This window comes from Anolis sagrei, chromosome 5, assembly GCF_037176765.1.
Source record: "Anolis sagrei isolate rAnoSag1 chromosome 5, rAnoSag1.mat, whole genome shotgun sequence".
NCBI classification, from domain to species: Eukaryota; Metazoa; Chordata; class Lepidosauria; order Squamata; family Dactyloidae; genus Anolis; species Anolis sagrei.
Window position 1 is genome coordinate 31,181,679 of NC_090025.1, and position 56,836 is coordinate 31,238,514.

Below are 56,836 nucleotides of genomic sequence, written 5' to 3' on the forward strand. Positions count from 1 at the left end.
GGTGACCCTAAGGAGAACCGATTACAGGGTTCTCTTGGCATGATTTGTTCAGAAGAGGTTTGCCATTGCTTTCCTCTGAGACTGAGAGAGTGTGCCTTGCCCAAGATCACCCAGTGGGTTTCATGGCTGAGTAGTGATTTGTAACCCAGTGCTCAAACCACTAGATCATGATGGCTCCACAGATAAGTAATGCTGGGCTTTAAACTCAATGGTTGTATGCCCCATCACCTTAAGTAGTACTGTGTATTACATCTAAGGTGGAATGTATGGGCCACCAAAAAGTGGTCCAAAGACTAATGACTGAGTTGCATTAGTAGTTGTGTGTTTTCAGGTAATTTATGGCAAGCCTAAAGCTTATCATATGGCTTTCCTGACAAGATTTGTTCAAATGGGGATACATGAAATTATGAATAAATCTTTCCTCTTGGGCTGAGAGAATGTGACTTACTCAAGGTCACCAGTGGTTTCCATGGCTACGGGGGAATATGAACCATGGTCTTCCAAAGTTTTCATCTAACATTCAAGCCACTACACCTCATTGGTTCAAAAGATATAAACAATGTGGATTGATGCTAAAAGAGAGAACCAGCATGATTTGAATCCCTAATCAGAAATGAAAACCCATTGAGTGATCTTGGGCAAATCTCTTTCTCTCAGCCTTAGAGGAAGGCAAAAGCCTAGGTTTGCCATAAGTTTGAAATAATTTGGAGGCACACAACATGATTATTAGACCTCTATATGCCTGAACATATTCTACTAGACCTAGAGGACATTCAAGAAAGTTCACAGTGCAAGGAAAAGAGGAAATATATTAGGGCAGACTTTGCTTCTGTTCACAATACAAGAGTGTGGTTCTGCCTGGCTGTCTTGCATGCTAATGCTTTACCTTCTATAATTGAGGCATTTGGGGGATTCCTTGGTAAATGAGGTTGCTTGTGTACACGGGAACTGAGCATTTCTGCTAGCATTTCAATGAGATGATTCACCGTTTTTGCTCATTCTCAAGATTGTCTCTGCTGGGATGGCATAAAGAAGTCTTTCAGCCTCATTCTTCCTTTCAGCCCTGCCTGTCAGAGCACTGTAGGCAGCCTTTGTGTTCCCTAAGAGGATTTATTTAACATAGGGAAAGTTCTCACTACAGAGAAGTTGTTGCCAGGATATCCAGAGCAGCTGCAGCAAGATGGCAGCTGCTTTACACTTGGCATAAAAGTTAGCAGACGAAGATCTGCAAGACTTGGGCTATCCAGCAAATGCAAAAACAGGTAGGATAAGTAGAGTGTGGACTACAGCACTTAGCAAAAAGTTAACCTCTAAGATGACACCAATGGCAAGTGCAACAGATGCATTGCAACACAGCTTATTTAGCTTTATTGAAAATGCCTACATTTCAGTCATTCTGTTGAGCAGATGGGTTTACTCCAAAACTAGAATGCATAACATTGTAGTTGGTTATTTACATTCCAGATTTAACTGATAGAATACAAAAATTTCAGTATGTGTTGCTTGTCACACAATTAGGTAACAAACACCATCTTCTACAACTATTAAGGGTACAGGAGCCCTTTCCAGTTTCTACTCTGACAACCCTAGCCAAGATTATGCTGAAGGGGTAGTTGATGGATTCCTGGAAATTGTTCTATTTAAACTGAATACCAGTTTTTGTGACTTACATTCCATACAGGGTGCTGTGGATGACCAAATGTTACACAATGATTAATGCTATTTTAATTATAGGCATTAAGATGAGGAAGCAGTAGTTAAGACATCAATGTCAAATCTGTGTGAAGACATTTCTGGGCTTTGATCTCCTGTTGTGCTCCGATCTATAAGCCAATGTTTTTCAGATATTGATGAATGCTTAGAAAGTGGAGTTGGCATCTGTGGTCAAAATTGTATCAATACTCCAGGATCCTATATGTGCTCTTGTATGCCAGGCTATACATTGGCTAATGACAAGAAGTCTTGTCATATAAGTGGTAAGATTCCTTTGTTCTGTTTAAAAGATTTTTTTATCATAAAAGACGTTGAGATGCAAGCCAGAGACCACCTCCTCCCATGTGAGGCTGGATCTACACTTCCCTATATCCCAAGATCTGATCCCATCCAGACAGACTCATGTGAGCCATCCAGACAAACTCAAAAAGCAGGACCTGTCTGGGTTTTTACCAGAGCTGTCCAAACAATATTCACTGTAAAAACAAACTAATTCGGAATAACCCCAGTTATTCTGAATTAATTCAATACCCCATTAGATCTGGGCCTTCCTGAAAGACTTGGATCTAATGGGGTATTAGACCTGTGGAGGCTTACCTCTAAGTAGTTCCAGGACTATCCAGAACTACCTGGGGGTGAGTCCCCATTTCCCTTTGGGAGCCTTTTGGGCTCCTGGAGCCCAAAGGTCTGGAATGGGGCCCAACCTCTCCCCCACCTTCCACAACAGCCCTTAAAATAAAAACCCGTACCTGGCACACCAGGAGACTGGGGGTGGGGTGATTCCCCCCCCCCCCATGTCTCCTGGTATGCCATTTCTTCATGCCAGGGGGATGCAGGAAGCACCAGCTACTTTTTTAATTTTAAAAGTTGTTTTAGTGGGCTTCAGGGTGGCTGCATACCATCCTGGTATTTACCAAGATGACATGTGGCCATCCTCCCAGGGAAATCCTGGGTTTTTCGGGGAGGGGGAGTGGGTATGGTAATCCGTGCAAAAGCAGGTTTCTTCAACTCACTTTGGCACGCATTTTGTTGCTGTCTGAAAGTGCCCTGAGACTGCCTGAAATTTGTGTTTAGCATCAGTCATTTTGATACTTGTCTCACTTACTACTGAGATTCAATTTGTGGCAGAGGGGACATGAGATAGGACCTTTGTGTAACTACTCCTGTTGTTGACCTCCAACCACAAGGAGAATGAGTTAGCTTCCTTTTTATTGGTCTGTAGAAGGCTAGAGAAAACATCACTGTTCTATTTAACCTTTAATAGCTAATGACATTTAACTTAACAGTTAATACCACTTACTTCTGATTCCCTTGTTTTGTATATTTTTTAGATGGCCTTCCTTAGACCTCTATAGTTTTTGCATGATATTATTTTTATATCAATTTGAGTTTTCATTTTGTGTAAGGGCCATTCAAAAACATATTTATTAAAATGGGTATGATGTGTGGGACCGATGGGAGATGCAATCCAAGAGAACCTGGAGTACCACAAAATTCCCTTAAAGTAATACTTTATTACTAAAACATATACTCAATAACCATGCATGTGGGGGTGGGGGTGGAGCAAGATCATACTGACTGATACCATCCCCTTCTGCAGGACTGTTGTCATCCATGCTGAGGCCCCTATAGTTATACAACATTACTCCCAGAATGTATTATTCTACTTTATTCTGTTGCTGTTTTTTTTCCCCCAGAGGTCTCTCATTTCTAAAATCTTAAATTGAGTGCAGTAATTGGCACACTCAGCTTTCCTTCATTAAAAAAAAAATTGGGATGCCTTGGGCCTTAAAAATGGCATGGCATATATACCCTATGCACTGCACTTTCCCCACTCCTTTTTAAGGCTACAGATTTGGTTAGCTTGTATAGTAACCTTTTACAAGGGAACATTCATACACATTGGTAGCCATGCATGTGGTGAAAAGAGACATATTTGCATATAGACATACATGTCTTGACATTGCTCATGGAAACAGAATCCAATCTTTTACATCATTCATTTCACTTGTTATTTATGCATATTGTAAAGGTTTTTAACAAGCAATAACAATAAAATGGATTTCATCAAAGGAGCCATTGTGATTTTTAAAAAAATCGAATACCCATTAATTCCTTCAAAAACAAACTATCGTTCATGTTGCAGCTATTCATTCCTCTGAAGTTCTGTTAGTGCAGGTTAAGATAGTGAGAAATTCCATGTCTGGACAACTTGGTTACAAAATTTATGTAAATGTTTGATCAAGGCAGGGACCAGGAAGAAATGCAAGCAATGCCAAGGTCAGATTTCTAAGACAAAATCTACTTTGTTGCCATCTATTTCATTTATTTTTGCAAAAGAAGTTTGCAAAAGTTTAATAGTTGTATATTTTCAGTGAAAGCAGTAGAAAATAGAAATATCAGAGAGGTATAAGTAAATTCTGCAACTGAATACTCCATGATCAGATTTCCCCTGATCCACTTCTTGTGGACTGAGAGCAATAAAACTTGGCACAGTTAATAGTCCTTCTCTACATAGGTGGCACCTAGGGACACACACGTCTCCCATCTTTTTAAGCAACTGTAAACATCATGGTTATAGAAGTCAACAGGTTTCTCGAAAAGCCACGTTGTGACTTCGGAAATATCAGAGTGTCATCAACAGAAAAATGCTTGCCTTTCAAAAATAACTTCATTGTTGGAAAGAGGTGGAAGTCCGACGGTGCAAGGTCAGGTGAATAAGGGGAATACAGTAGAATTTCAAAGCCATAGGAGCATGCTTCCATTTGGGCAACATGTGAATTGTGAACTGGTGCATTGTCTTGCAGAAGGTGGACACCTTTGGTGAGAATGCCACATCTCTTGGTTTTGATGGCCTCTCGCAATTTCCGTAGCAGTGAAGCATAGTATGCCCCAATGATCATGGTACCTTTTGCTAGGAAATCCATCAGTACTACTCCATGCTTGTCCCAAAATACTGTGAGCATTACCTTTCCTGCCGAGAGTTGGGCATGTGCCTTCTTTGGAGGCAGTGAGTCATGATTTTTCAATTCCATCGACTGGACTTTAGTCTCAGGATCATAGTGATGGACCCAGCTTTCATCCCGTGTGATCAGTCTGTTGAAAAAGTCCTCCTGGTTTCCATGGCACATCATCAATAGAGCCTGGGAGCGTTCAACTTGTTCCTATTTCTGGAAAGGTGTGAGCAGCCGGGGGACCCAGCAAGCAAATACCTTATGCATGTGGAGATGGTCTTGGATGATTTTTTCTTGGACCCCACACTAATTTTGGGCTAGGTGGTGAATGGTTATGTGGCGATTTTCCAAAATGGTGGCCTCCACTTGCTGGATGGCATGTTCATCAATAGCAGAGTGGGGTTGCCCTGGAGATGTTCACACCGGGAGTTCGAGAACATTTGAACTGATGACGCCAGTTCTTGACTATATCATATGATGGGGAATCATCACCATAAAATTCTGTCATCTCATTGAACTTCTCCTTTGGTGTGTGGCCTTTCAAGTAAAGCAACTTTATGGATGCTCTGTATTCCACTGGGTCCATTAGCAAAACTCATACCACTTCAGCACTTGAAAAATCAAGACCATTATCAGTTCTGAGTTGTAAATTGGCACGTAACCTATAGAGACTTATATCATTACACATGTGCAGTTTCAGCATCCTGTGAAGTGTGTCAGGGGAAATTTTTAATAAATGCCCCTTGCAAATGGTGGCAGATAAGTTACTACTGCAAATAGTTACAGTCACATCTCTACATTTGCTCAGGTAAGGAGCACAGAATTCTCTTGACAGTGAAAATCCACAAATAAAATTGTTATTTTTTTTACTTGAGAGAATACCTCTATGGGAACCAGCAAGTCCTTTAGCAAGTCTTCTAATTGCTATTTTTAGCTGGGGGAATATCTCCATCACTGGAGGAGGATTATTATTATTACTATTATTCTGTTTGTTTGTTTATACACGGTTTTTCTCCATACAAGGAGACTCAAAACAGCATACATTAAAAACATTTCAATACAATTTAAAATTTACTATCCGACCCATGGAAAAAAAGCAAGATAGAAATGAATTATTATTATTATTATTATTATTATTATTATTATTATTATTATTTAAAATCTAGAAAGGATATAGACATTCCCAGAGATACTTTTAAAAATAAAATCTATCAGTTACCAACTCCACAAAAAAACAAATGTGAAAATGTGGACACCTGACTGGCTAAAGTAACAAATACAAAATAGGTTAAGGGGAATTGAGTTTGGTTAGACTGGTCTTACTATTACTTGTGGTGAAGCTACTGCCTTAGATGGCAGATGCTGAGGGGGCAGTGGGAGTCACCCAGTCACTAATCTCTGTAGGGCAGCACTTTGCTGACCATCCATGATCTATCCTGTAGTCCTAAAATGATCAACTGCTGCTTCTATAGTATAGAAAGGGTGAGGATGATGGTAAATGTAGTCCAACATAGTTAAAGTGTGTCAGGTTGGGGTCAGCTGGAGTATAGGCTCTGTGTCTAACAGTATAATCACTTAATTGTCTCTGAAAATGTTAACTGAGTTCAGTTGGGATGTGCAAGTATAAAGTTGAAAGCATGATTAAACTTGTTACATATGGAGTTTTGAGCTGCAAATGTTGTAAAATCTGAAATTACTTCATTTTTTATTAATGTATACAACATTTTCATTAATTGAGAAAAACTACAGTTTCAAAGGAACTTAAAGTCCAAACCTCAGCAAAATGTCTCATGTTGGGAGAAAGTCTAGAAATAAAATAAAACTAAACAAGAATAACTAACATTGAAAAGATCTTAATCTGATAATATATTTATCTATGAAGACACACATTTTAAATCCTATTTCTTTTCTGTTTAGTTCCCACTCCATTCCTAGTTTTCAGTCAAGGCAATGCTATCTTTGGAATTGAGGCAGATGGGACTAATTACAAAAAACTGGTGAATGATACTGGCTTATCAGTATTAATAGATTACCATTACGGCGAAGAACATCTCTACTGGGTAGACACAGAAAAAGGTCTTCTCCAACGAATATCCCTGAATGGCTCAAATCCAGAGGTAATTGAACATTTCTTTATTCCAAGCCATTTTGTGTGTGATAAATGCAAATATTTAATGGCCATTAACTTCTTTGCCTATAATCTCTGGAAGGATATGCTAGAAGCTGTAGAATACGATGAATTTGCAGAAGGAGATAAAAGTCGGGTTGTTGTAGGTTTTTTCGGGCTATATGGCCATGTTCTAGAGGCATTCTCTCCTGACGTTTCGCCTGCATCTATGGCAAGCATCCTCAGAGGTAATGAGGTCAATGGCAGATAATAAGGCCAACTTTCAACATTTTTGTTGAAAATGTGGAAACTTTCAGCTCACATTGGTTCTCCAGGGGTAGTAATGGTAGAAATGGTAGCAGGCAAGCTGGAATAAACTAGAAAATGATCTGGATCCATCATATCCAAAGTCTTCCCATTCCAGGCATGGGAAGATTGTCACCAATCCTGGAATTGGGATCAATGGGAGAGAAAGCCTGAAAAAATACATTGTGATGGTGGTGTTGGTAGAGGAGGAAGAAGAAGGAGTAGATGCTGGTAGTGGTAGAGGTTGTGGGGAAAATGTGGTAGAGATAGAAGTAGAAGAGATGGGAAATGAAATAGAACAGAATAAAGTAATTCCCTGCCCCTGTCGGAATTTTTAATATTTATGTTATTAGACTATAGCAGTCTAGTACTCTGGATTTTTGTAACCAGATAAGAAGGAAATAAAATACAACTCTAATGTTTGCATGTTGTCATGCAGAAAACCATTATGGAACACCTTTGTGTGCCTGCCTATCTTTCTCAAACAAAAAGGGAGAAGAACAACTGCTAACTGGTTTTCTTGAAAAAAGAGGAAGCTGGGCAACTGGTATCATTAATGGTTACTTAGAAAGAATAAGGAGAAAAACAAATGTCCAAGCCCACCTAGCTATCTGTCAACATATCTACTATCCTCCATTGTTACATATGCTAATCTCTTTGCCTCTAACACCCCCTATCCTTTGATATGAATTCTGCAGGACTTGAGATTACATAGTTCCTTTGCTTCTTATTCTTCTTCATCCTCCCAGCCCATGGAAAAATGTGGTGAAAACATACCAGACGTTCATCTTAGCACTTGAAAATGTCATATGTGCTGCTGGAATCTCCATGGATTGTCCCATACCCCACATTGGAGCCCATCGTCTGACTTACTCCATGCTCCATCCCATAGCGGGAAGTGTTTGCTGCCTAGCTTCCCCTGATAATCCTAGAGCAACATGGGACATATGCCAGTTCCTCTTCAGTTTTGCAATGGAGCCCTGCCAGAAGTAGATGTACGTCATCTGATGGGAGTTGTTGGGCTCTGTCTCAAAACTGAAGAGGAACCAGCATATGCTGCTGATTTTTACCATGTCTGATGAGGTTGACAGTGGTTTTATAATTAACAGGCACAATTTTTGTATTACTGAGCTCTCTGTTAATAAATAAGGAAGGATCCCATTCAGTCCCCTTCCACACTGTCCCTATATTCCAAGAACTGATCCCAGATTATCTTCTTATATCAGATTATCTGGCAATGGAGACTCATATAATCCAGTTTAAATAAGATAATCTGAGATCAGATCCTGGGATATAGGGCAGTGTAGAAGGGGCCAAAGATAGCTCAGAAGAATTTTATCTTTTAACTCTAAATTTTAGCTGGCGTGAAAGAGTCGAAACACTACCAGTGATGGTTTTTTAAAAATAATAATAACTATTTCTCCTCCTTCTTTCCCCCTTTTCCTATTGCTTGTTTTGGATACAGACAATTCGGTATACTGAAAAAGACATATCTGGATTTGCAGTAGACTGGATAAACCAAAATATTTATTTGGCTCATTATCAAGAGGCCACAATTGAGGCAATCAGCCTGGATGGAAACTACTCTCAAATCCTTGCAAAAGATCATGATCATCCCACAAGTATTGCTGTTGATGCAAGCAGAAGGTAAGTCAGGGTTGACTTTAAGGATTGCAGTAACAAAGCTGTAGTGAAAAGATCAGTATACTATGATCCCATACCTGTGGGATCAACACCTACTGGGCATTTTTTAGTACCTGCAGTTTTACCTACTGGACATTTGTTAGGTCCTGCAGCATGACTCTGTGGTAACCTCCAGTGAAATTAATACACTCATTGTTTGTTATTATCCACAGTGTCCTAGTTCTGTGGTCAGTTTAGGAATATATCCGCTAAGATTATGGGAATCATAATATATCTTAAATATAATTTGGTTTAGAATAGTGCTACTCAAAGTGGTGATCCATGGACCTGTGAGCTATTGGCTGCTGGTCTATAGAGAGTTTCCAAAAAAGAAAGAAACAGTTGCAGCCAATGGGAATAAGTATGACACTAGTGCTTGGGAGTGTGTATGTGTATGGGGTGGGGGGAGGTTTGCTGGTTCCTAACATCAGATAGTCTTTGAAGCACTGATTTAGAGAATCTTTGATGATTTGAAAGTTTATGAAGGTTCACTACCTTAGTTGATGATCAAGACACCTTTCTTGCCCTCAAGATAGGAATTACGTTGCCATTCAGATGTTGCTGGCTGCCACTTGTAGAAGCCCAACAGTGTGCCAGTAATGTCAGAATTCAATCACATATGAAGGGTTACATAATTTGCACCTTAATGTCGACTTTCCTTTAAACTAGAAAACTATGGTTGAAACCATTATTAAAAGTGAATGTTTCTCAAAGTTGTACTACAAGTACAGAGATTTAAACAAATAAAGAAAAGCACTGAATATGAGAAATCTATACTGCTTTATTGCTCTTGAGAGAATTTTCAGTATCAGTGAAGATGTACCCAATTTTACCACCAGGATTCTATTTTGGTCTTCTGAAGGAGCCTTTGGCAGCATCTATGGAGCTGTTCTGAATAGAAAAGAAGTTTGGAGAGTTCTGAGGAGCATTGGAAAAATCCGAAGTGTCTCACTGGATTTTCTTAATCAGAAGCTTTTTTGGATACAGAACAATGATGGTGATGATGAAATTACATATATCAGATCCTGTAGCTATGATGGTAGTTCTGTTCATTTGCACAAACAGATCATACGGTATGTAAATGTGTATAAATTATCAAATTGGCAAGAAAATTGTCCCAATCCAACTAGGAACTATAAGTGTTTGAATTTAGGCATTTATATCATCATCCCTAACATATAGTACTACTATTAAATTAAACTGCATTAGGTTAGCAGTTGATGGCTTCCATATAGGAATGCAATTCTTGACTAACTTTCTTCTCAAATGTAGCAACAAATAGTTTCTACAAGTATTCTATCACTTTCACCTTTGAAAGCAACATGGTTTTTGAAAACTAGTCATAATTTGGAAAATGTGTATACAATAGATTTGGATAGAAAACAACACTTTCTGCATAGAAAATAACATGCAGAGATATTATTTCCTGCATAAGGAATGCTATTTTCTGGAGTGAAAATTCTGTTTTCTGTGTAAAGCTATGGTTTTCAATTCTATACAGAATTACAGTGTTTCATTACAGATTTTTCTTCTTCGAAGAAAACACATTTAATGTGCAGTAAATAATATTTGAATGCAGCATAAAATTCTGTTTTCCACGGAGAAAATGCTCTTTTCTCTGTAAAATACCCAAGTGTAATTTTTGTACAGAATAAATCTCTCTTTTTTTAAAATTTTTAATTAAATTTTATTTTGAAAAGATAATACACCAACCATATATGTTGCAAAAATGTACACATATACAAACAAACACACATACACAAACAACCCTCCATACAGTTACCCCTCCACCCACCCCCAGTTGAACTGGGTTATCTGAGTCCCCACTATCAGAACCAATGATTGCTGCACATCGCACATTGCACTTGCCCTAGAAGCCCTATATACAACTCCTGTCACATCAGGACTTTTAATCTTTGTACCCATTCTCTGGCCCGGCCCAGTTTTATTGTGTTTTAGTGTATTGTGCCTGTTGTTTATTTTGCTTTATTCTGTTTTTAATTGTTTGATTTGCTTAGATTGCATTGTTGTGTTGTGTGTTGAGGCCTCGGCCTGTGTAAGCCGCATCAAATCCTTCGGGAGATGCTAGCAGGGTACAAATAAAGTATAATAATAATAATAATAATAATAATAATAATAATAATGTGGGATTTTCTGCCTTGATATCTTGGGATATAGGGCTGTGTGGAAGGGCCCTTGGTTGCCTGGACTTCTACTTGCAGGACTGCATGATTCCCACACTGATGTAATTTCAGTTCCATTGATTTCAACTGCTGTGGATTAAAGTTGATCTTATTAGGCTGATTAACTTTTTTTTCTCCTAGCACAAAGCTGAATGAATGGATGCTATCATTTCTTTTATTTCCTACAGAAACCAAGTCTATGACATCTTTATCTTTGCTGACCATATATATTATTCTGACTCAACTGGTGCTATCCGACATGCCAATAAACACACAGGGAAAGATGTAGTTGCAATGAACCTGCAGCCAGCAAGTTCCCAACCTGCTGAGATACTGGTTGTACATCCATTAAAGCAGATCAGCACGAGGATGGATTCTAAAACACTTGGTAACTCTTAATGCAATGGCACTGATAATAAATATTTCTCCTGTTCCAATCTATGCTGCTCCTTCTAATTTCTGATGGCATTTTTCAATGAATCTTTTTCAAATACCTTTAGGATGCTATAGCTGAATTTTCTGATTTATTTTATTTCTTTACATTTTTATGTCATCTCCATTACAAAATATATTGCCTCAGTATGCTCAAGCATACTTCAGCATCCACTTTCTCCTGGGACAATATTAAATACAGAACTTTTGATGGAATGGAAAATTCCAGGCAATTTGGGTAAAGGTAGATTTCTCACTCTCAACTGCAGCCCTCCCATCAATGCACTTGGCTTCTTACTGGTTTTGGAAGGCCACTACAGTGCCGATATGAGATAATTCTGTGGCAATTATGAATAGTTTTTGTTCTGATATTTAAAACTAGAAGAAAACTCATTTTGCCCTACATGATAATTCTTTTAGTTTATTATTTTGTATTCTACATTGTAGGTGCACCCTTATTCTCAGATATACATTTCTGTGTATGTCAGGAGCGACTTGAGAAACTGCAAGTCGCTCCTGGTGTGAGAGAATTGTCTGTCTGCAAGGACATTCCCAGGGGACACCTGGATATTTTGATGTTTTACTATCCTTGTGGGAGGCTTCTCTCATGTCCCTGCATGGGAAGCTGGAACTAATAGAGGGAGTTCATCCGTGCTCTCCCCAAATTCGAATCTGTGACCTGTCAAGTCTTCAGTCCTGTTGGTACAAGGGGTTAACAAGGGTTTAACCCATTGTGACACCGGCGGCTCCTTCAGATATGTGTGTGTGTGTGTGTATGTGTGTATGTGTATGGAATATATTCAAAGAACAACAAAATCAACAATCCTAGTCAGATATACATGAATAACTAGGATTGCTGATTTTGTTGTTCTTTGAATATGTCCCAGAATCATTGAAAAGTGATATCTACTGTATAAACAATGTAGTCAATTTTGATCATGCTGTGATATATGATTAGTGAATGCCACCCGTGGCCTGCACTTGGCTCACAAGTCATGTTAAGTTATTTGCTTCCTAAAGTCTTAACTCCCATCTTTCAGATGCAACTTACATTTTGTGCATTACCTCATGCTGCTAGTTTGTTTTGTTTTTTTGTTTTTTGATATCACACATGCCTCCTTGGCGGTTACCTATTTTTTAAAAAAATGTAATTATACTGGAAAACTGAACATTTCTCCCATAGATTGCATTTGTTTGTGGACATCCCATCCCATAGTTTGTTTTGGCCTCTAATGCACTGACATTCCCAAGGAGCTTATAGATAGCTAACATGATAATGTTATTTGTTGAGAAATATACAAGACTGGACATCCACATGTATCATTACGCTGCTGTAATTGAAAATACATATTTCTCACTGCTTAATCTTGGAAACAAACTGCTAGTTGGTCCTATGTGGGCAGATGCATAGAGAGATATATGTAGGCAGGTACTGAGATGCTAAGTGATTGCTGACAGAGAAAGCTGAGGAAATCAGCCAACCTAATCTTGGAAGTCATTGCATAATTTCATTTCAGTTAGTGCTTCAGAAAAGGAGAAAATTTAGCTTACACATCAATGTGGAGTGGTGAGTAGTCAATAATGAAAATAATATGGATCACAATCAAAGCTAGCAATAGAAAGCCAGGCGGCTCAGGCTACCATTAGATTGTACTTGCTTGTTTTTGACTTGTTGCAACTCTAAGGCAGACCTATAATGCGGTTGTCTTGCCAGGATTTGTTCAGAATGAGTTTGCCTTTGCCTTCCTCTAAGAGCAGGGATGCATTCATACTGTAGAATTAATGCATTTTGACACTACAGGGACCAATGTTATGGAATTACAACAGTTGTAGTTTCACAAGGTCTTCTCTGGCTTTCTCTGCCAAAAAGTGCAAGTGCCTCTCCAAATTACAACTCCCAGGATTCCATGCATTGAACCATGGCAATATAAGTGATCTCAAACTGCATTCATTCTACAGTATAGATGTGCTATTAGTTTTAAAATACAGGATTCATAGACTCTATAGGTTTCTTTCTGCAGCAGGATAGCTAAACTGAGGCACAGGAATACCGACCTCTTTCAGTATAGGACTCCCTGCTCCTCTTTTTCTGGAATGGGTTCTTATAAAACATCGAGGGGGTGGAAAGGAGCTTAGGTTGCCCAATCCAGATGAACTCTCTGGACTTTGTATGTGCATTGCTTAGCTTAGCCAGCCCAAGAACCTGGATTGAGGGAAGGCTCATTAGCCTAAAGTACAAATGAGATTTACAAGGGGATCTTGCCACAAGGGAAACCTAGGAATGAAATCATGTACGCTTTAATTAGATGCCCTGCCGAGGCCAAGTCATTGTAGGTACTGGAGATTAAAATGCACAATCTAACATTGTTTTAAAAGGGCAATGAGCACTGATATACTTTGCACCTGCAACACAGTAACTGTTTTAACTGTTCTCTGCTTGCAAGGGTCATGTTTGGGCGATTAGTTACATGCCCTTTTCTTTGCACTAGATTAGTGCTATGTTTGCAGCAGGTCAAACCAGGATGCCTCCTACTGTTTTACCTGCCCTCCCCTCTGTACGCTTGCTTTGCTCAGCCCAGATAGTTTCACATCAATGCAAAGTGTGGTATTGGCCAGAGAGCCAATACAATGTACTTTTGCAATGCCGGTATATGAACTGCACAACTCTGTGATATAATCTGCTGCATAGTGGTAATTTCATAGTGGTAATTGCAGGCTTGGCATAATAGATAGATGCTACAGATAAGGAGAGTCCATATATGCTGCCAGCTGTGTGATAAAAGGGGAATTCGAGTTGCATAGGAATTGTTATTTCACATACATGGTCATTGCAAAATGAGATGTCCATGAAAGGCTCTCAGTGGTAATATAGTGGGTGGATTCTGATACTCATCATGACAGCCCACCCCAAGAAATATATACAACTGCAGGTCTTCTATAAATATAATTGCTTATTTTCTGAGCACCCCAAAAGGTTTTGAATTGGAAATGAATGTTCACAATGATATACTGTTGCTGATAATTCATTTTCTCCCTTCTCCTAAATACAAGGATGGTGGACTTGCAACAAAGTAAACAACTACTGGAAACAGATTCCTGTATACCTCGAAAAGATGTTAAACAAATTTCAAAATGACACCACAAAAGTACCTTTTGAACATGCCTGATGAAGAACTAGAAAGGAAATTTGGAAAAAAGTGTTTTTCATGGCAGTGGCAGCTTGAATAGTATATGCTAGATATTGTAAAACCTCAGGGACATCTTCCTTAGAAGAATGGGAAAATACTTTACAGATTTGCTGATAATGGATAAATAGCTGTACTCTTAAGAGGAGAACTATTAGAGAACTTTTTAATGAATGGCAAGCAATGATTCAACATCTCAATATAAAATTAAACTAAAAATGTATATAGAGGATTCTATAAAACTGTAGACAAAGAGGAAGCAGATATTAATTTAGGGCCTATGATAGCTTTATATGTACTATTTAAATAGACGGCTGTGACCCTTTAAAGAAAATATATTATCTGAGAAATGAGTATAGAACACGAATAGCTGGAAAGTCTTGCACTGAATGCAACAAACATGAATGTATGTGTATTTGAATAAATAAATACATTTTTAAAAAGCCCAAAAGTAAACCTCAATTCTGCCATTTTGTATAAAGGACACCATTTTACTGTGTCACTGTATATATTGGGACTTGAGTATCCATTGAGTTTGGTACTCATTGTGGGTATGCATATATGTGTTTGAGGGCCCAGTGTATATTTGTTACAAAGCTTGACTTCAGTTTTTAGTGACTCTGTAAATCAATAATGGTAGGGTTAGCCCTGCCCCCAAGCTGCTAGTAGGTGAGAATTGCTCACACCAGTTTTCTACATAGATTGAATCTAAATGAAGTGCTTCACTTTCACTGGGTTGGCATACAGCTTCTTGTTGATTAAATTACAGATCCAATGCAGTTTAGTGGATTGAGCATTGGACTATGATGCTGGACACCAGGGTTTGAATCCTTGCTTCAGCCAACCTAGCAGTTTGAAAACTTGCAAATGTGAGTAGATCAATAGGTACTGCTCTGGCGGGAAGGTAACGGTGCTCTATGCAGTCATGCCGGCCACATGACCTTGGAGGTGTCTACAAACAATGCTGGCTCTTTGGCTTAGAAATAGAGATGAGCACCAATCCCCAGAGTTGGACATGACTGGACTTAATGTCAGGGGAAAACCTTTACCTTTACTTAAACCGAAATACTTGGTGAGCTTGGGCAAATCACAGTCTTCCAGCTTAAGAGCAAGGCAAAGGAAACCCCCTCTGAACAAATTTTGTCAAGAAAATCCCGTAATAGACTTAGGTTGCCATAAGTTAGAAATGGTTTGAAGGCACAAAGCACAGAAACAAATATTGGCTCACAAAATGTATGATTGTTAAATCATGTTCCAAAACTGCAGTTAAAGTGGTCTGAATTCAATTAACATTGCCATAAAGGTTCTGGACTGAAGAATTCACCAAGGCATGCCAGAATGCAGTTGTTGTGGGCAAACTTGTATAGAAGCAGCTTAAGAAATGCATTTTGTGAATATAGATGAGAACTGAGCACTGGAGTTACTCTTTAATCTGGAGTTACTTTTTAATCTGAAATAATCTTCTTTTTCCAGTTGAAAGGCCTTGTCTTTCAAATAGAAGAAACTGCAAGAGAAGCATCTGTAAGCAAGACCCCAAGACCAGTCAATGTGAATGTATGAGTGGGTTCACTTTAAGCAAAAAGAGGAAATCATGTGAAGGTAACCCAGTTCCACAAATAGCTATAGCTCCCTCACGCAGGAGACACCAATGGCTCTTCCTCCAATGACATTGCAGGTTATAGAGAATGCCATAAACATGTAGCCCAAGCCCTACAAATGTCCTCCACAAACACCATACTGCTCACCACCCAAGTGAAGGCTTTCATACGGGGACAATTTTATCCCAGATTTTATATGTTTCCTCCACTACAAACATCCCAGTGTTCCTTACTCTCTCCATTGGTGTGATATTTTCATGACCTCACCCACTGCCTTTCCCTTAATCCTTTCCTAATATTTTCTATGGCACACAGAAAACAGAGGAATTTATCAGCAACTGAACATACTAGAAGGTTTGCGGAGAATTCACCATGAGTTGTATGGACTGGGATGTATAGTTCACCTGCAATCTAAGAGCACTCCACCAATAATGGACCTGGAACTAACTTGGCACACAGTATTACTAACTAAACCTACTGGAGGGGTTTGAGGGGACTGACTCACTATACAGGGAGTTGTAGTTTACCCTACAGCCAGAGAGCACACTGAATCCCACCAATAATGCTTTTAGAGCAGTGATTCTCAACCTGTCCCCAGGTGTTTTGGCCTACAATTCCCAGAAATCCCAGCCTATTTACCAGCTGTTAGGATTTCTGGGAGTTGAAGGACAAAACATCTGGGGACCCACAGGTTGAGAACCACTGATCTAGAGCAAACTTGCCCAACATAACAAATTTTAAGTACTGATGGAGGTTCTCAGGGATAACCTGGCATTGGTGTCAGTTGTAGTTAATTCACAACCTTACACATTTTGTACAATTAAAAAAAATGATTTTTTCAAATAACCCGAGCAACACTGGGTACCCAAGCTGGTATATAATAAAATAAAATAAACAAATAATTCCTCCTCACTTGTTAAGAAATCCATGAGCAAAATGCACAAACTGATTAATATAAAGGCCCAAAGCAACAATACATTTTCTGGTACAGTAGAGTCTTGCTTATCCAGCCTTTGCTCATCCAACATTCTGTATTATCCAACGCAGTCTGCCTCCCGCCCGGATCCACAGCTGTTTCAATACAATGCGATGTTTTGGTGCTAAATGGGTAAATACAGTAATTACTACATAACGTCACCATGTATTGAACTGCCTTTTCTCTCAATTTGTTGTAAAACATGATGTCTTTGTGCTTAATTTGTAAAATCACAATGTGATTTGATGTTTAATAGGCTTTTCCTTAATTCCTCCTTATTATCCAACATTTTTGCTGATCCAACGTTCTGCCGGCCCGTTTATGTTAGATAAGTGAGACTCTACTGTATTTTATTGGCATATGCTTGAATGCATTACAGAGCTGTAGTCCATTCAACTTGAAAAAGTTTTACTGCAACTTCCAGAATTTCTTCACCAGCACAATTGGAAGAACATGTTAGCTGGTGGCATCTCAAACTTGTAGTCTAATAATGTTTTCCCCCAGTATTGTAGTGCATTGTGATAGCTTTTTTAGAGGCATACATGCTGATGATCATTTGATTTTGACTTGGGATTTTGAAAACATGCAAAACTGTATTTTGCATTTACCCAATTCTGCAAGTAAACGTGTTACTAGGCATACATTTGGTACCCTATCGTCATAAAGTTAATTGCTGGTAAATAAATAAATATGCACACATTTCTGATTTTCCATATTACAAGATGTTTTTTGTAATAGCCAATAACAAATTTCTCTTTCCACAGTGAAGATGCTTTAGCATAATTATAATGTAATGAAGTAACTATGGATAAGTATTTTTTTTCCTGGAAGTCTTGTTTTTGGCAAAAATACTAAATATGTCAAATCTGTTTCTTCCCTTTGTCAGATGTCAATGAATGTGCATTATGGAACCATGGTTGTACTTTAGGCTGTGTCAATATTCCAGGATCCTATTATTGTACTTGTCCAAGAAATTTTATTCTGCTGTCTGATAAGAAAACTTGTTATGGTAGGTAACACGCAGACAATTTTTAAAAACCAACAAAAACTTTGTCCCACCCCCTTAAATCCCCTTCTGTGTGTATAGAAGTTGCATTGAAATTTCTCACTCTGTTGATCACTTTCTCAAGAATATTTCACACAACTATCATTTAGATGGCAGCATTTGTCAAGGACACCTCAACAACAAAAAAACCACGCAAAAAACCTTAGGTTGAGATCCTCTGAAAAGATCAGGCAAAACTGGACTACCATTATTCTTATGTAACTGAAACCCTTCTGGAATTATCAATCAGAATTATACCAAAATAATCATTATTTTGTTGTTGCTATTATAGTGCTCATATTGTTATCAGCTTTAGCAGAATGATGATAATAGCAATGATTTTTTAATGCAATATATTCTGTTTTCATTGTGTTCCAGAAACATTTCTGTACGTAGCCAAAATCAATAATGCCTTGTCCTGCCAATGTTGAGCTCCTTCCATTTTAATAATAGTGCTGGTGCCCCTGAAGGTTATTCCTTTTTTGAACTGCTGAAATCCTATTAATATGATATAGTTTGTTCATCAGGTAATGAGGTTGAATGAGAAGCCTATTCCGAATACTGAGTTAAAATATGTAATAGAATTCTCTTCCCACCTCCACCATCTTTTTTGCAAAATCTCATATCATGGCATATTTGTTTATTTCTCTCTATAATTTTCTTCTTGTTGTATGCTTTCAAGTCATTTCTGTCTTATAGGGACCTTTAGCAAACCTACTTTGGGGTTTTCTTGTCACAATTTATTCATATTTGTTGCCTTTGCCTTCCTTTGAAGCTGAGGACCCTTCCACACAGGCGTATAACCCCAAATATAAAGACAGAAAATCCCACAATATCTGCTTTGAACTTGGCTATCTTTGTCCACACTGCCATATATTCCAATTCAAAGCAGAAAATTTGGGATTTTATTCAGCTGTGTGGAGGAGGCCTGGGATAATGTGATTTGTCTAGAGTCACCCATTGGGTTTCTATGGCCAAATGGGATGCTGGTCTCCTAGAGATGTAGTGCAATGCTCAAACAACTATGCCATAAATAATATAATGGCTTATATGTGTAGATTGTTTCTATTTCTATAGATGTGTTATTGTTTACCTGTGCAGCATTGAATTTTTCCGGATTTGTAAGCCACCTTGAGTCACTCTCAGGTCGCAAAAGAAACGAACTAAATAAATAATAAATAAACCATAGTCTTCCATGTTGTAAGAGGGAGGTTTGGTTGAAGCTATTTCTGGACTTACATTTTTGGTTTGAACAGATACTAAACTAAAAAGTATGGTGAATACAATCCAGATCATGCTCTTCAGGGTTTCCCTGTGAGTAAACAAACTTTCATGGAGGCCCATAGATTAAAAGGTCATCCTGAACTTTACAGATCTCTTAAGTGCTGCAGTAGAGCAGTTTCCCTAACATCAAAAGAGCAAGTTTAGCTGTAAGGTGAAACTCAACAATGGCTTTCCTATTCCAAGCAATTACAATGCACACCTGAAATGAATGAACTGGACATGATTTACAGAACAACATGAGAGAAATTTAATTAGTTTTCCCAGTTGTGTTAATTTTTTGTCAGGCTGTGTAAACAAACTGGATTTAGTGCTATTAGAAAGTTTAGGTTTCAATCCTTTAAACACTATTTGAAAATAAAAAGTACTAAACTAAATGGAATGCACTTCTGAGTAAGGTACTGCATAATCAAGACTGTCAGTTTAGATGTGGAACATTCTCTATTTGTTGCTGTGTATTGGTAAAGCCAACACTTTCCATGGATTCTGGGAAACAGCTGTGGGCAACCCAACATTTGTTTCAGTCTTACTGCCCATTTCAGCAGCTGTCTCCATATGGCAGTTTGGGTACTAGAACAAAAGAAACAACAGAAGAGCATGCCATATAACATAAAAGGAGCCTGGATAAATTAATTTTTTACTATGTGAATCCTCCAGCCAACACTGTCCATTTTAACAGGGGGCTTCTGAGAGCGCTTCCAAACAGCACCAAAAGCTGCATTTTATAAATGAGGCAAAAAATCCCACAGACCTGTCATTCCCGGGAAATGGTCCCTCGCTGTCCTCTCAGGCTTTCTTTGTAGGGGATCAAGATGGAGGGTGAAATGGGGACATCTGGTGGAAGTTTTTTTTAAAATTACACTATTATGGTTTGGACCTAATATGTGCACATGCATATATCTTAATGTAAACACAAGCAGATTCATATGTGTGCATATGAGGTTCAGCACATAACGAAGTGATATTTTTTTTAAAAAAACTTCTGTCAGATCTCTCTCTTCATCCAATCGCTAATTCAAGCTCTCTTTAGTATTATCAAGTTTAAAAGAAAGAGTTTCAGAGAGTTTCAGAGAGTTCTAATTGCTTTCCTATTCTGCTTCCATTGAGCCACCCGGGTTTCTGTGGCTCCATGTCTGACAGCCTAATCAGCTGATCAGTTGTTTCAGGCTTTTAAAAAGTGCACATGTGCTGGAGCAATTCACACAAAGGTAAGGGAAAGGCAGGGCATGTTTTGCATGACTGCAGGTGCACATTTTGGAGGCAGAATAGGGATTTAAGTGCACCTTTTAAACATGTGCTTTTCAGCTGTTAACCTTATTCCACCAGCATTTGATGTGGTATATCAGATAGTACATAGATGGACCAATAGTAAAATTTTGCTGCCTTAAACTAAAACTTGTACTTATCAGTATAGCTGTGGTCATTTGATTCTACCAAAAGCAGTTCTACCTCTGTTTACAAATTACTTTTGCTCACCAGCCCAACTAGCCAGTGAAGAGGTTCAAATACAGGGACCCTCCCTGCTTTGTAAGGCAGTCAATATAGTTGTGAATCATTACATTTGTCTCTTTTTCTTGTATTGTGTTGTCCAGCTGTTGTTATCTTTTGGTGATATAACACTGGCTTAGCAGTTTTAAATATCTACTTCTAGTTCCAACTGCAAAATGTAGTATAGCCCCAAGAGTGGACCATGTAAGCAGTTTGATAATATTTCAGGAGACATTACTTCCATTGGGAACTAAGTCATAAAGACTAAAATATGAAATTTGAGTTTTGATGGTAGAATGCCTTGTTCTTGACAATGTAAATGTTAAACAGACTAATTTCTAAAGGTGATGGTTCTGTGTGTTAAGCTTGGCTTGAAGCTGTGCTTTCAGGCTTTCCGTGTCATATGTGAGCATAATCATAAAAGAAAAAAAAACCCCACTTTTCATACTCTCAGGGGCATTCCTGTCACATGTTTAAACAGTTAGATGAGTTGGACTGCTGCACATTTAGCTCTGCTTTTGGGATTCCTTGTTTCTCCTCTCTGTTCCAGATATTTTTATTTTTAATTTGTTATAGAACTAATTCCCTGTACAAGCAATTACATTCAGTGCAGCCATGGTTGTGGGCAGACACCCGAAGGGCCTGTTTGCTTTTGTCCTGAGGACTCAGTTCTCCAAGCAGATGGAAGAACATGTTTAGGTGAGTAACAATATTTAAATTTCAGGACTGTATCTCAAAATGTTTGGTGAAGCACCAGCACTTGACAAAGAAGGCCAATAGCCATGTAAAACTATAACTCCTATGTTTCTAGAACATTGAACCATGGCTGTTAAAAGTGGCAACAAACTGCATTACTTCTACATCCTCAGATATCTGGCAGACCGAAACCATTTCAGGATTCATTATTGTCATACTTCAGTTCTGTTTGGGGACAGATTGCATTGGGACAGGAAACAATGAGTGGCTAGAGAAGTGATAAAAACATGCCTGTTTTAATCATGGGAAACGGCTTTGAAAAGAGAAGTTGCAATAAAACCGAAAGCACTCTCTCGACAAGTTTCAGGATCATTGGGTTTCACCGATTCATTATCCAAAGCCATTTCATATTGCAGTGTGAAAATCACTTTTATTTGATATGTCATTAAATGAGGTTCAGTTGTTTAATATCTACTGGAATTCATTATTTTTATACATAGATTCTACTGTGTGCCTTTTTTTTAAAAAAAAATAAATACCGTGTTCTTCCTGGTATGTGTAGATGTGTTTTGCATATGTGAACTCCCTTCAACCATTTTTGGGGATGAAGTTATTTCTTCCAAATTGCTGTAGTTTTGTGAGACATTTGTTCTCCACTGTCAGAGAGCTCTGGTGTCACAACAAACTGCAAATTATAGGATTTTGTAGGATGGAGCTATGGCAGTTAAAGTGGTGCCGAACTGCTATAATTCTGCAGTGTGGCTCATCTATATCAGTGCTTCCAAACCTTTGATTATCCAGGTGTTTTGAACTTCAGCTCCCACAATGCCTAACAGCTGGTGAACTGGTTGGGATTTCTGGGTGTTGAAGTCCAAAACACCTGGAGAACCAAAGTTTGGTAACCACTGGTCTATATGGATGTTTTCTATAATGGCTATATAATCTGGCTATAATCCACGTTAACAAGAACTACATAATAAAAATAAAGTATTGCTGATAGCCAGAGTTTGTTAAATTATCAGTAATGTTGTGGGAGAGGAGGGGAAGGAAGAATCCAGATGCAACAATGGTAAATTTCAGAATGAGAGAGGAGGTTAGGTCGATGAAGTACATCCCGTATTTGCAAATGTGTAGTTGAATCTCACAAAGGGATTCATGAATTATGGATTCTTTTTGCCTCACATAGAGTCTGGAGAGCAACAACTGATTTCAGAGGATAATAAATGCATTTGTGCTGTAGGCTAAACCCAATTGTTATTGGAGTAGGCCAACCAAATCAATGTCAGATAAGGGCTAACTTGGCAAATTCTCATTGATCCAATAAGCCTACTTTAGTTGCGATTAAGATGGGTTTAATCTCATATGTCATGGATCGGCCCTTGTCCATTGTCAAAGTTAGCCATTTTGAGGAACAGATTAACTTTTGTAGGGTTTGGAAGAAGTCTTCAAGGAGAGGAAGCCCTTTCTGCACTACTACTCTTATGTTCCTTATGTCAAAAAATCAAGGGTGGCTTTGTTTCTTCCAGAACTATTTGAGTCTCACATCTCAGCTTTTACCGAGGCTAGAGAACTAGCCTTTAATTTAAAAATGAATGGACAGAACAGAGGCCAAATGATGTACCAAATGGCCACTGGGTCACATGCCTAGAATCCAGATAAAATCTGGTTAGCTGGGCAATATGGCAATCATACACATAACAGAATTCTTTAAATTGGTTATCTCCAATACAAAGTGTTACCATACTTTGCTTAATGCCTGGTTGTAAGTCTAATTCAGAGCCTGCACAAGTTACTTTGTTAGACTGCAGTTGCCAGTACGAACCACCCAGGATGGGCAGTAGCCATGATTCTGGGAGTTATAGCTTAATAAAGTAACATTTCTGGATTCTATTCGGTGCCAGTCTGATTTTAATTTATATTTCATTTTAGAATCCACATTTTTTTAAAAAAGGAAAACATTTTTTGAAGGTTGCACATCTGATAATGGTGGTTGCAGCCAGATAGGTACTTTTCTAAGTCCAACAACATGGGATGTGATTGTTTCCCTGGTTATATCCTCATGGAAGACAAGAAACATTGCACTGCAACAGAAAGTGCCGTGATGTTTGACTGTAATAGAAATATACATTATGTTAAAAGTTCTGGAAACACATGGTCAAATCTGGGAGAAACCAGTGGGGTCACTGAATCAAGCAGTGCAAAAAGTAAAATGGACAACTGCACTGTCACAATTTCTTAACCTTTCTCTTCTGGGATGCAACTTCTAAATTGCTTAAATTGAGTTTGTTGACTCAAACATGGGAAAAATAAAGCAATATGCTCTCATGTATGTGTGACTGTTTACAAAAAGTAAAAGTCTGCAGCATGGAGAAATTTTATTTCTTTCAGACTGATTTTTTTAAAAGGTAGAATCTTCCTTATTCTCACCTGTGCAGCATGGCTGTCTTCAGAAGGTCACTACTTTCATTTCATGATTTCAAAGTTTACAAAACTTTTTTAAAATAAAAAAATCTTTGTGAAGTTTGATATAGCGAAAGGAAAGGCAGAAAAGTGCAATTTCGAAAGGTCAGAATTAAGTGAATTAAGCAAAAACAAAGTAGTGACTCCTGAAGTAGCAAAATTTTAAATAAATACATAAAATGAAAAAAAACACACACAAGGCAAGGATCAGGCAGCTGGACTACTGGGGCATCGCTGCTTCCTAGGGCACAGCCGATAGAAACATCCATTCCCCTAATAACACCAATTTGAATCAATGTGGGCGAATCTGACGGATCCTATCCCAAGTGTTTTTCAACGTTTTCTCCAGTTTTATGGTAATTCCTGAGTTCATCGCTGTCTGATTTCAGAGGATAGAATTGTCATTATGTCATGATAATTCAGTAGACCCTTGATATCTGCTGGGGTTTTTTCAAGTTGCCTATCCTAATGAAAATAAAATATTATCAAACTCCCATAAATCTAAAGTGATGTTTTCTCTAAAAGGAGCATTCTATTCTCCAACAGGAGAGTAGTTAACCCCCTGAAATGTCTTACCACTAGAAGAACCTCATGTGTATACATAAATATTTACTATGAGATAGATACTTCCTGGTGACACAGTGCGTTAAACTGCTGTGCTGCTGAACTTGCTGACTGAAAGGTCAGTGGTTCGAATCCAGGGAACAGGGTGAGCTCCCGCTGTTAACTCCAGCTTCTGCCAACCTAGCAGTTAAAAAACATACAAATGTGAGTAGATCAATAGTTACCGGTTCTGCGGGAAGGTAACAGTGCACCATGCAGTCATGCTGGCCACATGACCTTGGAGTTATCTACTGGCAACGCCGGCTCTTCAGCTTAGAAATGAAGATGAGCACCACCACCCAAAGTTGGATACAACTAGACTTAATGTCAGGGGAAAACCTTTACCATTTAGATGCATAGATGAAAGATAATAGATAGATTCATACAATGGTTATAATGTTCAGCATGTCACATGTATTAATAGAGTATCAAATTTAACTAATGTCACATGTATTGATAGAGTATCAAATTTAATCTTTCATTTTATTTATTATCTCATTGCATTTTTTTTGGTTGGAATAACTGGTATTTAAAAATCTGAAACAGATAGGGGAAAGAATAGATGCTGCACATGTTAGCCTGACTTTTTTATTCAAATACTCCAGTCTACAGATTATAATGGGATCAGAAGAGTTAACATGCTCTGAAATTTATCCCAAACAGGATCCAAGCCATTTCTGTTGTTTGCAAACAGTCGAGACATCCGCCGCATTGGTTTTGATGGAACAGATTACTCAAGTATTCTCAGCTGGCAGATGGGAGCAGTCTTAGCTCTGGACTATGACCCTGTTGAAAATAAGGTGAGGTGTTTTTTAAAAAGAGAGGATTTTGAAGTATCACAAGGACACATGGCTTCTGCTTCTTTTACATTTTAACCCCTTAGTTGCTGGTGTACTGTAATAAAGGAGAGCTGCAATGTTTTGCTGAAGACTAAGCAGATAGCTGGGGTTTTGTTTATAGGACTTAAATTTCATTTAATTTAAGTTCTGCATTTGGACTTAGATCCCATCTTCAAGATATCTCATTATGAATGCAAAAATATATCAAAATCCTATATATATATATATATATATATATATGTATATATCAAAATTTAAAATTCAAAATGTTTCTGGTTCTAACCCTTTTGTCTAGGGGGTACTCAGCTTTCTTAATAATTATTTAAAACAAGCTGTCCCCTGACACACATTGTTGTGGCGCAGTCTGTGTATATGTGTTTTTTGTGTGTATATGTGTGTATATGTATTTGTATATATGTGTATATATGTGTGTATATGCGCGTTTGCATATATCTGTGTGGTTTTGTGCATGTGTTGTAATGTGTGTTTTTTGGCCTTTAAGTCTCTTCTGCTGTGTTTTTCAGTGTTTTTATGAGTGATGGTCACTCGTTGGCCTGATAGGTATATTGTGTCCAAATTTGGTGTCAATTCGTCTATTGGTTTTTGGGTTATGTTAATCCCCAAACTAACATTACATTTTTATTTATATAGACGAGGAAAAATTAATATTATAAACCACTGGGTTATGACCCAAAATGCCTTTCCCCCTAATTTTTTTAAAGCTTTTCAATAAAGAAATGTTTTATTTATTAATGCTTTGGCACCTTTATAAATATGGTGCTCTCCATTTTTATATGTTAAAAAAAAAAGCCATCGACCCCGAATAAGAGCTTTAGTGGTATGTCAAGGTCTTTAGGAAGTATAACTACTTCCTGACTTTCTGAAAAAAAGGTAAAAACTTGGCTCTTTGAGAATGCAGCGGAATAGAGAACATGAAACTATGAATGATGAACATGGAATGGCCAGGCAATATTACGGGAAAATGATTTTAACAAGATGACATTGGTGACTACATGTTTCAATGGTTTTATATATGTTTTTATATTGTTATGTTGACTGTTTTTAGTCACACTTTTATGAATACATGGCATCAAATTGTGCCAATCTGTAACCCGCCTTGAGTCGCCGTATGGTTGAGAAAGGCGGGCTATAAATGTTGTAAATAAATAAATACTAGGAGGCAATGCAAAGACAAGGAAGTGTTCATTATTGATTATTTGCTGATTTGTCCTACAAATGTTTGGGCAATCCTCCCCCTTTTTCTCCGTATCTGGGCCAAAATAACTGTGAGTGGCTGTGGGTGCAGACAAATATCATGTCTTGTCCTTGGTTGAGTCAAAAATGCAGTTAGTGTATTAAGTGATGGTTTCATCTCTTAGGGCAGAAATGCATTTCTCTTTTTGCTAATCTTATTTTATATCTTAACTTTTCTGAGAGTGCTATAGCCCATATCCTATTTAACCACATTCTCTAGTTTTTTTCAATGTACTGACTGTTTTGAGTATTGTGGCACATAGCATGAGTAATATAAGATTTTTATTTACCCAAGTCCTTATTCTTATTTTCAGATACAGAGATCAGTAGTAAAGCTCCCCTTAAGTGCACTGTTTTCCCGACCGTTTGTTTGATCCATGATAGAAAGTGGCAAAACTATGAGGAAGAACATGTGCACATGGACAGGGTACATAGTTTGCTTTTGCCTGAGCCTATAGGGAAAGGCAAGATTTGACCCTGTTTTGCCCCACTCCTAAGCTGAGTGCAAACTACATTATTTTGCACTGAGTCGAGTAAGCCAGGGACAAAGTGGGAGGAGATAAGCAAAACTGGAACATTTAAAAGCAGTTGAATAAGTGGGATGATTGTAAAATCAGGATTGTGGGATCATAGAGTTAGAAGTGACCGCAAGGACCATTCAGTCCAAGCCCTTATAGATTCTGTCAAACTGGGACAGTTGGAGGGTAGGTTTTATAGCTTGTTTCGCATGTCACCTGCCTCATTTAACAACTTTCAGAAGTAAAAACAAGGTCCAGCATTACAACCTGACTCCTTTTAAGGCTTATGTTTTGTATTATGGATTGGCAGCCTGAAAGCAAAATGAAGGATATTGAGGATACCGTATATAGGGCAGCTTGGATTTATGTGCTAAGCATGCTCAGGTTGCTGGAGTCATTCTGGTTGAAGGATAAGTGCCTGCTTATTTGATCCATAATCGTGGACTATGTTTTTGTAAATAACATATATCCCCCCACCAAAATAAAGAAATGTCACAACTAAGGACATGAGATAAGAAAATCTGAACCAGAAATAACAATAATTAGTTATAAACTTTTATTTTCTCATTACAGATTTATTTTGCCCACACAGCCTTGAAGTGGATAGAGAGAATTAATCTGGATGGCACAGATCGTAAAAAAGTTATCCACGAAGCAACCCAGAGACCTGAAGGACTTACTGTGGACTGGATTAACCGCAAATTGTATTGGACTGACCCCGGGTATGCTTTCATCTCAGATATTATGGGACATTTAATGCCAGCATAAGGCATGGCAATAAAGAAGGACTAACTGAAATGCTGTTCTGAAATGTCCGTATGCTTTTGTGTGCTTAAGGCACGTCATAATATGAGGATTCAGCACCAGAAAAAACAATTATCCAGTGCTGAAGGGTCAGACAGACATTTGGTTGAATGCTATGCTAGATAGACATAGCTGAGTCTTGTTGTGGTGTGCCTTCAAGTCATTTCTGACTTGAGATGAACTTAGAACAGGGTTTCCTTGCCAAGATTTTTTCAGAGGGGATTTGCCTTTTCCTTCCATAGCCAGGAGGTCTGAACCCTGATCTCCAGAGCTGTAGTTCAGCACTCCAACCATTTACACCACATGAGAGCCAGTGTTTACATTTAACACTAGAACTGTAAATGTTGGGAGGAAAAGAAGACAGTTTTAGAAGTTTTGTATCATTTCATTGTTTTTGATTTCAGGGAGTTAAAGAGGAGTAATATAGTTTGGGGGTTACTTTGCAGTTTGGGGAAGCACTGACATGCTCTTGCAATATAATTATTGATGGCCTCCCCCTAAACTGGAAATTTGCTCTGAGTCTCCTTCAGGGTTTGAAGGGTGGGGTATAAATAGAGTAAATAAATAAATAAATAAATAAATAGGATTCCATGGGACTGAACCATGGTAGTTAAAGTGGAATAATAGCACTATAATTGCATAATGTGAAAGATATTCTACCCCTAAAATATTCTATTATAACTGCTGTTATTGTTATTGAAAGAATATCTACCCCTAAGATATTCTATTATAACTGCTGTTGTTGTTCATCATTTATATAACTAACAAAATGCTTGGGTCAAAGCAAAACATTAAAGCTCTTATCCAGCTAGTTTACAATCGGTATTGGAGGGACCAGCCCGAGAAGGTAAGGTCAGAAATGGAGTTTGATACAGATGAAAATAGAGCAGGTAAAGTGAATTGTTTGTAGCTGTAGCATTTTGTACTCCTGCATTTTGATTGTAGTTACAGCCTAAGCTTGTCTTTTGATTTAATACATTTATTGTAACAACAATCTAAATGTGTGTACATATTTCAGGAAGTTCTGTATTGAAAGCAGTAACCTCAATGGACGGCAGAGGAAAATAATTATTCAGGGAGAGATGTCTCACCCACGAGGAATTGCTGTTCATCCTTTCACTGAGTAAGATATACAACCTGCTTTGAAATAGTAGGTGTGGTGGAACTACCCAATCCAATCTAGTACTTGCCATATGTCTTGTACTACTGATAATTGCTGGTGGAGAGACTCCAAAGGAAAACAAATATTAAATTGTTGTTTAGATTTGTCTTTCGGTATACCTGCTGTATATTGCAGGGGTGGGCAACTGTGTGAGTTCCACTGGGAAGTTTTCTGTGCCTTGGATCCTCTAGTGAAAGAATACAGTGGGGAAAAACAGTGTGGGCTTGGCATTGTCTGTGATGGATGGGAAATCCAGGGAGCTGTCCAAAAAAAAAAAAACTTTCAAAATTCTAACTTTCCTAACTTATGAGCTAAGTCTTGTTGTGTTTACCAATGGTTTATATGCATTCTCTTTTTATTACAAGGTGAAAATGATTTTTTAAAAAATAGTTAAATCTACACAATGATTTATTTCTGTTTTTCTTCAATTGAGGCAAATATTTTGGACTGACCTAGGCATCAACCCAAAGATTGAAAGTTCTTCCTTACAAGGTTCCAATCGACGTATTATAGCAAACTCAAATTTGCTGTGGCCCACTGGAATAACTATCGATTATTTTGCGGACAAATTGTATTGGTGTGATTCAAGAAAATCTGTGATTGAGACCGCAAACCTAGATGGTTCTAAAAGGCAGATACTCACACAGAATGATGTAGGTGAGGCTTTGGGATTGATATTTAATTATTTTATGTATCAATAAAACCAGTTTCGGGGTTATTAAATGCCTTGTGAAATCTATTAACCATTGTGTGCAAGATTAAAAGAGATTCTTAATCAAGTTTTTGAAACCTTTATATCAAGCTGAATCCCTGGACCCCAAATATACTGTTATAATTATGTGACACATAACAGATTATATGAGTCCAAAGCCCTTTCTGGGTAAAAACACATCTGTTTATCAGTCAAATATTGCTGTCAGGACATGGATTGGGGTGGTTGTTTGACCTAGAGGACTAATTGTACCAGTACTGCTATTGCTTTTCATACACAATATTATTATGAAGTTGGAGGCTAGGCTGCTAATTCATTTAAATAGTCCTGGTTTATTCAGTGAATTTTGAGATTTTATACTAATTGACATAAGGGAGAAAAGGGGTAGAGAGAGGAAATATAAGAGTACCTTTAGTACTAACTCATGGGGGGGGGGAAGCACCTTCATTGTTATCAATCCACTTAGTCACTCTACTGAACTCTGACTCATTTTGGGCCTCAATCCTAGGGGAAAATCAAGATAACAACAATACTCAAATAAATATGTTGTCTTGTCCACTTGCTATACTGACTGGTTGGGGTATTCTGGAAGTGATGCCCTGTCCCAAAGTAACTTTACTAAGCTCTGTCTTTTTGCCAAAAGACATATGCTTTTTGCAAAAAGTCAGGTGACGGGGGATAAAATAAGGTAACACTTCAGACTTTGTAAAGAGGAAGGAAGAGAACTCCATGCTGCTCAAAAAGAATATCATTTAAATAAGGATTCTTATCACTGTACTACTGCCATCTACTGTCACTTCTTCTAGTGACATCTAGTGAATAGTGAGAGCATTATTATTATTATTATTATTATTATTATTATTATTAGATGCACTTATTGACCGCCATTCTCAGCCCTTACGGGCGACTCATGGCGGTGTACAGTACACATAAAAAGACAGTTACAGAGGCCAGTATCAACAACATATGACTATACAACAAATACAAACTACATAAAAATCCGCTTCGTCTCTTAGTAGAATCATAGCCAGTCTCATTTTCCTTATACCATTCCAGTTCTCATTACCGTAATGTTGTTGCTTAGCACTTAATTAAATGCCCTCTCGAACAGCCAGGTCTTAAGGCTTTTTCGAAAGGACATGAGGGAGGGCGCCTGTCTGATGTGTGCCGGGAGAGTGTTCCACAGCCGGGGGGCCACCACCGAGAAGGCCCTCTCCCTCGTCCCCGCCAGCCGTGCCTGTGATGCAGGCGGGATCGAGAGAAGGGCCTCCCCAGACGATCTCAAGGTCCTCGTGGGCTCGTAGGCCAAGATGCGGTCAGAAAGGTATTTTGGGCCGGAACCGTTTAGGGCTTTGTAGGCCAAGACCAGCACCTTGAATTGGGTCCGGTAGCAAATCGGCAGCCAGTGGAGCTGGGACAACAAGGGCGTTGTGTGCTCCCTGCTACCCGCTCCAGTTAGTAACATGGCTGCCGCGCGCTGGACCAGCTGAAGCTTCCGGGCCGTCTTCAAGGGCAGCCCCATGTAGAGAGCGTTGCAGTAATCCAGGCGGGATGTGACAAGAGCGTGTACCACCGTGGCCAAGTCAGACTTCCCGAGATACGGGCGCAGCTGGCGCACGAGCCTAAGCTGTGCAAATGCTCCCCTGGTCACCGCTGAAACCTGGGGATCCAGGCTCAACGATGAGTCCAGGGTCACACCCAAGCTGCGAACCTGCGCCTTCAAGGGGAGTGCGACCCCATCCAGCACAGGCTGTAACCCTATATCCCGTTCGGCCTTGCGACTGACCAGGAGTACCTCTGTCTTGTCTGGATTTAGTTTCAGTTTGTTCGCCCTCATCCAGACCGTTACAGCGGCCAGGCACCGGTTCAGGACCTCGACAGCCTCCTTAGTAGCAGGTGGGAAGGAGTGACAGAGTTGGACATCATCTGCGTACAGATGACACCGCACCCCGAAACTCCGGATGATCTCACCCAGCGGCTTCATGTAGATATTAAACAGCATGGGGGACAGTATGGAACCCTGTGGCACCCCACAAGTCAAAGGTTGTGGTGCGGAACAGGAGTCCCCCAATGACACCTTCTGGGTGCGACCCTCCAGAAATGACCGGAGCCACCGCAAAGCAATGCCTCCAAGACCCATTTCCGCAAGGCGCCCCAGAAGGATACCGTGGTCGACGGTATCGAAGGCCGCTGAGAGGTCCAGGAGCACCAACAGGGACACACTCCCCCTGTCTAGCTCCCGGCGCAGATCATCCACTAAGGCGACCAAGACCGTCTCGGTACCATGCCCCGGTCTGAAACCAGACTGTGCCGGATCCAGATAATCCGTGTCTCTCAAGAATACCTGGAGTTGTGAGGCCACCACGCTTTCCATGACTTTGCCCAAAAAGGGGAGATTGGAAACAGGCCGAAAGTTGTCCAATTTAGTGGGGTCCAGTGATGGCTTCTTCAACAGCGGCTTTATAATAGCCTGTTTTAGGCTCGCTGGAATCTTGCCTTCCCGAAGGGAGGCATTCACCACCACTGTTACCCACTCGGCCAATCCCCCTCTGGCCTCTCTCAGAAGCCAGGATGGGCAGGGGTCTAGGATGGACGTGGTGGGCCTCATTCCTCCAAGTATCTTGTCCACATCCTCGGGTTTCACAAACTGAAAAGAATCCAACAAAATAGGACAAGCAGGTGCTCTCGTTACATCCACAGAGTCTGCATCTAACGCGGCGTCCAGCCCAGAACGGATCAAGGCGACTTTGTCTGCGAAGAACCGAGCAAATGCTTCACAGCGCGCGACCGAATTGTCAGGGCTCCCACCTGCAGAGGCGGGAGTTAAAAGACCTCTGACAATCCGAAACAGCTCCGCCGGACGGTTCTTTGCAGACGCAATAGTGGCCGCAAAGAAAGTTTTCTTTGCGGTCTTTATTGCCGCGGCATATGCCCTAAGAAAGGACACAAACCGTGCTCGGTTTGACTCGCTCGGTTCCGAACGCCACACGCTCTCTAGTTCCCTCTTCCTTCGCTTCATAGCTGCCAGCTCCTCAGTAAACCAAGGGGCTGGTTTAGCTCGGCTACTTGAGAGGGGACGTTCCGGAGCAATCATGTCAATAGCCCTGGTCATCTCCCCATTCCAGAGAGCCACCAAGGCTTCGACATGGTCACCTACCGAGGTGGCGGGAAAATCCCCAAGAGCCGTCAGGAAGCCATTCGGATCCATCAGTCTCCTGGGGCGGACCATCTTAATGGGTCCTCCACCTTTGCAGAGGTTAGGGGGCGCAGTGAGCCTAAATCTGATCAGGAAGTGGTCGGTCCATGGCAACGGAGAGATGGACAACTCCTCCACACCGCCACCCTGTTCCCATCCCTGACAGAAAACCAAATCCAATGTGTGTCCAGCACAGTGGGTGGGGCCAGATATTTGTTGGGACAGCCCCATGGTTGCCATGGCAGACATGAAGTCCTGAGCCGCACCTGTGAGGGTCGTCTCGGCATGGACGTTGAAGTCTCCCAGCACAAGAAGCCGTTGAGACTTCAATGCCAGGCTCGAGACCACCCCCGCTAGCTCAGGTAGGGAGACTGTAGTGCAGCGAGGTGGACGGTACACTACTAGAATCCCTATACTGTCCCGGTCACCCACCCTCAGGTAGACGCTTTCGAAATTTGCGGTCTGCGGGATGGGGCACCTGGTCAGATGGATGGAGTCCCTATAGACCACTGCGACCCCACCTCCCCGCCCTCCGGATCTAGGTTGGTGCTGCACGGAGAAACCAGGAGGACAAAGCTGGGTCAGATTTACTCCTCCAGCTTCATCCAGCCAGGTCTCCGTGATGCACGCCAGATCTGCCCGTTCGTCCAGGATTAAGTCCTGGATCCAGGTCGTTTTTCCGTTGACAGATCTGGCGTTCAACAGCACCACCTTCAGACCGGAGGGTCCGCTCACCTGGTTACACCAATTTACCTTAGGAGACCGATTTGGAATTTTGATTATAGATAAGTGGTCCGAATTTGGCCGAATTTGAGGTCTCCTTTTCCCGCATCTCCTCCTTCCCACCACGACCTCTATGGGGGCCCCTCGGCTAGTGGAACACCTCCCCTCCTCCATGCCGCTATTTCTGGCTAGGGTCTTAATCACACTTTCACCAGCTGTTTGGGATGTTGGCGTTTTATCTTGCCAATTGTGCTGGCCTTCTTCATCCCCCCTCCTCCCCTCATTGTTTCCCACAGGTTCCAGCCCACTACCTCCCCTGCCCCTTCCACCAGATAATAGTGACAGAGACAGTAAGCATAGGAGGGTGGGGGACCACATGGATGGAAATGGACACTTCGGTAGATGAAGGGTACCAGAGGCAAGCGTTAGCCGCGAAATAGGATGGTCCTTGAATACTAGAGTCTTAAAGTGCAAAGTGCAAGGTAAATTCCGCGGCTACCGAGTAATTCTTAAGGTGCAAGGTTTTTAAAGTGCAACAAGATATTAAAGTGCAACAGCCTCAACAGAAAATATTTGGCCCTCTATACTACTAAAGTGCGGCAGGAGGAGTTGGGAGGGGTAAAGTGCCACAGTTGGTAAAGTGCAAACAGTTGGCTACGGAACAGGCGCCACTAAGCGCTATATTATGGTCTTATTACCACATTAGCAGCAGAGGTAGGACGGATTATACCGTGCAATGTTCGCAAAATGTACACAGTGGTCAGGAGACTGGCAGTTAGTAAAGTGCTATGATTCAGGTGTAAATAGCTGACGTTTGATGTAAATTGGCGGATGGACCTCCGGAGGTGGTCGACACGGTGGCGGTCAGCTCAGATGGGGGGGGGGCGCCGCTTGGCCGGTGGTGAGGGCCAGATGGAAAGGCAGTAGGGCCCGGGCAGAATAGGCAAAGGTGGAAAGCCTAGTTGGCCCAGCGGCCGAAGGAGACAAACAAGTCCAGATGGTTAGGCCGCAGGCCGAAGCCACCCGGCAAGGGACCGTCTCTCTTCGGCTCGATTTGGCCAGTTGGCCCGCGGCCCAGCAGCTTGCTCCGGCCCCTGGAGGAATCCTCGCCGGCAACTGGGACAACAAGGGCTTTAGCTATGAATAGCTCAGCAGATGGAAAAGCTGGCGCATTGGTAAGAAGGCCCGATGGAAAGTAGTCCAGGGCAGCCAAGCTGGATGGAAGGATTCAGGACCCCTGTGGCAGGAGCAGCAGCAGTCTGAGACTAGGCCAAGGCAGGTGCAACACAGCTTTATAGTCCCTCCCTCCTTGGAGGATTGCTGAGTCGCACCCAGTTGGAAAGGGCCTGGGGCTTCTCCTACTCACAAGTAGTCCAGGGCAGCCAAGCTGGATGGAAGGATTCAGGACCCTTGTGGCAGTAGCAGCAGCAGTCTGAGACTAGGCCAAGGCAGGTGCAACACAGCTTTATAGTCATTCCCTCCTTGGAGGATTGCTGAGTCGCACCCAGTTGGAAAGGGCCTGGGGCTTCTCCTACTCACAAGTAGTCCAGGGCAGCCAAGCTGGATGGAAGGATTCAGGACCCTGTGGCAGGAGCAGCAGCAGTCTGAGACTAGGCCAAGGCAGGTGCAACACAGCTTTATAGTCCCTCCCTCCTTGGAGGATTGCTGAGTCGCACCCAGTTGGAAAGGGCCTGGGGCTTCTCCTACTCACAAGTAGTCCAGGGCAGCCAAGCTGGATGGAAGGATTCAGGACCCTTGTGGCAGTAGCAGCAGCAGTCAAAATATACAACTTTATCACACGGGGCTTTTCCCCTGTCCTAGGACGCTGCCAAGATGCAGCCAGGATGGAGCCTGCTGGAGCCCATCAGATGATGCAGAGCTACTTCCAGCAGGGCTCTGTTTTGGATCTGTCTCCAAAGCATGGTCAGAGGCAGACCTGAGAACATGGGTGACTGTCCATTTTCTCATTCATTAAGCCAGGGCAAGTGCAGCAGGAAGCCAGGGCAGCCGGAAAATTTTCTGCAAAGTTAATGGGATGAAGTGATGCACTTGCCCCATGGTTTCTCTTGCTGCTGCACAATTTCCTCATCCTCTGGCTTATGGACCTACGTCTGATGAGGTCCATAGCCCGCCTGAGTCAGTATGCAAAGAGATCTAGTAGCATCCTTGAGACTGAGGGAAAGATGTTTGTAGCATAAGTTTATATAAACTGGTTGTTATATAAAGATTGTTGTTTTCTATTTCGTATGCAATCTATGAATATCTATGCAATCTATGAATATTTTTACTACAAACCTTTTTCTTTTAGTCTCAAAAGTGTTCCAAGATCTGTTTGCATATCTGAAGAACAAGATACCTCAAAGAAAAGTGATCTATATTACATGGAATAATGGGATCATATCTTCTTTTTCTATTATTTCTTCCTCTTCCTCCTCCTCCTCCTCCTCCTCCTCCTCCTCCTCCTCCTCCTCCTCCTCTTCTTTTCTTCCACAATTGTATATAGTGCTTTACAAGAATATGAAAAAGCAGACTGACAAAGGCATGATATATTGTATTTTTAGGTCATCCATTTGGCATAACAGTGTTTGAGGATTATGTTTGGCTCTCTGACTGGTCAAAGCCTTCATTATTGAGAATGGACAAGAAGACTGGCCTTGACAGAGTGCGCCTTGGAGGCAGCATGCTGCGACCCTCGTCACTGATTATTATCCATCCTTTAGCAAAACCAGGTATATTTCAGGGGTGAGACCCTGCAGTTACTGCGCATGTTACTCTGGCATTTGTTCAGTCTAGTCAGAGTTCCAAAAAGTTATTTTTCAGAAATTTATATCCCCCTCCTTCCTCCAAAGAAGCACAGGTACACCCAGCTAATAAAGCTTCTGACATATATGCTCTTTTTTACAAAGTCTTTTTTATACTTCCTAGACCCCCCCCCCCCTTTCCTCCTTGTCTTCTGCCTAGCTAGAAGGTTTTTTTAGGAGCATAAACACAAGGAAGGATGATGAAGGAGGTCTGCAGAAATACACTGTTTCAGTGTTGGGTTGCATCAGAGTGTTTGCAGCAAGTGATGCAAGAAAGTGTGAGATTGGCATCTTGTGTTTTGCTCTATCTGATCTTACTGTTGCTCTCTCTATCTGCTTAAAACAGGCATGATGAATAGCAGTTGCCTTCATAATCCCTTACTCAGCATGCATGAATAATAAACTGAGACAGAAGGGAACACAGATAAACCTGTCTCCCCAGCTATCACTGATACATTAATGAAACATGATCAAACATTTGGTCACCAAAATAGAAATCATAAACAAAATGGAATCTGGTGGAAGATTTTTTTTTAATCCCAAGATACATTTTGGAAGACATTCAAGTGTTTTCTAGAAGACTCAAAATGTTTCTGTTTATAATGCATGACTTGCCTGACTTGGTTGTTTCATTTGATGCATGGGTATTGTTATTTTTGAATAGTCAGTTTGTTGAAAAATGTTGAACTGCTCTTCTTCTTTTTTTTTTGTGGAGCAGAAATCTATCCATTTTCTTTCCAATGTTATTTCCGCCTCTAGCATCAAATTTCTGTTTAAAAAGTAATGCCCAAGAAGACATCTAGCTTATTAATGAAGTACACTCAGTAATTGCAAATTATGGAACAGTGGCTAATGATGAGTTCAGCAGCCTGACTTGCTCAATCATTTTTTATTGTTACAGGCCATATGTTTACGTCGAAGGAAGGTGCCCCAGCTAACAAGATGTCTGTACTGGGTACATTCCCCCAGTATCCCTTGGCTAACAGTGCATCCAGAGACAGCATCAAACAAGATCTACAGACAAAACAGGAGCTGACTGCGGAAATCGTGGTGTCTAGTAAAGATTGTTTTCTATTTTGTACTGGCACAGGAAGTAGGGAAATGATACATCTGGAGTTGGGCAGAGTGTACACCTTCTACCTGTCATAGTTTAGTAGAGAAAGTCCACTTTAATCATTTGTTGTCCCATTTTCTTAGCTAGTTTTTAAAAGGTCCTAGTTGCTCACTTTTCTTCCTACTTTCTCATTTCATCTTCTGCTTATTGCAGTTGCTGTAAACTGACTTCAAAGTGCAAAAGGGGTTTGTACTTTATCAAAAAACCAGAAGAGAGAAGAGAGGTCAAAGAGTTATCCATTGTCAGTACATACACACCAGAATTTCTTTGCTCAAAGTAGTAGTTCTTAGTGTATTTCCTCATCTTTTGAAAAGGGCCCCATGAGCCTAACACAAATCTATCCCCTAAAAATGGAAAATTGGGGAGACTTTGGATATGATTTTTGCTGATTTTTTAAAAGGTTTTTTTCTTGGGAACGGAAAAAATGGCTTTGAAAGGTTCCATGTTCCTTCAGGGTATACTTTGCCTATGCCAGTGTAGATGATATTGAGGTAGAGATGAACCAGGGTGGATGTAGTATAGGGATGTACTCTAGTTGAAATCAAGTCTAATAGCAAAAGGCCGGATCAAACAAATTGGCTCAAAACAACTAGCTATTCTGAGTTCATGCATGAACCTTGAAAAAAATTGACTTGTACTTTTTGTTGTCACTTTTTACCACAGACCGGGACCATTGCACATGGTTGGGATGTGACATCAATGCCCAATGCATTTCAAATGAAGGTGGTGCTACTTGTCAATGCCAGATGGGGTTCGTCACAGAAGGCCAATTGTGCTATGGTAATTTTAATGTTGTACTCCAACAACACCAAATTTAAATTCTGTGAATCCCAAATTCCCACTTAAATTCCCACTGGTTGGTGGTTTCCATGTAATTTAATGTACTAGAGATGTCAGCCTAAACTGTAAATGAGGCATCCAATCTATGACAAATTCAACATTTTGGATAGGTCCTTTACAGTTTAGACTGGAAAAGCTGGAACAGATTCTACTCTCCACTAACATGGCACCCACCTGCTGCTACTGTTAAAACACAGTTTTTAGTCCAAAGGTAGATGACATTACAATTAATATTTGTCTTCTTGTAAGAATCTAATAGTTTCTGAAATAAAACACTCAGAGTTGACATGCAGCAGGGTAATCCAAACCAGTTAGTAGCCAAACCAGTACTCACTGACTGTTCTGGTTGAGAAATAAGATCTTATTTGTTGATTCCAACACATAGTACACTCTCAGAATGATCAGAGAAATTACCAAATAATTGAATCTATTTTGAGAATCCTGAAATTTGCTTGTACAGCAATGTTACACGTCTTCCGCAGAAGCCAAATTGCCCTTGTTCATTATGAATACACTTACAAAATGTCACTTAAAAATTGCAATGCCAAATTGTTCTTTTGTTTCCTGCTATCTTTGTCTTTTCTCCCATTTTTGATACTGCTTGTCTTGTAGATCTTGATGAATGTGCTTCCAGAGTGGACCAGTGCAACCGGAGCTTGTCAATGTGCATCAATACTGAAGGCAGCTACTTTTGTGAATGTCTTGTGGGATATACAGAAGATGGCCTTCGTTGTTCTGGTGAGAATTACTGTCTAAGGGCAGTTACTGACTGCCTTCTAAAATCTGGCATTTGGGATTACTTGTTCATGCCATTTGACAGAAAGTATATGTGAAAATGGCCCTTGCTGATGGCAAAACTGCCCACCCATTAGCTAGCTGCAACTGATTGACCTCAGTATGGTTCTACATTATGTGGCCTTAGACCATGGTATGCGGCTTATATTGACACTGCCAATTTTCAGCCTTAGGCTTGGTTCACAGGGGCAGCGATTGTAGAGAGTAAGAGAGATATTTATTAATATACTAGCTTGGGGACCCGGCGTTGCCCGGGTTATTAGAGAAAGTGGGTAATGGCGGTTCTGTATGCCAAGTTTGGTCTTTATTGGTCTTTGGATAACGGCTGCATTATTTTCAGGAAGTGAGTGAAGGTACTTGAAGTCCCATCATCCATGGGCCATCCTCCTACAAACAGCAGCAGGATATAGAGTGGGTCATGGGGGCTCTGTGTGCCAAGTTTGGTCTTTATCAGTCATTAGATGAGGGTGGCAGTGGTGTCAGTAAGTGAGTGAAGGTACTGCAAGTCTCATCACCCAAAGTCCATCCCCTTTCAAACTGCAGCAGGACGTAAAGTGGGTCATGGGGGCTCTGTGTGCTAAGTTTGGTCTTGATCAGTCATTGGATGAGGATCACAGCAGTCTCAGAACATGAGTTAAGGTACTGCAAGTCCCATAATCCATAGTCTCCCTCAAACATCACCAGAATGTTGAGTTGGCCATGGGGGCTCTCTGTGCCAAGTTTGGTCTTTCTTGGTATTTGGATGAGTGTCACTGTGGTTTCAGGAAGTGAGTGAAGGTACTGCAAGTCCCATCATCCATTGTCCGTCCTCCTCCAAACAGCACCAGGATGTAGAGTCGCTCATGGGGGCTCTGTGTGCCAAGTTTGGTCTTGATTGGTCATTAGATGAGGGTTGCACCAGTCTTGGGAAGTGAGTGGAGGTACTTGAAGTCCCATCATCCATAGTCTGTTCTCTCCCAAACCTCACCAGAATGTTGAGTTGGCCATGGGGGCTCTGTGTGCCAAGTTTGGTCTTCATCAGTCATTGGATGAGGGTCTCAGTGGTTTCACTGAGTGAAGATACTCTAAGTCCCATCATCCATGGTGCATCATCCTCCAAACCATACCAGGATGTAGAGTGCATAATGGAGACCCGGTGTGCCAAGTTTGGTCCTTATCAGAAATTGGATGATGTTTTGCAGTGGTCTCAGAAATTGAGCGAAGGTACTGCAAGTCCCAAAATCCATGCACGATCCACAGTCAAACCTCACCAGGGCATAAAGTGGGTCATGAGAGGTCTATGTGCCAAGTTTGGTGTTGTTCAGTCATTGTTGAGGGTCGCAGCAGTCTCGGAAAGCGAGTAGAGGTACTTCAAGTCCCATCATCCATGGCATGCCCTACTCCAAACTGTATTAGGATGTAGAGTGGGTCATGGGGGCTCTGTGTGCCAAGTTTGGTTTTGTTTGGACATTAGATGAGGGTTGCAGCAGTCTTGGGAAGGGAGTGGAGGTACTTCAAGTCCCATCATCCATGGTCTGTCCTCCTCGAAAGTGCACCAGGATGTAGAGTGGGTCATGGGGACTCTGTTTGCCAAGTTTGGTCTTGATCAGTCATTGGCGAGGGTCGCAGTGATCTCAGGAAGTGAGTGAAATGATTGCAAGTCCCATCATCCATTGCCAAATTCTTCCAAACCACACCAGGATGTAGAGTGGGTCATGCAGGCTCTCAGTGTAAATTGTGGTCCTGATCCATCATTGTTGGCAGTTGTAATGGTCTTAGGAAGGGAGTTTAGGTACTGCAAGTCCCATCATCCATGGTTCATCCTCCTCCAAACTGCAGTAGGATGTCGAGTGGGTCATGGGGGCTCTGTGTGCCTATTTCGGTCTATATTGGTAGTGTTCTGACCCAGGCCCCCTTTGGCCTTTCCTTTCCTCTCTTTGTCATCTCGGAATGTTGGAAATGAGGCTGGCCAATCAGAGACCATATGCAAATTTCCTTCTGTCATGCCCCGTTTCTGCCATGAACCCTCTTCTCCACCAGGGGCTCCTATTGAAGCTGGCCAATCAGAGACCATATGCAAATAGCACCACAGCGGCAGCCAATCAGAACGCTGGCACATACACTTCCGCCCTCCCTCCGTCCTTCCTCTGTCCTATACAAACAAACACTCTTCTTTATTATATATACAGATTTACATCAAAGGTGAAGCATGTTCTGTGCTTGAGTCTACAAGGGGTGCTGTGGGTTTTAATTTTAAATTGGTTTTAATGATTTTTAACTGGGAATTTTTAAAATACTGTTTATATTTAATCCTGTTTTAATGTTCGTATATTTGTAAATTTTAAATGATTATGTTAATGCTTTAATGTTAAGCCCCTTTCAGTCCCTGTCGAGGGAGATAAAGTGGGGTTGAAGGAGGAGGAGGAGGAGGAGGAGGAGGAGACTCTCCATAGACAGTTCCTGGAAAAAATTGAGAGTAAGATTGACAAGGAAAAAACATGGATGTGGCTCAGAAATAGAACTTGAAGTTGGAGGGTCTGATTCTTGCTTCCCAAGAATAAGCAATTAGAACAAATGCCATCAAAGCCAGAATTGAAAAGTTGGCTACAGGTTCCAAAAGTAGACCCTACAAGGAAGCAGACGAAATGATGGATCACATACTCAGCTGCTGCAAGAAGATCATGCAGACAGACTACATGCAGAGGCATAATATTGTTACTCAGATGATCCGTTGGAACTTGTGCCACAAATACCATCTGCCTGTGACAAAGAACTGGTGGGATCATAAGCCTGAAGAAAAGTACAGAAAATGAACATGTCAAACTACTCTGGGACTTCCAAATTCAGACTGACAGAGTTTAGGAGCACAATACTCCTATTAAAAAGCCAAGTATGGATCATTGATTTTGCAATTCCAGGTGACAACAGGATTGACAAGAAGCAACTGGCAAAGCTGACACAATACAAAGATTTAAAAATCAAACTGCAAAGACTCTGGCACAAGCCAGCAAAGGTGTTCCCAGTGGTGATCGGCACACTGGGTGCAGTGCCTAAAGACCTTGGCCTGAACTTAAAAACAATTGGCACTGACAATTACCATCTGTCAGCTGCAAAAGGTCACACTACTCAGATCTGCATGCATTATTCGCTGATATATAATATAGTCCTAGACACTTGGGAAGTGTCTGATGTATGATCTGATACAACAGCCAGCATAGTGATCTTGTTTGCCATGTACTAATCTTGTTGTGTATATAATAATAATAATAATAATAATAATAATAATAATAATAATAATATAATAATACCGCTCTTGAGTCCTTTATCAATGGCCATGCTGAGCGTGCCTGGTAGGAGTTCTAGCCAAGCATGTCCCACCCTGTCTTAAACATGAAGAATTATTGAATTTTAAACTGCAGTGCTATGCAAATCTATAGCCTGATGAAAGGCATTGTAAGGAAGGCAAGAAGTAAGTCATTAGAAAATATTTCTTCCCCAAAGAAACACAGGTCAAAATGAAGATTCAAGAATTTGAATTAACATGTTAATTAATTTCTTCTAAACTAGCCTATGGGTCCTCATAAGCCACTGTAAAACTTGCAAGTTCTGAAAGTCAATTGCCATTCATTATCCTCTTATTTTAGCCACTTCCTATGCCATGTAATTTGCAACATCAACAATTCATCAATATTCAAAGCCTCCAGTTGTGAGTAGATGTTTTCTTCTCCTTTTGTTTGGCAGTGCTAATGGGTCTGTGTATATCAGTGAGAAATGAAAAGATGATCCAGCAGAGATTTATTGGAAAGCTGTACCATGTATTTAAATGAAAACGAGCATTGAGTCTGCCATAATAAATAATTTTATGTTAGTTTAATAGTCATGAGAGTCAGACAGCTGACATTTAAAGTCTGAGTACATTTAAATCTGTGTTCCTAATCAGATTCACTGATCCCCATAGCTAGAGGTCTGGCATTAAATCATCAGTACAGTGTCTCAGCGCATTATATCTGAGTTCGGCATTGCAATAAATAATAGATATAAGGATTGGTAGTTTTAGCAGTTTGTCATCCTACCCCTCTTTGGGTGATTCATACAGGATTGGGCTATTGCAATACACTTCACATGGCGTTTTCAGTCTACCGCTATTGCAAACTAGAACCTGGAAAATTACTTTAAAAAGCAACTGAATTAGCAACTGAAGTAAACCGAGGTTAAAAGGAGGGAAAGAGGGGGAAGAAGAGAAAGAAGCTGGGGCATTTTAAAAATACTTGACAAGGTGGAACAACAAAGGATTAATCAGAACTATTCCTACCATATGAGCTGAAGGATATGTGGTACACTTTTTAAATAGTTGCTTTAATTTCCTTGCTTTTCAAGTTCCTGGCGACATTGGCACCTCAGCACCTGCAAACAAAAGGAAATAGGTCGAGATGGCATTTGAACCATGGGATATTTCTTTTACCCATTTGATGAAGTCACATACCTTTAACCACAAGAGTAGCTTTGAAAGAGATGCCATTGTGCTGGAAAAGAGTGAAGCCAAACTTTGTCAAGTTAAAATCAAATCACCATTTTTCCATTGAAGGAGGAAGAAATCACAAGAATGTATATGTTCGAACTGAAGAGCAGAATGTGGCAACTAGGCTTCTTAATGGACTAAATGGACTTAATGAACTAAAACTGGGCATGTTTAGCCTGAAGAAGAGAAGGCTGAGAGGAGACATGATAGCCATGTATAAATATGTGAGAGGAAGCAGGGAGGAGGGAGCAAGCTTGTTTTCTGCTTCCTTGGAGACTAGGACGCGGAACAATGGCTTCAAACTACAAGAGAGGAGATTCCATGTGAACATTAGGAAGAACTTCCTGACTGTGAGAGCCATTCAGCAGTGGAACTCTCTGCCCCGGAGTGTGGTGGAGGCTCCTTCTTTGGAAGCTTTTAAGCAGAGGCTGGATGGCCATCTGTCAGGGGTGATTTGAATGCAATATTCCTGCTTCTTGGCAGGGGGTTGGACTGGATGGCCCATGAGGTCTCTTCCAACTCTTTGATTCTATGATTCTATGATTCTATGATTCTATGATCCCATCACCCATGTGTTTTGGCCTATAACTCCCAGAAATCCCCGCCAGTTTACCAGCTATTAGGGTTTCAAGGAGTTGAAGTCCAAAATACCTGGGGACCCACAGGTTGAGAACCACTGATCTAGAGGACAAACTGGGTTGTTGTATGTTTTTCAGGCCATGTTCTAGAAGCATTCTCTCCTGACATTTCACCTGCATCTATAGCAGGCATCCTCAAAGGTTGTGAGGTCAAAAAAATCTACATCAACCCAGTGATTCCACCCATGAAAGCCTTTGACAGTACATAGAGGACAAATGTATGCTGTCGCCGCTGGGCCTATAGCAATTGGCTTTTGAACAGGACGTGCTCTTTGTGCCCAGCAGGAAGCCGGCGTGCCTCGGATGAGAGGCCCTATGGGTTTTCCTATACAAAGTCTTTAGAAGCTTAAAAGTTTAACAAAGTTCTTTATTATTGCTTAGGTTTTCAACAAACAATCTTAGCTCTTCAACAAATCAAACAAATGTTTCTTAACTTGTCTACAATGGACAGGCAACTTGCTTGGAGAACTATTTCTTTTCTTTACGAGGAAAACCCTTTTTGACCCCTCCTTGGGCAGTCTGCTTTCTAGGCTTTGCTGGTGTGGCCCCTACTCCCAGCTCCAAATTGCTTCTTGGGTACCCTAGTAGACCTAGCAGCCAAGGCTCTGAAGAATTTCCAGCTGGAGTCCTTAGGATTTTTCCCACGAAAGTTGTAGGTCCGTTTCTGTAACCCCAACAAAGGTTGTGCTGTAAAGCTGTTTCTCTTAAAAGCTTTTCTTTAAAGACTGTTCTTAAAGCTGTGAGGCTGTAAATTCCCCAGCCAGAGCTTTTGGGACTATTTTCCCCTGGACCTTGTAAGAAACGAAGCTTCTCTACAGGTAGAAAACTTTCAAGTCCTGTAGTTGAGCTTCCAACTATAAGACTGAACTAAAATGGTTCCCTTTCTCTCCTGAACCAGGAAAAAAGGGCAGAACTAAAACTTAACGATGATAGACAGGTGGCTAGCCCCATGACTGCAGCCTAGCAGGAACCATCCAACTGCAAAATGCATGGCCAGAACAAGCACATGCAAACGCTCAAAGAACGAAAGGGAGTTTGGAGCTCTTGGTACAGCCGTACCAGCACAAAATGTTTGAAGGTTATTGCATTAGAGCATAAAATGGTGAGGAGGAGAACCACGAGCTCCTTGGAGAAAAGACTGGATATAAGAGAAACCAATGAAAGTGTGAGAACTGCATCATGTTTCTCCCACATCACGTCCAAAGTGACTTAGGACTCATTGACAAACATTGCATGACATCACAACTGCCAGAGTAAAGCTATATAAATCTCTGGCTTATCCAAAATGAATTTTTAAAATAATACTGTGTTTCAGAATCTGCCATACCTGCTACCACTGTGAGCAGAGATAAGACCACATCATCTGAACAGGACAATCCTATTGACTGCCCACCATCGTATTGTCTCAATGAAGGAGTCTGTGTTTATTTTTCAGCTCTCCAAGCTTTTGCTTGCAAGTAAGTACAGAACTCTTTCTCTCTTCCATGCAGTATTGTGAACACTTCTTTGCAATGAATAAGAATATTTTAATTGTGGCGCAATAAAATAGCATGCAGATATTTTTTTTACAAACTATGTTTGTAACATACCCAATAATATGCTGTTCCTGTATTTGTTGTTGATGGTATTTAACCCTTTTTTTAAATGTATGGTGACCCTAAAATAACTCTTATCATAGGGTTTTTTAAACAAGATTTGTTCAAAGAGAATTTGCCTTTGCCTGCCTTAGTGGGTGAGATATGAGACTTGTCTAAGTTCACACAGTGGGTTTCCATGGCCAAATGAAAATTTGAACCCTGGTCTCAAGTGTCGTGGTCCAACAGTCAAACCACTATACCTTACTGACTCACTGTTCTTGCATGTTATATACTGATATCAGGGGCTGTGTTAGTTGCAGTAATTGCTATCACAATTTTACACTAGATGGCAGTGTTTCTCCATTCATCATCAAGGTGTGGATGCTAAATTCCAAAATAAACTTCAGAGAAAATATTTTTGCCTTTCCTCTCTTGAACATAGCTGCATATTTTACAGCTTGTTTTGAAAAATAAGCTTCCCACGCAGAATAATGTTAACATGCTTTGTGTTATGTTATGTCAGCATCACAGATTAGAATACACAACTGTTTAACTGCCACAATACAGTCGACTCTCAGTTAACCGGACCTCAAGCAACAGGCAAAAATAAATAAATAGAAGAAATAATTTAAAATAAAAAATTAAATTAAATCAGTTTTAGCAGGATGTTACATGAAGTTAGGCTTATCTTTATTTGATTTTAATTACTCTATTTCAATATTAATATAAAGTCAAAATAGAGTTTATGGTATGTATATATATGGTATGGTTAGCCCCAGCTTCTGTCAAGCTAGCAGTTCAAAAACATGTAAATGCGAGTAGATCAATAGGTAACGGCGCTCCATGCAGTCATGCCGGCCACATGACCTAGGAGGTGTCTAGAAATGGAAATGAGCACCAACCCCCCAGAGTTGGACATGACTAAACTTAATGTCAAAGGGAAACCTTTACCTTTACTATACAGTATATGGAATATAGTATTCATTAGGCCTATTTTAATAGTAACGCTCAATCAACCAGAAACTACATTTAGTCAAAATCTGCCCCCATGAGAGTCGGTTAATTGAAAGTCTACTGTACATGTTTTCTTATGGGCAAGATTTTCCATCCCTCCATCATCAGCAACAGTGATACTGGAATATTTTCATGAATTTAAGGTGGCCAGATACAACCTTTCCACTGTTTGATGAAATTAGATCACTATAAAATCAAAGTACTGGTTATGATGATCATTGCCTTCTTTATTGCTTATTGTTTTTTGCCAATTGGACAGGTGTGAGAAAGGTTATTTGGGAGAGCGTTGCCAGTTCAGTGACCTGGAGTGGTGGACACAACAGCATGTGATGCAAGCAAAGAAACAGAACATTGCCACCGCTTCTTGCTTGGCTGTGTTGTTTATGCTTCTCCTCCTTGGAGTTGTAACTTTCTACTGCTACAGGTATGGCAATCTGGAGACTGTTGCTTTACAGCACTGGTGGGAATCATACATGATTTGAGATGCTGTTGGACTGCATTTTCCACCATCTCAGCCACTGACTGTGTTGACAATGGCCACACAGACTTACAGTTCAACAATTACTGAAGTATGGATGTGACATGAACTCATTAATATGTGGATCCTCAATGAAAAAGCAATGCCTTAACATTTGAGATATCTTGCTGAGGAAAAACTATCCACTTCTGGGCTTTACTTGGAACAGGCATTTCCCCAAAGATACGTAAAGTTTCTTCCTCAGAAAACACATCTGGGGCACAAATCTACCCATACATTTTGTAAACAAAGCACTGGTTTCTGCACAAAAGTATGGGGTTTTTTTTGGCACAGAGAACATATTTGGGAAAACCATATAGGAATCATTGCATAGGAAGTCACATGGTTATATAAATTGTATTTTTAATGCAAACATTCACCTAACTAATGCAAATGCTGTATAAAAAATTATGCCGTTTCCCTGCAGGTATTTTTGTGTGCTGAAACCAACATTTTTTCATAGGAATTAGTGTACAAAATGAATTGTCTGTGCAACAAACCTTTGTGTGTTGTTATACCAGTGGCTCCCAACCTGTGGTCGGTGGATCACCAGTGGTCCATAAGAATTACAATATGGTCTGCGGGCTCACCGTTACTACACCACTGCAATGAGAGTAACTGGTCTCTCGAAACCCTCTTATAATGCCGAGGCTTATTAAATATGCCAAAACTATCTGCTCTGAGACTCAGTTAAATCATGCCAGATCCATTTGCTCTGAGACTCAGTTAAATACTAAGTTGTAGGAATATAACTGAAAAAATACATATGTGTCTACACAATGATCCCAAATTAGCAATACCTGAGCAAAACTTGATAATGACTTGGAGATCTCTCATGCATAGGATTGTCATAAGTTGATACATAAGTTGAAGTTGACTTGATAATGGTTAACATTACAAATCAATATTCTTTCTAATGTAAAATGACTATGTTGCCTTACCCTCAACTAGGGAATGACTGCTAGATCCCTCCCAAATTGTATGCCATAGTTTGTCTTATTCTTGCTATTTTCTGAGGAAGCTGAGTGCTGTATGTGGATCAGGAATATGACATCGAGCCTCCTTAATGGATTCATGTGTTTACAGTAGAATGGTCATTTTAATATTACTGAAAATAGAGTCCATTTTTGTAATTTGGGGCTCTTGATTCATGTAGTCTCTCTTCTATCTAACTTTTCTGCAACCTGTTCCCACTTAAAAACAAAAAGAAGACGCCATTGTTTAGCCATGATTTACTTTCCTCTTTTGCCAACTGGTTTTAATCAATATAGCTGTTTATCTTGAAAGCAAGTTTTCAATTACACGCTTGACTGGGTTTGTACTACAGCTATTAGTAGCCTAACTAGATCAAAATGAAACCACTGATCTAAATCCCCCTTTAACTGGAGTCCAGAAACCAATATTTGGATTGGGATTGCTATTTCATTTTTACTCATACTCTGCTGTATTTTAAGTTGTATTGATTAACTTTTTGCAAGTGGGCCTGTTGAAGTCCTTCCCTTCATCCATAAAACATAAACTCAGATTGCCCATTAATGTGAGGCGTGCACAGGAAAAGGGTGATGCTGTGACAAGGCTTTTTAAAGACCTCACACATGCAGTCACACACCTATGGAGACACACGTTTTCAATTTTGCTTTTCCTTTTAGGACATTTAGAAATGCAACAAGGTGTTGCAGCATCGTATGTTACCATTCAGAGTTCGTGGCAAACATGCCCCTTCCGGGATATTCCATTCACATCTGTGTGGTCTATATATCTTTATCTAGAATCCAATAATAATACAGTGCATTTTTAGTGTCCAAAGTTCTTCAGTGACTTTATCTTGGTAATTTTCATAAGCTGGAAGAAGTTGTCTAGTATAAATGAAAACAAAATGGTCTCAATTCAAAGAAAACCTTTCAGTAACCTATATAAATCACTGGAGCTACTGTTAATAGGTGTTAAAGTGACCAACTGGATTCAGTAGAACCCACTGTATTAATTGTGTATATGTCAACCTCATGTATAAGTTGACAGGTTTGGAGGCCAGAATGATGGATTTTGATATTACCCATGGATATGCTGAGGCTTATTCGACAGAGAGTGCAATGGATTGGGACTACTTTGAATTCGTTTAGGTTGTCTCAAACATTTCCGTTGGCTGTTTTATTTTATTTGCTATCTTAAAAATTATTATCATTATGTGTTTTTGTTTTTTTAATTGGTTATAGTTGCTCATTACTCTGGTTTACATAGAAATAAGAAGTGGTTTAAATGCATATAATGTGTATCTGTGTGTGTGTAATAAAATTATACACATTAATTCATCCCAAATCAGACACTAGCAAATGTGAAGGTTGTCACTGAAATTTTAGCAGGTTTTTCCCAGATTTTTCATTCATCTATGCATTCCAACATGTATGTACTTTTGTCTAGATAAGGATGAAACTCTTCACAGTTTCTGTGATTTCTAATTTATTAATTACTTTTGTGTCCAGCATATCCTCTTAGGATGTTAAGAGGTTCTTCAAAATTGTATGCATTTTGTCTTAATTGTGTGTTTTACCTTTTCTCAAACAAAACTGAAAATATATATAGTTTTCACACAAAACAACAACAACAACATGTGATGCATATCAGGTTGAGAAATGGTGACTGACCCAGGTTCACTTGTTGAATTTCATGGCTGCATGGGAATTTGAAACTCAATTTCCTTATTCACGGTCCAGCACCACTAGAACCACTAGAACTTCATATGTTTCAGTGTCTAGACCCACCTTTAAAGGAAACTTGCACTTGTCATGGTAGTCCTGTTTTAGACACCTGGATAACCTGTTCAAACAGAATGGGAATTCAGTAGTGGGCTGGAGTTCTAACTTCCAATCAGTGATGGCTGGTGGTGGTCACATGTTAATGGGATGGTGAATCTATTCCTAGCTTTAAATGAGCTATTCAAGTGTTCTATCTAGGAACAGTGTTAAGAGCCTTAGCTTCTTTAAAGCCTGTATTAAAGCCTAGAATGGAGTCAAAACCTCACTGGCATGAGATCCATCAGCTACCACTGCTTTCATATGTTTTGAATGATGCCATACCTGTGATGTCATAGGGTGGTCACAGCCTCTGATGTCACAGGCTTTTCTGGCTGTAGCACTTGTTGGGTTGTGCAGCAGTTATTGACCCACTTTTTCTTTTTCTTTGCCACATGGGGAGGGGAGGGAAAGTGCTGGTTTAAACTACTGGAGAACATTCTCTCAGCCAGAGGTTAGGCCTGGGAAACCTCTCTTGGCTTGCCTTTTCCCCTCTGTGGGGGATAATGTGGACAGAGAAGCGTACTTCAAGACTCAGATGGCAAGTGCATCTGTTGCTAGCATCTAGCAATCATGGTCATCTCCACACATTCACTTGTTGAAAATGTGGGCTAGTAAACTTCCCCGCTGTCATCTCTGATCTGTTAAGTTTAATTAGATTGTGTTATATTGTTAAGTATGTTTATCTTGATGTAATTGTATGTATGATTTCTTTCCAGCAACTGAATGTTTGTCTTACATGTTGGAAACTGCCCTGAGTCCCCTTGGGGAGATAGAGTGGTATACAAATAAAGTATTATTTTACTGACACAAAAACACAGTATGACACAGCAAACAAGATATATATATATATATATATATATATATATATATATATATATATGCTGGATTTCATATCACAAAATCACAAGACGAACACTTCCCAAGCGTTTGGGACTGTGTGATATATATTTTTGAATGATGCACACAGATCCAAGTAAGGTGACAGATCATGATTTTGCAGTTAACAGATCATGATTTTGTCAATGTTTATTGTTTCCAACTGCCAGCTGAGATCTTTTGGCATGGCACCCAGTGTACCGATGACCACTGGGACCACCTGTACTGGTTTATGCCAGAGACTGGTTGCTTCTGGGTTGAGAGAATCGGCCGTCTACGAAGACGTTGCCCAGGGGACGCCCGGATGTCTTGCAATCCTGCGAGGAGGCTTCTCTCATGTCCCCCTCTCATGTTCCTCTCATGTCGTGGCTCTTAATGAGACATGCCGCATTATCACAGGGTGTCTGCACCCCACACCACTGGAGAAATTACACTGCTTAGCCGGTATTGCACCACCTGACATCCGCCGGGAAGTAGCAGCCAATAGTGAAAGGACCAAGGTAGAGACATCTCCAGCTCATCCCCTGTTTGGGTATCAGCCAGCACGTCAACGACTTAAATCAAGACATAGTTTTCTTAGATCTACAGAGACACTCGCTGGAACACCCCAGCAAGCGAGAGACCAAAAGTGGCAGGCCCAAACCCAGCACCTCAATTCATGGGTGATACCAGATGAGAGACTCCCCCCTGGGCACTCAGAAGACTGGGCGACTTGGAAGGCGCTGAACAGATTGCGCTCTGGCACCACGAGATGCAGAGCCAATGTTAAGAAATGGGGCTACAGGGTGGAATCCTCGGCATGCGAGTGCGGAGAAGAACAAACCACTGACCACCTGCTGCAATGCACCCTGAGCCCTGCCACATGCACGATGGAGGACCTTCTTGCGGCAACCCCAGAGGCACTCCAAGTGGCCAGATACTGGTCAAAGGACATTTAACCAAATACCAAATTTGCAAAATCTGTGTGGTTTTTTTTCTTTTTTTTTCTTTTTCTTTTTAATCTCTGTGTTTGTTTTGCTCTGTTAGAATTGTAATACAATGGTTGCTGATGACACGATAAATAAATGCCAGAGACTTTGCAGTTCAATTTTGAGGTCTTGATAACGGCTGAGTTTTTCCTGTTGTTTTTCATCAATTCAACTGTCACCTGGTATGGCAATATCAATAATCCAAACTTTTTTCTTTTCCACAATTGTGATGTCTGGTGTATTGTGTTCCAAAACTTTGTCAGTTTGGATTAGAAAGTTCCACAGTATAATATTATTATTGTTGTTATTATTATCTTTGAAAAGGGGTAGGGTGTCTCTTAATGGGTGTGTGCTCTTCTGGACAAGTCACCCTTCAGATTGGGGTGACTTGTGGGCTGAAACTTCTCCTTCCCCTTTTTGATTCTCGGTAGTGATGAAAGCTGCCGAAACAAATTAGATGTATGCTTGCTCAGTACCCATTTCATGCCGGGGCATTTCATTTCCTTCTCCTTGTTATTTTACAGTAGGCAAAAGAGGTTATATGGGAGGAAACCCTGTGGAGAACCATTAAGAGATCCTTGCAGCAGTGCCGGTGGTAGCAGCAAAAGCACCAGAAGCGAAACTCTTCCAACCAAGAAGCCTCAGGTAATTCTATATTAGTATGGAATAGTGAGAGAAGGAGGGAAGAATAAAAAAGCATTAGGGATCCACCTGAGATTCACATCTTAAATATATTAAATAACTGCTGGGGTTATTGGGGACTTTGCTATGAGCACCCCAGTTCCTCTTACCTCATTGTTATATTATCCGTCAAAGTTCACAGCTGCCTGAACACATGGCAAGCAGGAGACAGTGTTATTGTTAACTCCACATACACCAGTTGGAGGGACATGTTCTATATTAAGGAATACCAACATGATGGCATGACTTATTCTCACAGCAGAGATGCAAATGCACTTTATTTCTTAGAGGCAAAGGCTGTAATCTTCAAATAATTTGGGTGTATGCCCCCACTCAAGTAAGCGAAGCATTGGGGTGGGAGAGGCTATCCCCACTTAACTTGATGCAGAATCACAATCCAAGTGTTTTATATGCTACCTAGGGATGCTCTACTTGGAAAAGATGAAAATGCCTATGAGTATTGAATTCATTTGGGCAGCAGAGAAGTGAAACAAAAGGAAGAAGAAATGAACTGATGATATCTTCAAATGTTACTTCTTCTTCTTCTTCTTCTTCTTTTTTAACAGAAACTAGTTCTCTACCACCCAGACAGAACAAAGTTCTTTTAATTCTAAATTTTGGAGCCAAGCAAATTATGCTTTCTGTCTTTACTTTCCTTCCTTTTGTTTATACAAGGCAATAGGTAAAAGATGCAATTTGCCAGTTTACTGAGGACTAATAAAACCAGAAGGACACATCAGAATTGAAGGCATCTTGTTAATTTCAAACTGTTCATGACAGCAATAAAGCTGCCCATAGCAGCAGTTGTTGCTACAGTTAATCCCAGCTAGTAATATAATTTTCATTCAGTATGACGGTTAATTAAATGTCTAAACAGTGGAGTGAGTCAATAAAAAAAAAATCTAGCTTAATCTGCTGTGACATACTTCTCATTGTTGATTTTCCCTCCTCTGTATTGCTTTGGTTGATATTCTATGGGTCTGTTTCATGAAGTTATCAATTGCAGTTAACAGAATCCAGGTTTTTTTGGTCTGCGTCAGCTTCGATTGACAGGAATATCATTAATTATGCTAGAAACAAGATGGAAAAATTGGGATATATACTTAAGAATGACTGATGAATTATATATATTGTTATATGTCTATTTTGATTTTTGGAGCAATTTTATCATTAGCAGCTAAAAAAAATATTTTTAATGACCCAGAAATGTTAGCTGGTATTCTGTGACTCTCAGAATTTAAATACTCACCTACACATGGAAATCTAAACGCTGGTAATACATTCACCACATGGTCAGTATTACTATTTTTTTCCAGGAGGAACAGCAATATCTGAAAGCCCATGAAACCCTTTTTCTTGCCCTTTACATTAAAGGAGATTGAAACCATATAAAAACCACTTCTTTCCATGGGATCCTATATGATACAAGAGACAGTGCTCCAGATTAAAACCATGTATTTCCATTGGATAATATTGTTTTTCCCCAAGCCTCATATGATATAAAAGACTCATGTGATGACCTCAGTCCTCTCCATGCTTGAGAAGAGGCTGAAGTGTCCTACAACTGGGAAATTTCTTAATGTCATAAGGCCTCTAAAATGTAGATATCCTTACCCCCCAGTTTTCAATCTGGCAATCCTAATTGGACTGTCTGTTTTTGCAGTTAATTGTTATGATGGAATGTGATGACAACAACAAAGACAGATCAAGTGATGAAACAGATTGCAGTACGGAAGAACTTCGATATTTTTGCCTCTCAGAAGCCTGTAAGCACCACTTTTGCTATATTTTTTGATATATTTTTGTTGAATATATTTACCTCCAAAATTAATCATGAAGAAGAACAAATTGACACAATTCAAGTCTGATTTCATGTCATTAGATAACCTGAGCAGGGGCCCTGAAACCTTTTAAATAGAGGGCTAGTTCACGGTTCCTCAGATTGTTGGGGTGTCAGTCTATAGTTTGAAAAACACATGGACAAATTGTTATGCACACTGCACATATAGTTATTTCTAGTGTAAACAAACATGAAAGAACAATACAATATTTAAAATGAAGAGCAATATTAACAATTAATTATGTGTTTTACAATGTTGTTACCTGCCTCGAGCCACGATGGGAGATGGGTAAGAAATAAAATTGTTGTTGTTGTTGTTGTTGTGATTATCAGTATTTCAATAGGAAGTGTGGGCCTGCTTTTGGCTGATACGATAGTCAAATTAATTAGGATTGTTGTTGCTGTGTACCTTCAAGTTGTTTCAGATTTAGTGTGATGCCAAGTCTAAAGTTTAGGATAGGGGCTTGGTAAATGACAACTACAATTCTTATTATGCCCCATATTGGCCAAACTATGGGGCCACATCTGGCCTTAGCTTGGGAACCACTGGTCTGAGTGGTTTGGTTGCTCTCAAGATTGAAACCTCTGTTATCAACTGAACTACAGGGCAGGCAGTTGCATGAAACATGTGCCATATAAGACAATATTGTTTTCCTCATGCTGTAGTAGGCATATATTTCTGCAAATACAGTTAAAATAAGACTAAGGTGTGTGCTCCTGTCCAGTTAAGTTTGATTTCTCATTAAGGCAATGCTAGGTCTTAGGTATATTTCTCAGCTTACTTAACAATTTAAAATATTGCAGAAACAAGACATGCTGGAAAAGGAAATCCTCCTTTCTGATACCCTTCAATTCCCTTCCTCTGTCAAATATCATGCGGCAAATATAGTTCATTTGTAACTTTAAATTATATGTCTCTTGATGTGGGAGATGTGACAAGGTATGGTTCCTGTCTTACTTCTGCCACTTGTAATTAAAGAGTTGATGACCCCAACTCCCCCCACCCTTATAAGTTATAACGAGGAATATTTGATTTTCTAAAGAGGGTGTACATCAACAGTCCCACCCACCACATAGCCAGTGGTCAGGTATCACGAGTACTGAAGTTTAAACCATCCAGAAGGCCAAAGATTCCCTGCAACAAGAGTTCAGGGCCAAATAGTCACTTGAACTCAAACATTGCTAATTCAACAGATTCTCCTGCACCAGATGTTGCTGGAATCCAGTTCTCATCAGGCCTGTCCAGTTTGGCCAATGTGGGGCATGATAAGTATTGTAGTTCAGTCATCATCTGGAGGGCCAGGAATTGTCCATCTTATCCTGCATCACTCAGAGTGCCACCTTCCTTACCACTGACTATTTTGGGTAGGACTAAATATTAGGATGTCTAAAACATTAGGAAGGCCAGATGTTAAAGGATTGTTGTGATTTTAAAAAATTGGGGTGGGGGGTGGGGTGGAATTCCTTTTCTTATATATTTTTAATGAAAGTGTCAAAAACTGGTTTATACAATAAAGGAATTAAATAAGGCTTGCTTTCCTCAGTGATTTATTAAAAGAGTTTGGATATATTTTCATCTGATTTTCTATGCATTTACATACTTGTGGATTTGTCTGTCTTTGAAGATTGCACACTTGTGGGTACAATTGGTTTGAGTAACTGTTCTCTCTCATTCTCTCTGCCCCTCCTGTTTTTCTTCAGCATGAGTAATGGAAAATTGGACAGAAATGGGTTGCAGAGAAAGTAAGCGATCAGGTCTCCATCTCCAGCCACCCAGAAACCTGAAGTCTTTTGTATCAGAGAACAACGATGTTTGCGTGCACCAAAACAATCTATGAAGTGGCATCCCCTCCACATTCACTCTGCCTCATGCAGACAGCTTAAGACAGGCAGATTAAAGACCCTCTCCACTAAGCTGAACATAGGACACTGAGGCTCACAAATAGCCACAAAGTATGTTTTTTGGA

At 40.3% G+C, this 56,836-nt stretch overlaps 1 protein-coding gene across 1 annotated transcript; it reads left to right on the forward strand.

Annotated features, from left to right (window-relative positions):
* The first annotated feature begins 1,268 nt into the window (after positions 1 to 1,268).
* On the forward strand, positions 1,269 to 54,824 carry EGF (epidermal growth factor). The gene is made up of 20 exons (XM_067468387.1): positions 1,269 to 1,976; positions 6,585 to 6,784; positions 8,546 to 8,727; positions 9,603 to 9,836; positions 11,135 to 11,334; positions 16,037 to 16,162; positions 18,024 to 18,146; positions 21,528 to 21,650; positions 25,374 to 25,510; positions 27,895 to 28,043; positions 29,144 to 29,248; positions 29,721 to 29,944; positions 36,480 to 36,647; positions 37,621 to 37,776; positions 38,497 to 38,613; positions 39,286 to 39,411; positions 45,920 to 46,061; positions 47,455 to 47,619; positions 52,873 to 52,993; positions 54,693 to 54,824. The coding sequence occupies exons 1-20, from the start codon at positions 1,916 to 1,918 to the stop codon at positions 54,822 to 54,824; spliced, it is 2,991 nt and encodes a 996-aa protein (XP_067324488.1). The 5' UTR covers positions 1,269 to 1,915.
* Positions 54,825 to 56,836: the final 2,012 nt, after the last annotated feature.

What these genes read in the sequence shown, in the direction of transcription:
- EGF (XM_067468387.1), top strand. Translation starts at nt 1,916, where the DNA reads ATGTGCTCTTGTATGCCAGGCTATACATTGGCTAATGACAAGAAGTCT. An exon ending in GCTGTTGATGCAAGCAGAAG is followed by an intron (nt 8,728 to 9,602) that starts GTAAGTCAGGGT and finishes TTTTACCACCAG; the next exon opens with GATTCTATTTTGGTCTTCTG. An exon ending in CCATCCTTTAGCAAAACCAG is followed by an intron (nt 36,648 to 37,620) that starts GTATATTTCAGG and finishes TTATTGTTACAG; the next exon opens with GCCATATGTTTACGTCGAAG.